Raw genomic sequence first — 72089 nt, forward strand, 5'->3', positions numbered from 1 at the left:
TAAAAACTTTTGATTCATTTCAAAGACTTTTTTATACTAAAAAGAAGGAATTGATATTTCTATGTTGCATCTTGTTGCATCTACCATATTACCATTATTATTGTTGCTCTAGTGTTGTGACTTATTTTATTTTAGCAGCAACTTCAATTAGGTGTTAAGGAAGAAAAAATTGTGCTCTCTTACGACCCCTACCCAGGGAGTTGTAGTGAGGGCACAAGTGTTGGACCTTGCTACAAAATAACAACAACAACTATGTCGTGGATGCAATACAATGATGGGTGAAAATATTTATTTTCTTAAAAAATAGTGCAAAAACTACTCTAGTTGGTCTAACAACTGAGATACAAAAAACTCATTCCAAAGTTCTTAAAAGTCCATAAAGATCCTTTATTAAGACTTACTAATTTTTTTGATAAAATAATAAAAGAAATCATATTCACAAAACTGCCAAGTCTAACAGCTTGATACAAGGGTTGAATACTAATAAGTTAGATGATGGATCATCTTTTTACACACATGTTGTAAAAAATAAATAAATAAATAAATAACAATCTTTTAAAGAAAACTCTAATATTGATGAAAGAATTTATGAGCAAAACAAACTTTGATAGTTACAAATACAATCACTTTGATAGACTTTTTAAAACCATGTGTAACAAAGATAGATACAAAAAATCAAAAAAGTTGATCAATTCAAAATAAAATTAAAAACTGTTTTGTGGAGCAACAATGCTCTGGCATACAAGATTCTCCAACCCCTTCTTATCTTGTCTTTGCTAAGTAAGTGTCCCTTCTCTACGATCCACATTTTAGTGGAAGAAGGGAATTTAGTGTGATTCTGCAATTTGTTTTACAGTGGTCAATGTTGGATGAGGGTTTCAGTATTTGTTTTTTGACACATTGTTATCCAATTGCAACTGGAATGTTTTGCGCTCGGATTGCGGATAGCGAAGTTGCAGCAGAGCAGGCGCCGCTGGAAGACCAACGACGGAATGCACAGAGCGGTCACGGCATCGCAACCTCTTCAAGTTGGTGCAAACCTTAGGCGAGGAAATGCAAAACCCTCAGAGTGACAAGGGCTGGATCAACGACCTACAAATTGGAACGAAAGGAGGGAGGCGTTAACGATGAGATAATTGTGGGTTGAAAAAAGTGGCAAAGACGAAGGAATCGAAGGTCAAGGTGATAGAATGCTGACGATCTGTGGACTTGCGGTTGAATAATGAAGCAGTGGAGGATGTAATATTGACGCTTGCGTCCACCAGGAGAGTGAAGTCCATGCGCGGGGATTGCAACAACTTCTGCATTTGGCGATTCAAAAGTTTTTAGCAGAGCCTCGACGATTCAATGAACGCCTTCACAAACATTTGAAATGGGTTTTGTTCAAATTGCTAAGTTTGTAGGTGCTTGCGGTTGCACGAAAGTTTGCAAGAGTGTGCCAAAATTTCCAAGCAACGTTGATAAGAGACAACAAATTCAAATGCTCGGAATTTGTGGGGCGGAAATTAGGGTTTCCCCTGTAGATGTCAAGTTACTAAGCTCAAAAGATAATAGAAATAGGCGTGATTTTTTTATTCAAAATTTAAAATTTCAACAATAAATAAATTGAAAGGAATAAAATAAAAACAACTAGCTCCGATTTGAGGGTATAAATCAACATGAATTATGCTTATTTTAAAAAAGTCTTCCTTGACTTTAGTATAATTTGATCATTTATTATTCTTTTACATGGAAATGAAATTGGTTTAATAAGAGTTTTTTCTTTTTTCTTTTTAGAACTTCGATTTTTTGATGTAATGTATAATTTAAAATAATAATGTTTTGAAAAAATTATTTCCAAACTTGTTTGTCATAGATAAATATTAAGAAGAATGATATTTTGATCCAAGCTTTTACTAAATTAATCCATCCATCTTAACCATCATGAAAGAAAAAAATTAATTGTCTTTAGATTCATTTCTCTATTAATAGATTGGAAACCAATGAAATCCAACCACATTCATCATGACTACCATATTCATGTTGATTAAGTAAAAACTTGGGTCTATTTAACATTCCATAATTTTAATTGTAGATTGATATCCATATAGTGACATTTAGACTAAATTTTTCTTTACTTATATACTTCTAAATTAATCAATAAAAAATAAAAATAGAAACTATAGTTAGTTTAGTAGAAATAAGTCCTTGCACATATAAGATTTTGGATTTAATTCAAAATACCAACAATTGATTAAAAATATTGTCTTGAGTATAAATTAGTAGATGTGTTACATTGTTTTATGCCTTACATTCTTCATATAGACTCATTACGTTCATCACTCATGGCTATGGTTTCACTCACAACCCTCGTTTTGATTGGGCTATTAGGATAATGAGACATATCAAAGAACCTTAGTCTTTTCTAAATCATTAATTTGGATAGACATCTATTGCAAAAATTTATCCTCTCTAAATATAAATTTTGAAGGTATTTTTTCTATAACTATATGATATTAGTGTTGTAGAGCCTATCATACATTAGTATATATTAGTGAATTCAATTCTTTATATGTAACATTAAGTTTGTTGTATCTAAAATTGTAAAAAAATTAGATTAATTATATAATTGATTAATAATTAATCTAATCTATAAAAATTTAATAATTAAATTAAATTATATTTAATTTATTTTTATTATTTATTTTAATTTTGAAGTAATAATTATTTTCTTTATATATATATATATATATATATATATATTTATAATTAAAGTGAACCATTAATAAGTTTATAAATAGTTTTACCTATTTTTATTTAAATGATATATATATATATATATATATATATATATATATATAGATATATGTGTGTGTGTGTGTGTGTGTGTATGTGTGTCTGTGTATGTATATGTAAAGAAAAAAAGAGAGAGAGAAAAAAAAAAAAAAAAAAAAAAAAAAAAAACTACAACTAATACATATGCTATTTTGAAAAAATGACTATGTAGATTTATTTGTTCAACAATCTCAAAAATATCTTGTAATAATTTTATTTTGTAAATGTTAAGGTTGTTTAAGTGCTTGTTGATATTAATAGAAAGTGTAACTCCAATTAAACATAGGATAGAATGTGCCATTGACACCGCTTTGCTAGTTAACAAGTTGTAGCTACCATTTATTGATGGTAATACCATTAGTTGCTATAGCTTACTAAGCCATCATACGGCCTAATAAGACGAGTGTCTATATATTTATTGGACATTGTTGACTAGGCTACTTGTTTGGGTATTCACACCAGAAAGTCCATGTAATTAGACCATAGACTTGTGTTATATAAGGAGTAGAAGTAGAAGTTCATTTTAAGCATTTGTTCTCTTGAATCCTTGATAGTAAGGTGGAAAGCTCTTTTGTATTTGCTTCATAAAACTTTTATCTTAACAATGTACTTCTTTATTTTTTCACATGATATTTGAGCCTTGGTACTCCACATTTATCCTTTGATGGGTTTGAGTGAATCAATTGAGGTTTTTTTACGAGACTTGATCTTTCGATCAATTTTGAGGATGTTTTAATTTTTGTAATAGCTTGAGAGGAATTGAACTTCTAGTGAGCCTAAAATTCAAGCCACTAATGTTTTTGGTAGGTCATAATTGAAGCAATAAGGCATTAATTTTAAAGGATAATGAGGATTTTCAAATTTCAGTGCTATAAGCAATAGGTGTTGGAGCTTGCAACTGCTGATTTGATCAGATCAGTAGTAGGATCCACTATCAATGATAGAATCCAACAATAGATGCGGGTCCTAGCAATAATAATGGGACTTGGCAGCAACAATGGTAGGACTCGATAGATGAAGCAGATCCAATACAATCCAAAAAACTCTAATAAGACGAAAGAGCTCCAAATTTGATTTTTTTTAAGTTTTTGGATAGAGTTTCACATAAAAAACTCTAAAAATCACAATTTTTGGAATTTTGGATTAAAATTTTTAAAAAAGAATAGCGATACAATTTCACACATTCTAAGAATATTTTAGAAAATTTTAATTTTTTTTTAATATTTTTTATTAATACTCAAAATATCTATAAGTAGGTGTGAAATCTTACTTTGGTCTCTTTTCTATTCACTTTCTATTTTTTTCTATTTCTCCAATTTTTTCTATTTAAGGCATATTTCTTACAAGGTGGCAATAAAATACTATATTATAGAAAATTTTGATGGAGACAATTGATACTTATGGAAGGAAAAAATTTGGTTTGTCTTCATTGACAAGGATTTATAGAAGGTTGTGTGTGGAAAATATAAGAAATCTACTAGATCACTCGTAGATCTAAAAGAGTTAGTAAAATAGGAGGATATAAACTAGAGAGCATTATCTGAAATTTACCTACATCTTACAAGTATATAATTTTTGACCATGAATAAGGCAGAAAGCGCACAAGCAACAAGGCAAGGTGTAGAAGCAACATAAAAGGTAAAATATACTTTGAGTCTATTATACTTGATTTACAAGTTCTTCACCATACAAATGAGTGAAGGTGAGAATATTGTCATACATATAGATAAGCTATGGTAGATGAATGATCAACTTTCCTCTATTGGTGAAAAGGTTTTTTATACATACTTTATAATGGTATTACTAGATAGTCTCTTGGAGTCATACCAAACATTAGTAGTGACACTAGAAATAAGACCTCTAGTAGAACTAATATTACAAATGGTTACAACTCAACTATTACAATAAGAGTCTCATGACAAGAATGTGGGATCAACCTTCAAGGAGGCATTGGCTGTGGAAAGAAAATCCAAGTTATATTCTCATACTCATACTTATGTAGGATCTTCATATGATCACAAGAAGAATATCAAATGCAAATATTGTGGCAAGAAAGGTCACTATGAGAGAAAAATTTGGACCAACGAGAAGGAGAAGAAGTTAAGAAAGTTAAAAAAAAAAAAAAATCAAAAAGAACAGGCTAATACAATAGACAAGAAAAATTGAAACGATGATGAATTTATCTCTGTAGTTGTGTTATCTATCACTATAAGTGACTAAAAATGGTACTTCAATTTTGGTACTTCTCAAGATATGACAAGAAATTGAAGTTGGTTTTTAAGTTATGAAAATCTACCACAAGGCTCTAAAGTCTATTTAGGCAATAATACTGGATTTGCCATCAAAAGGGAGAATAAGATCTCTTTTTAATTTCAAAAAAATTTGCAAGGATGTACATGATATCTTATATATTAAATGATTGGCTAAGAATTTGCTTTTTGTTAGCAAAATAACAAATTAAGGTTATATAGTCAATTTTAATGCTAATACATGTCTCATGAAATGAGACAATACAACCATCAAAGATGTTAGACATAGTAGCTTGTAGAAGCTATTGGGATCTTTAGATGAAGATAAAAAGACTTCTTTAATTGCTGAGACAAAACAAACTTTGAATAAGATTGATCTTTGGTATCAACAATATCGTCATCTTTGCATTTTGGGCTTAAAGAAACTACAAGCAGGTGATATGGTCACTCATTTGAACATAAGCAAGGACACAAAGTTAGAATTTTGCTAACAATACATTTATAAAAAAATAATATTATGATGTTTTTTCAACCAAATATGGTACTCATGCAACAAAACTCTTGAAATTGATACATTTTGATGTAAATGGTCCTATGAAGATAACATCTCATGGAGAAGCAAAATAATTTGTTAGTTTTATTGATGATTTTTCAAGAAAAACTTTTATATATTTTATGAAACAAAAGTTTGAAGTCTTGGATAACTTTAGGATTTTTAAGGCTCTAGTTGAGAAACAAATGGGCTTAGAGATTCAAAATGTGCATAGTGAAAATGGTAGAGAGTATACATCGAAGGCCTTCAAACAATTTTGTGAGCAACATGGCATTGAAAGACTATTTTCAACACCTTATATGCCTTAATAAAATGGAATTATAGAATGGAAGAATCAAACATTATTTGAGAATGCGAGGTGCATATTATAGTATAAACAACTTTCAAATGCATGGTATGCAAAATCCATTAATATTGCAATATATGTCCTTAATTTAGCTCCTATTACAATTGTAGATAGAAAAATATCCAAAGAAATTTGGTCAGGTATAAAACCTTTAGTACAACACCTTCATGTCTTTAGATGTAATGCCTATGTCCATATTTCAGATAAAAAATGTACAAAACTTGACCTCAAAAGTAAAAAATATATATTTTTGACTATATTAAGGAATTTTGGACTATATTTTTAGACTATACTAAGTACTATTATTTGTATGATGTTAAAAATAGCTCCATAATTAAGAATTATGATGTTAAGTTTATTAAGTGTGAAGACTCTAAGTAAATCAAAGAGACTTTGGAGGTTTCTATTGATAAACCTCAAAAAACAAGAATTAAAATTGAGCCTATGAAATGTTCATCAAATTCAAAAAGTGACACAAGAGATACAATAGAAGATTTAGATACTTGTAAAGGACATTCATCATCTATTGGAGATATTCAAATATAAGCTTGAATACTTGAACAACAATGTACATCTTTAAATCTACCTCCAATTCCACCTCCACCTCCACCTTCACCTATAATGATGTATGCAAGAGCTTGACTTTTGGCACAATAAGTAGCTGATGAATCAACATTGACTTGGATTCCTTCTAAATTATTCATATCCTTAGTATGTATGGCACATGCTTTTCATACAAGCACTGAAGAATTAACTACTATCACTGAAACTATGGAAAGGAATGATATTTGGAAGTGGAAAGAAGTAATGGATTCAAAGTACTAAAATCTCATTGACAACAAGACTTGGATTTTGACACCATTATTAGCAAATAAAAAACTAATTGATTGAAAATAGATTTTTAAGATCAAATATAATGTAAATGATTCAGTGGAGCACTACAAGGCAAGAATCATTACAAAAGGTTATGCTCAAAAAGAAGGTATTTATTCCAATAAGACTTTTGCTTCAATTATAAAAATGACCTCAATTTGTACTATTTTTGTACTAGCTATAATTGAAGATTTGGAAGTTCATTAAATGGATGTCAAGATAGCATTTTTGAATGGAGATCTTGAAGAGGAGATATATATAGACCATTTAGAAGACTATATATCAGAGGATGAAGAATGATTAGTGTATAAACTCTTTAAAACTTTCTATGGACTCAAACAATCTCCTAGGGCATGATGCAAGAAGATAGATGATTATTTTGTTTCATAAAGTTTATAAAGAAGCCATGATAATCCTAACATTTATGTGTTGTAGATAACTAATGGATTCTTCATCATCATTGCACTCTATATAGATGATTTGATATTTTTTTCCAATAACAGAGAACTTCTCTTAGAAATAAAGAAAAATTTAGCTGAGATGTTTAAAATGAAGGATTTAAAAGAAATCCACTATATTTTAGATGTGTAGATTATGAAGAATTGAAAGATTCATAAAATCTACCTGAGTTAGTAAAAGTATGTAGAAAATATCTTTAAAAGCTTTGGCATGAAAGATTGTAAATCTTTGACTACACCATTGGATTCTAATAGTAAATTGTTAATAGACATGAGTCCACACATTCCTAAGGAGGTTGAATCAATGAAGGAGATTCTATACAAAAATACAATGGACAGTTTAGTTTATGTAATAATAGGCACTCAAACCAATATTTTATGTCTAGTAGAAGTTGTTAGCCAATACATGGCAAATCTTAGTCCACAATATTGAATAGCAATAGAACACATTTTGCAATATCTTCAAGGCACATCAGATCATGTGTTATAATATAGTGGAAGCTCTTTGAGTTTGTAAATGATTGGTTACTGTAATGCAGACTATGTAAGAGATATTAATACATGACGTTCGACCACTAGTTATACATTCTTGTTGGTTGATGGTGCAATTAGTTGAAATAGCAAGAAGCAAATAATAATCACATTATCAACTACCAAAGTAGAGTGTATGGCAGCTATACATGCTACAAAAGAAGCAGTTTGGCTTTAAAGATTTTTTAAAGACATTGGGTTTTCACAAGATGGTCTTTTGACTATTTTCAATGATAATCAAAGTTGCATTTTTCTTTCAAAGTATCCTATAATCTATGCTAGTACTAAGCATATTGAAATTCAGCATTACTTTGTTTGTGAGAAGATTGAAAGTAGCAACATCAACTTAGTTTTTTGCGAGACTCAAGACATGGTTGCAGATATTTTGACCAAAGATCTAACTTGTGAGAAACATTTTAAATTCAAGGAGATGATGGGCATCATCAAATTAAGTTAGTCTAATATGTCATAAAGTAGGAGTGTTAATAGAGTAAGTAATTCCTATTAGACATAAAGTAGAATGGGTAGTTGACACTACTTTATTGATTAATAAGTTGTAACCACCATTTATTGGTGGTAATACCATTTAGCTGCTATAGCCTACCAAGCCATCATACGGTCTAATAAGACAAGTGTCCACATGTTAATTAGACATTATTGATTAGGCTAGGTATGTGTATTTACGCTAGAAAGTCTATATAGTTAGACCATGGACTTGTGTTATATAAGGAGTAGAAGTAGAAGTTCATTTTAAGCATTTATCCTCTTCAATCCTTGATAGTAGGGTAGAAAATTCTTTTGTATTTGCTTCATAAAACTTCTATCTTAGCAATACACTTTCTCTTTATTTTTTCATAGTTGAATGATTCTACATAGAAGTTTTTATTTATAAATTTTAAATTAGAATAATATTGCTAGTTATTATAGTTTTAAAATTTGAAGTTTATTTTTTAGTTTATGAAATTAATTTAAGGACATTAAATGATTAATTATTTTATTGCAAGATTCTAAAAATATTTTTTTATTAATTTCAATTTTTATTATCTATAATTTTAAATTATAAAAAAATAAAAAAGTGAGATTTTATTTATTAAAATCAAAAATAAAAGTCTATGTGATTAATATTATATTTTTATTTTTGTATGTAGGATAAAAATAGATAATAGTTAATCATATTATAAAATATATTTTTAATAAATACGAAATATTACTAGTAATAATAAAAATACTATTTAAAAAAAATATACATATATATACATAATTTTATATTTGAGTTAATTGCACTTATTAATACTATTGAATCATAAAAAAAAATTGCAAGTTTTATTTTCTTGATTTTTTAAAATTATTATGTAATATTTTTTTAACAAAACTCTCTTTAAACATTTAGAACTATTGAGTATAAAATTTATGAGCAATTGTCTTAATGAATTAGCAATAATTTAGTATTGGACAGACTTCTTGATTCAAAACCATCTTAAATTAATAAAAATATATAACATGGGACCTCATTTGTATTAACATCAATAGTGTTATGTTTTTTTATGAAGATACATATTAAACAAACAAAATATTGTGATATGCAGAGTAAATTTGAAGTTAATAAGACATAAGACATTATTAAGGCAACACTTATGCCAAGGTACAATTTACAAGGTGAGAACTAAAATGCCATCATATCCCTACCAAAGTAACAATAATGGTATATAATGGTATCATCATCACTTTAAACATGTATTATAAAATTGTGCATAAAAAAATATTTTTTGTCGCATCTGAAACGTTTAAAATGTAATCTATGATTACATCTTATAGTAATTAGCAAAGTGGTCTATTCCACCATATATAGTATGCATTAAAATTATATATATATATATATATATATATATACAGATATGTCCACAAAAGTTGCATAACAATTGGGCAAAATATGGAAAATAAACATATTAAAGTATTTTTACCCTTTATCTCACTTTGCAATTAAAATACCTACAATATTAGAAAATTCCAACCATAAGACATCTTTGTGGAGATCTTTAACTTTTTAAAGTAAAAATTAGTCACAAGACATTTTTCATGCATTTAGATTTTGATTTGATATCATTAATTTACTCTTAAATTATTATGTATTATAAATTTATAATTAAATAATTTAAAATCTGATTTTAAAACCAAGTATTACCTTAAATGAAAGAAATAAATTTAAATTATAAAACAATTATAATTATCACTTAATAATTAAAAAAATTAAGACTATTCATGATTATTATTCTCCTTTAAAAAAAAATAAATTTTACATAAATTATATATTGTAAATTCTATGATATGAATTTGAGTTAAAAACTTGTATTTATACTTCTGGTATTTGAAGAGTTTTTTTGGTTTATTTTATAATTAAATTAACATTTATTTTAAGTATTTTGTATATATCTATCAAATATAATTTATTATTATTATTATTATTATTATTGTACAGATCAATACCTTAGTTATTACCAATATTTACAAAATATATTCAATTATGACTTATTTGTTTGCATCTAAAGATGGTAGAGATTAGAAGTTCTAAGATATTTTTATAAAAATTTATAAAAATATAAATTAAAAATAAAAATATGCTTACATATATATATATATATATATATATATATAGAAAATTTTCTAATAATCTAATTATTTAGAAGTTTTAATATTTTCTTTTGAACCAATAAACTTTAATATTAACCTTCTTATACTTTAAAGCTATATTTGCAATGATTAACTTTTACATAAAGTTTAATATGGACTTACTCATATACATTTTGTTCTAAAAAATATAAATATGCCTTGAATAAAACTTCATAAAACATTATTTTCTATTGCATTTGTAGAAACTACAAGGCTTTTTTATCAACTAATCTTAAGATAGTATAATTATTTCCAACCTGTTTGTTTAGTTAAATTCTCAACTTTGGTATTTCTTTTCCAATAAGAAAAAAAATTTATCCTTCATTTGGTTACTCTTGAAATAGTAAAATTAACAAAAATATATAAAACAAGTTTTATAATCTTTTAGTAATATTTAGATTTTATTTATTTTATAAAAGTAAATAAATTATATAAAAAAATCAAAATGACAATCACATTTTCAAAAGTTTTTTTGGCTTAATGTAATTTTAGACCTAAAATATAACAAATTTAAATTAACTCGGTACTAAGAATGTACTTGAGAAGAGCTACAAGCAACAATGACAACTAAAAAGTAAGTTCATAAATATTTATTTTATATTTTAAATTTTAATAATAATATTTTAAAAAATATACAACTTTTTTAATAAATTATTTAAATCTAAAAAATACTAAAATTTTAAATTCATTAGTTAGATATTTAAAGCTAAAATTATAAATATATAAATAATAAAAATAATAAAATTTGGAGACAGAAGCTACTTTTATCTTAACTTATAATGTAATATATGAATTGAGGATAAAATAATATCACAAAAGAATTAAAATGATAGGTAACTTAATTTAAAATTATAAAATTAAGTCAAATATTATAGGTCAATTTGAGCTTGTGGATAAAATTTATTTATGTATAAATGCATATATATATAAAGTGAGAAAGAGAGCCAATTGTTTATGCTACATTTCTAATTTATATCACTACTTAAATTGACTTCTATATGATTTCATGACTTCTATATGGCTTAAATTGACTAAACAGTGTACTTCTACATGTAGGGCATATTTGGCAATCAAATATTTAACTCCAATGTTGACCCAAAATTAGAATAAATCAAAAATTAATTTTCTTTATTTTCGGCACTTACATAAAAGAATATTTGAATTTCAAAATAAAAAACTAATTAGGCAGATATTCAATTTTTTTAAGAAGATAGCTCACAACTAGTTTTTTTATGAAATATTCAATGTCCCCCTTTCAACCACCACCCTTTCTTAAAGCAATGAAAGAAAAAATTGCACAAAAAAAGAAGTATGTTATTAGTTAGTTGTCTACAAAGAGGTCATGTCAGACCTAGCAATATCAATTAGAGATATAGAGTCAACAATTCTCTCTCCAAATATATATATATATATATATATATATAAACATCAATTAGAAGAAAAAATTATTTTAAATGATATAATAAATATATGGGAAAAATATATATTTAAGGTATAAAGTATAATTTTTCATATACTATTAACATCATAAATTAAAGTAATTTTAAACCAAAAAAAACATTAGATGGCAATTGAAATAATTATTTTACACTTTTAACCAAAAATATTTATTGAATTCTAAAAAATATTTATCAAGAAAAGATCTATTACTTCAATCTTTCTATTTTATTGATAAATAAGATTTTAAATATTAAAAAAGAAAGCCAAAACTAATGATGATATAATTGGTCATATATAAAATACACATAATAATGAATGGTTGAATAAATAATTTTAAAAAGAAATGTATATTAGCCAATTGAAAGTATATATAAAATAAGATATATATATATATATATATATATATATATGATAATTCAATTTTTTTACATTTTACTTGTAAAATTACAAGCTAGAAAGACATTCTTATATTATTACTATGTTAAAATTTGGTGTCTTTTGTAGCTTTAATAAAATGCATAGAGAAATTAAATTTCATATATAATATTTATACAATTGTTACATTTAATGATTTCAAAATACACTTTAACAAATATTTAACCACCCTTGAATGAAGTCTTCATTCAAAATTTTAATTTGAAATATATAAATTAATTATTTATTAATCTTTTCAATTTTATAAAATAAATTTATATTATTTAGATCAATTAGTAGCTAAATTCAGGTACATAAATATGTTTTTTTTTTTTTTTTTTTATGATGATATCTAAAACATGAATATAAAATATAAAAGTTGCATCCAATATATATATATATATATATAATGCAAAAAAATTGCAACTCATAACTTGGAACTGATACAAGGTATGCACTTCCGTTTACAATAAGTTGGTTTTCAATTGTGATAGACACCTTCTAAATGAATTTATTGAAATTGTACATCTTTGCCTATTTAAGTCTTTGCACTTAGTTTTATAATGTCTATTTAAACTGCATCCAAACATTTCAAATGGTTTGTAGACTTGACATCAAATTTGTGCAACTTTATCATATTGTTCTAAACTTGGCAGTGTAGAAGAATCTTCTTCTTGGTGTGATATTGAAACATTATAATTTTTATTTTTGTTTTTTTATATCAATTTAATATATTGACTTTGCATTTGAACAATGATTTACTTCATGGCATTAGCTGCGTGAGTTTACCATAGCAAGTACTGGACCAGGAATATATCACATTATTCATCAGTTCAACATGATTTGAGGTTTTAAAAATGTCCAGCTTTATATGAATGTTCTAGATACTGTAATTTTTTCTTAACATTTTTAATATCATTTGGTTTTTTTTCAATTTATAATTATATTTTTAGAAATTTATAATGACATTTTAAGTAAAATAGCAAAAACTTATTAAAAAAATATAGGAACGTATTTTTTCTAGCATATGCATTAACATCAGACACTGGAATTAGAAAATTATTTTTTAAGTATATATTTATATATATACTTAATTTTGCAAGAGTATTTCAATTTAATTCTTTTTGAAAAAACTAACAAAGACATTTTCAAATGGTTTTTTACACAAAAACGTCCATATGTTTTGTAGTTCATAATTTATGTATATTCAGACCAACTTAAGGAATTATGTACAATACATATATATATATATATATATATATGTAAGCAAAAAAATTAAAAGCATCATCAATTTTTTAATTAACAGATGTTAATAATGATGAAAACTTCAACTGTGTTTTGCAAGCAAACTAGTACTTAATTATTATGGTTTTATTCACAAAGGATTTCTTTAATAAGCCACACAAGTTATATAGAATGACAATGCAAAAGTTAAGGAGGCATTTGAAATGTATAAACTCAACAAATTTCACTTTTAACTTTGAGTAATCATACAATATTCCTGTAAATGAATGGAAGCACATTCAAAAGTTATCCAAACACTTTCTAACAAAAAATCAAAACTACTAAAAACACCTATTTTTGTGACCATCAAATCAGTGAAGATTAAAAATAAATAGTTCCAAGGGTTCAATTCACAATTCAAAGCAGCCTTAGGATACTTGATGTATGCAATGTTAGATACATTGATTGGGTTTGCTTTTCTATTGAATATTATGATGCACTTAAAAAAAAACAGTGATTAAATACCTCCATGGCCAAAGAGAGAGAGAGAGAGACACCCAAGTTTTTTGTGAAGATTTTTTTTAAAATGAAAATTATGAATCCATTTTTATCTAAATTGAAATTTTAGTGAACAACTAAGAACAAATCTTAAAAACTTGATATTATCTACACTTATATTTCATCAACTTTTAGACATCCCATGTAATAACAACAGATATTAGAAAATAGCAAAATTGACCATCTGAGAAAAACATATAAAAACAATAATAATTGAAGACATCAATTTAAAAGCTACCTTTTGCAAACTTATCGAATTTGTTAAATTTGATAAAGAAGAAAAGGTATTTACCACAGGTACCAACCAAAAGTGTATTGTGGTTGCAGAACATTTCAAACAATGTTGTTGACCAAAACACATTAATTATGATTATCAATTTACTTACAACAAATTTGACAAAGTAGTGATATATGTAATGTTATGTGCAATTAAACATTTAGTGATAAAATTATCAGAAACATCAAAATTAATTGTGCTTGCAATATAATAATAGAAATGTGTTCTATCAATGTATTGCTTCTTTTCTCTAGAATTGATATTAGTATGTATCTGGAGAGTTTCTTAACAGAATTTTTGATTTAATAACTGATTTTTTTATAGTAACAAAAGTTTTATATCTTTGAATAAAATACAGCGATAAAAATAAAGAAAGAATCAAAGAATTAAAAACAAAATCTTAACCAATATTGTCCGAATTTTAATGGTACTTTTCTTATTGTATTTTAGAAGAAATTCCTCTCTTTAATACGTAATATTCTGTCTTTACTAATTTCACATTTTTATTTCAGTTTATAAACTTTATTAGAAAATTTAAACATTATTTATTTCTGTAAAGTTTGATGACATTTTCTATATGATATACTTCACAATTCAAAAGCCATATTATTGGATCTTGAATTTAGGAAATGTTGTTTGACTCTTTGATGTCACTATATATATATATATATATATATATATGAGTCAATCATACCTTTTAAACCATTTAAAATTTACTATAAACTTTCAGTTCATAGTTCATAGTGCACACCTTGTTCACTTACAGAATTTGCAATTGTTAGCACTTCCTTGACACTCAAATCGGTTGATTTTCTAATGGCAACTTATGATCAGATGCAACAAAATTTAATCTTATTTGTCATCAATACACATAAAATTTGATACTTTCCAATTAAAGAAAATAAAAAAAAAAATGCATATTCATGCAGTTCATTTGTCACAATCGAGATGGATTAAACCATGAAGCAAATTTGAACACCAAAGATGCCACTATAGCTAGTAACAATTTTTCAGCTATTTTCTTCAATTCGTCCACGTAGATATGATTCCCTCAACTAAAAGCTTCTTCCATCCATAACAACATATTATTTAATATCAGTATGAGTATCACCCAGATTCAACTTTGAGGATCCAACAGTTTTAAACAATTGCTTATAATACATAAATCCTTCTTAAAACTAAGGGGGCTCCTTTACATTTCTTCCCTTCTCCATTCATATTCTATTTACTATTTGAAGGCAACATCAATTTGATTCCTTGGGTGCATCATCAACATCCAAATATTCCCATGTGGTAGCTCCACTATACATTGTAGATCAGCTAACTTTAGTACAACCCTCAAATAGATTTGTGTACCACCCACATTACTTTGTGGGAAAGGCATTATAAAACCACACGCTACTACAATTGTGAGGCTAGTGCCCTACTTCAGGTACCTATGTGTACCATTTCAACACCACTGCTATTTCCATCTAATATCTTCATGGCTTTGGATCCCTTAAGTTTGTGAAGCACCCATATATTTATATATATATATATATATATATATACACACACACACACATAAATTATTTTATTTTGTATTTTTCTTATTTGTGACAATAATCTAATGAAGAAAGGAAACTACTTCCACAACTAGTAAAGCAAAGTTCAAACCTATTCGTTCTTCTGTAACATGGGAAATATTTCTTGGGCTGAGTTGATGGCTCCTTTTGGGAATTGTAACAATATTACACAACTTTGATGGTAGCTCTGAACCATAATTTGGCAATAAAATAGCCTCCCATTTAAATCTTCTATACATTTGATGATGAGATTTGTTTATGATGTTCAAAGGGGAAAATGAAGTGAAAAGCAGTGTGTGGGATTCAATTTCATTAATAAAATAGTAGGCCTATCCATTTCAGAGAAACAAGGCTTTACAGACCAATGAGGGTAATCAGTGCACAAGTATCCCTAAATTTAAACTAAGGCTATTTTGGAGAATTCAAAGATCCTATCCAAAGTATCTATTTGGAGTGTGCACATGGATAATATATGCTCTCCTCAAATCTGGTGAGTTCATATTCTATACATCCATTTAACTCATTCACCACAATAGCAGATTAAACACACATACTCTCTCTCTCTCACACACATGCATTACACATAAAAACTGAAGGCAAAAGTCCTGAACTGTTGTTGGCATGTAGTGGGTTTTAAGAAGCTTGGAGATTGTATGATTAGCACATCATCTAAATGAACCCCATTAAGCTCTTCCCATGGGATGGGTTGACAATGGAACTTTGTGCTTTAAACCTCATTTAATAAGTTGGTTCCCCCCCCCACTGGAAATTAGGGTTCCCATTTGGGAAAAGGATAGAGCCCAAAAAGCTAAATGGGGGTTTCAAAATCGCCTTTAGACAGTGATTGGGTGGGGGAATTCTCCCCTTTAAATGGACAATGTGAACAGAGGTTTCTGAAAATCACAATGCTCCTCTTTGGCTTTCGGTTTTTTCCTCAACTTTAGAGTAATTTTACAAAATTTGAAAATAATGTTCCAAAAGTTCCAAATCTGGAGCCCTGTTTGTGTGGGGATCACATGGGCAACTAGTTGGCACTGGAGCCAGAAAGCATGGTATTGCATAAGCCAAGCCTAGAATACCCAATGCTAGATGAGGAAAAGAGAAAAAGAAAAGGAGGCTAGAAAGAAAAGGAAAAGTTGAAGGCTAGCCCAACACTTTTGTGGGTAGCCAGAGTGTGCTCTTCCACATAACACTCCCTCTAAATATGGCCCTCATGAGAAAGATACTCCCACATGAAACAAAGTCATTTCTAGTGGAATTTGTTGTTTTCCTTCAAAAGTAAAAAATTGCTTAAATATAGAGCAATGAGAAGCAAACATGAGTTGAGTCTTATTCTTCAACAAACATCAGATGGGAAGGCTACGAAATGAAGGTCAATTTTGCCTTTGGAATGGGGATTGCCCAGAACCAAAGGGCATCTCACTTAGGGTGACAATAGTAAGACAAAGTAAGCATAATGTGAGATCTATTAATTCCCTTAATTGGGATGATAATAAAGGGAATGAGAGGGGCTCAGGGTTGCAAGAGGGCTTGCTACTTCAAGGAGGATTAGCCATAGCCTTTGCCTTGGATGCTTTGGCTTCACTACCCATTTAAAGTATGAGCATTTAATTCCGTGGCCTAACATGAAAAAATTCTTTACTTTGGTGTGTGTTATGTACATAAAGATATCATTTTCCAATCTCCAATGAACTTGGTTTCTTAAATTAGAGGGAATATTATTCCTGGCTTGGTGACACTGGATGCTGAAGGTATGTTACTCTCTTGCTATATTTAATTAGCCCTCTTACTTTGTCTGTCGAGCCCCTTTGTCTTTTGTTTAATTATAGATATCATATCAATAAGAATGAATGTAGTGATGAGAAGAAAAAGAAGAAAGTTGGAGTTTTCCCCTATTGCATCAAGCATTGGCTTAGAAATCATGTCATTTTTCAATTTTCTTCCTTGCAAATTTATTTGATTGTGGACATTACTGGTGTATCCATTTATGTGTTCAAATTAATAAAAAAAATAAGAGAGAGAAAAGAAAAAAGACTTAATGGTATTTGTTAATGACATGATCATATCCAAGTGTGGCTTGTGGGGATCTGCAGATTGGGATAACATGGAAATAAAATATGAGGAACATAAACAATTTAGAATAACATGCCATGCAGTATTCAATGTTAGGGAGAATGCTATGTGTCTTCAAGCAGGCAGAATAATGTCTAGGTTTCTGATTTTAACTTGCTTATTAATAAATTAATATAGTATACCATTATTAATGATATTTTAATTATAGGTAACAAAAACATGTTATATGTATAACATGTTTTAAAACCCCATTGTCACAGTAAAAGTCTACTTTCTTCATTGGAAGACAACAAACAAAAAAGTATGAGAAGCAAATAAAAATCAATGCATCACACCAATCTGACACACATTTATAATGTAGGGGCTTGAACCTCCAAACCCATTAAATGGAGGGGCATTAAAAGAGGGGGAGTAATTTTGATCATCACCACCACATGAACCCTAAATAGGGTTTCCCAATTCCCACTTATGAATCCACAACAGAATGCATGCAAAAGGGCATCTGACACCCTTGGATTTTGATCTATGACGACAGAACCAACCCCAAAACAAAGCAAAGCAAGCAAGCAAAATAAATAAATAAATAAAATGTTATTGAAGGTTGGGAGGGGCGGGGCCAAGGTCAACCAAAAGGTCTCCTCCTCCTCTTAAAGGCCTGGAGCTGAAAACCCATCCCCACCCAAGAGAGCAAATTAGGGTTAGGACTTGGGGTTTTAATAAATACCTGGGGCTTTGTTGAAACTTCAGTGCTTTGTCAGGACCCACAACTCAAGCCAAGCAGTTTCATTCTACTTACTGTCTGGAGCTTGAGGGATTGGCTGTGAAAGGGTTGGCCAGTTGGAGGGCTACACACAAGTGCAAGGTTCCAATGTGTCAGCAATTTTACATGTACAAAACTCGTAATGGTTGATGTTTTCCCCACTATCAACTGAAAAAAAAGGAATTGGTTTTTTGAATATTTTTCAGTTGTCTGAGCTCACTGTGATGTCAGCACTCATTCGTGCTTGACCCTCTTGAAACCATCTGCAGAAAGTTTGTTTTTACCTTCAGTTTGTTTTTATGTTTTTTTATTATTTATTTTGCTTTTGGAAGTGTTTTAGTATGGGTTGTGTAACTTTTGGTGCTGGATGCACAGTGTCCTGTCAAAATGCTTCCTCTTCCTGCTCTTGGTGCCTGAAGAGAGGGGAGGTGGAGTGCAGTCAATTTTGTGGAATTAATGAGGGGGGCCACAACTGCATTTGTTTGTGAAAGCAATGAGTTGTCCTTTCCAAATATGAGGCCAGCCAGGCACAAGTGGTACCCCCATGCTTTCAATTTGGTCCCAAACCACATTACAAGATTCTCATGAGAATACTTAATGGAAGTGGGTCTCACTATCAAAGAAGGGAGCCCAAACAATAAGAAGAAAGAAAAAGAAAAAGAAAAAGAAAATAACATAACAAAAATAAAATTTCTAAACATAATAATATCAAGAGAACATTTTTTTGCAGTAAGAAAACATACCCCAAAATCAGGATACATTGCTCCATTATTTGGAAATGCAACAAATACTACAAAATAACATTTACTTTTTATTTTTTTTCTAATGTAGGAACAGATCAAAGAAAAACAGAACACCTATATGGATTAACCAGCTGTTATGGGATAATAGTTGTATTCAGCATAACAATGCATTTCTCACTAGGGATTGATATTAACACTCATGGTTGCTTTTTAAATTTCAACCATCAACAATTCATATCTACATACACAAATATAAAACTTGAAGTGTTAATGAGCATAGAATACATAGACCCACAAATGTCATGTTGTGCAACTTATAACATGTATGTAATATGGGTGATTCTCCATTGATATGTGTGTGTGTGTGTGTCTGTACTCACACACACACACACATCTGTATATATATATATGTATGTATGTATGTGTTGGGTCATCTTCCATTGGATGTGGGGCAATTCAACCAATGCAATCTTCTCCCATGCTTTTTTAGAAGCTCGAGACAGATTCTTTGCCATTGCACAGCCGAGAGCATATTTCATTGACCCAGCAGCACTTCATGAAGGTGCCAACACACACACAAAGCCACCGCCACCTATCATTTATTGCTGCACCCTGGATGGATGAGCCTCATCTTACCACTGCAGGGAAACTACACCTGTTCCCCTCCCTTTGAACCATTCTTCATCCACTGCACGAAAGTTAGTGAAGTGGTAAAAAAAAACAAAACAAAAAAAAAACTTACGAAAAATCTAAAAAATTGCAAGGTTTTTCACTTCCATTGCTCAGCACAGTTTTTAAGCCATAAAATTTCATTTTCCACTTCTTCTACTTCTGCATCTGCTGTAGTATTTTTCTTCTCGTTACGTTCATTTATTAAGTTTTTATTTAGGTGATTTTGTTCAATGCTCCTCATCCAAGTATTCACTTTCATATTCTGTTTAAATATGGAATCAAACCAACAATGGGTTGGATCCAAAGCAGCATCCCATTTTGCATTTAGGAATGATTCTCGGATTCAAAGATTCCAATTGATGATTATGGGCTTAGTTGTAGACAATGTGCTATATACACATTTTCACATATTCTTTCGAAACCTCAGGACGACAACTCCAGTTCTGTCGCTTAAAATATAGAGGCAGTGGCCAACACACACACACACACACACAAATGTATGTATGTATATATAAGCATACACGTACACATACAAACAAATAGTTGCATGCTTAAGTTGAAGTGGGAAATCAAAATTCAAAAAATACAACATTATACTCACAGCCTTGGTGGGTAACTTGGGTAAGAAAAAAAGGAGAATGCTACACTAATAATGTAGCAACAGCAAACATCTTAAGCCCACTTGCTTTTTTGGGGGAATTAATTACAATTCCAGACCAGAAGAGCTGCAAGCAAGAGGGAGCTTGCTGCTGGATTCAAGCAACACAGTCAATCAACATTAGAACCTTATCCAGTGTCTTGTGCTGTGCACACCATACACACTTTATAAAACCATTTTTCATTTCACTGTAGGAGATGTTAGAATCTGACTTGTGAAGAGCCTTGTTCAGGCAGTAACACACAGTGAAAAAGGGCCTTTGGGGGTTGCCATTGTTCTCATTCCACAGCATGAGATAGTGGAGCCACAACTTCAGAAGAGTGAAGGGGGTGGGTTGCCAGCTTGGACTGCCCGCTTGGATTTCCAGCTTGGCTCAACAACCCTCATAAATACCTGCTCCTCCGCTTCAGCCCATTGTGGTCTAAAGTGTTGGCTGGGCTGAGTTGTGTGTGGAGAGTGTGGGAAGTGAGGGAGGGAGGGGACAGTCACTAGTTTCCAGCAGGTTTGAAAATTTCGAACTGGAGCAACCACCAAGACACATCTGTACATCCACTTCGTTTTACATCCACGTGGAAATGGAACGACATTCATCCGTATGCTTGATTTTTGTAGGGGAACCCAGAGGATGTTTTTATTGTTCCAACTTTCATGGATCCAGAGCCAAAAGGCTTTCAATAGGAAAAGTGAGTGAGTGAGTGAGTGAGAGAGTGAATGAATGAATGAATTGGGCCATTACTTACAGTACTACTTCTATATTTGAGAGTGTGTGTGGAGTTTCATATTGTGGACTTTTCTCTTTCTTCTTTTTTTAACACATGAGATGGTAATAAATGGGGCATGCTTTTAACGAAAAAGCTCACAAGTTCATTTACCTCTGCAGAGAGAGTCTTTCGATTTGGAAACATTATGGATCTTATTCACTTTTTGATACCAAAGGAGTTGTTGTTCCTTTCCTATCTTTGTATACAAGTCAACCTGTAATAAATTCGAAACCCTTAAAAAGAAAAGCAGATGCTGCCCTCAGCCCTAATTAGGGATGATTATTATTATTGATGTGCATTATGCCATATGCAGAGAGACCTGGTTTAGCATTACTATCCTATTTTGTCAAATACTTCATACATGCTTTTTTGTTCTGGAACAAAGCATCATCTCAAATGCCGTGATTTTTTTTGTTTGTTTTATGATTTTCTATTAATATGAATATGTTGTTTTATAGAGAAATTATGATCCACAGTGAATTTCAGTTGTAGAGGATTGTACGTTTAACAAAAATAAAATAACATCTGAGATGATTTATCGTAAAATGTTACAGTAAAAATCTGATCTTTGGGATGGCTCCACAGTTTCATTTATCTTCTATCCATCTTCACCTTTTTGTTTAAATTCCAAATGCAATCAATTCAGATACTGCTTTGAATCATCAATAAGCCTTTTGAATCCACAAATCTATGTGAGGCCTTCTAATCAATTCCTAAAGCTGCACCAAATCCTCCCAAATTTTTAAACACATACTTAAATTATTCTCAATTCAATACAAAAGTTCCTCATGACTTGCTAAAATCTGTCCATGCATGGAACTGGACTGATGTCCAAGATGTCCAAATAAAAGGATACCTTCCATGTGGTCTATTTGTGTATATTCTATTCACTTGGCATCTTCTTGTGTAGAAACTTAATGCCTATGGAATTTGATTAATTTCCCCTCTATTTGCTTCCTTGATGAAAATCTGTTGCATTGGAAAGCATTGATAGAAAAGCGTCATCTATGTAGCACAGCCCACACTATGCAGAATCTGTTTTTTCTCAATGAAAGCATCCCATGTGTGCATATTATTTAAAAATTGTGTTTTTTTGAAGTCCATTCAATAGCCCATCAACAAATCTATTAGTTGTTTCTATGCTTGTTTCAAACAAATATGGTTTTTACAAGAGGGACCCATTTTAAATTCTTACATTTTTTACATTTGTTAACAATTTCAAAGTGAAGACAACAGAGAAATTGCTGCTGTGGTGCATTTATGAGGTGAGTCATTCAGAGACATGGCACCAGGTTTTTTTTTTATAAATAACTCAATGAAGAGGATGAGTGCTCCAAATTGCTGAATCATCAAAAGGCCAAAAGGTCTCAGTACTAACTCAAGGCTGCCATCAATGCACCATGGAAAATAAAAATAAAAATGATAAAATAAAATAGCAATTGGGCTTTGGCCTTTGACAGTAGCCTCCAAGTTAATATCATATCTGGGATCATGTCTTTAAAGCAACAAGCCACCTTTTAGGCATGCTCTGTGATTGCTGGTTCCAGATTCAAAGGTCATGTGGGAAGCAAAGCAAATTCCATATGCAACAACACCATTGGTTAAAAGGAAAAAAGGAAATAAAAAAAACTACACGGAATTGTACAATGAGTGAGTAGAGATTAGGGTTTTGTCTTTGTACATCAGGGTGTCAATACTTCTCTATGGTTAAGTTACACTTTAGACCACAATTCTGAACCAAAATAATACAGATGTGGAAATCCACTGTGTGAAATGCTTCCACATTGGTTGTTGAGGATAAACCTTTATCTCTCTTTTCCAGTTTTTTTATACATTTTTTAATTTTTTAAAAAATATGTATTTCGGTAATTTTTAATGGGTATTGTTTCTTTTCTTTTCATTTTGTTGAAGGAGGTTGAGGATATACGTGTTTCACACTCTTTTAGAATTGATGGCTTTTTGCAAGATTGTAAGTTGCAAGTCAATCATGGTTTCTCAAATGTACATACTGACTTTTTTTTGAAACTACAACAAGATTTGAGGTTCAAGTGGCCCTTTGTGCATTTCTCCTTCTATGGGTTGTTTGCCTAAAATTTCAATAACCATAAAGAGTATAGCACAGTAGTTGTTTTTGTTGGAGGCAACCCAGCTGATTTTTAGACACTTTGTTTTCTTAGTAACTATAATTTTAGTATAAAAATGCTTAAAAAACCCAATCTACATGTTTATTTTGTTTTTTTCAAAAAGTAGCATTTAAAATTTTGACAATGAGCATAGACATGGACGAAGCCCTTTAAGTAAATTCAGAATATTAAAAACAAATAGATTTAAAGATAAATCACCAAAGAAGTAACATAGAAGTGGTAAAAATATAAAGCTAATGCAGCCAGCAGGAATGATCCAACTAATTTGATGCTTTTCTCTTGCATTCTTGAAGAGCCTCACTTGTCAACATCTAAATACACAACTAAAATAACATCCAAGCTGGTGACCATAACAACAATAGTTTCAATGGCATTCAAAAGAACATAAAATAGTTTATTGTCATACATAAACAATCCAAAGCCCAAATGAGTTTTTTCGAAAAACGAGCCTTGTTGAACATTAAAATCCATGCCTGTCAAACCAGGGCCTTAAAATGCAAAAAACAGTTCAAACTTGTGGTTATCTGATTTGTCTCTCTTGACTTCCCAAATTCACACTCTTCAGCATGTTGCTTTGTTTATTGTATTGACCTTGGTTTGAATATCAGTGAACCATGTGTCATCCAAGCTTTTTTATGAACTCTGCTGTTCTCAGTTCTGCAAAAAAAGTTATATTTTGTTTTGTTTGGGTTTTGATTTCAAAAATTATTTTAACACTTATGATGATTGAATTGATTGAAACAGATCAGTTGCTGCAGCAGCAGCAGAAGTCTTTTTTTTTGCCCACCCCCCCTTACTTCCCGTTTCCATGGGAAATGAGCTCACATACGGTCACAAGCAAGCAAGCACTCACAGATGGAGGGGGGGGGGGATGAGAACTGGGCTCCAGCCTCAATTGCAGCGACGCAGCTTGACTTAATCACAAGGGCACCAGGCACGGCACTCAGCAAGCAGAGGGCCAAATAAAGGCACAGGGAGGGAGGGAGGGAAGGGAAGGGGGGGGGGTGTGATAGCAGAATTGCAAGGGCATTGATTGAGGTCGGGTTAATAATTGTGTTTGGGCAACCTCCTTATCAAATAGTAAGCTCTTTATGAGCTTCATCATTACAGGGCCTAAATAGCAGTGAAGGCCAGCAACGGAGCCGAGAGGAAGATCTGATCGACGGATCGAGGACCGCGGGGTACGGTATAGACACACACACCAGGAGAGTAGCCTGCTTCTACTGCTCCTACTGTTGCTACGCTGCTATGCTACCCTGCTACCCTCCTCTTGTAGGTGGCGCATGGAGGGTGGGTGGGAGGGAGTGAGCCAAGGCGGGAGGGGGGGAGAGCGTTAGTTTGAAGGTTGGTGGCTGGAGGCTCCGGTGGGCCGCTAAACTTATACTGCGGCCTCCGCTTTCTCCTGCTCTTCGGTCTTTACCTTTGCGCCTTAGCAGTTTTCGGACCTTTCCAGACTTCCACACCCGCATTGAATGCGCCATATACCCCCAGACTGACCAGCTATTTCCCCCACTTTCCCAGGGCTTCGTTGTTGCCTGGTTCCGTCGTCGTCGATAGCTAGCACATTGCCAGTGTCCTCCTTTCTCACCCCTCCTCTCCCCTCCCACCCCTTTCCTCTCTCCTCCAGCACACTGCGTTGCATAGCTTTGTGGACGGAGCCACTGGAGCCCGCGCGCGACAAAGCCCCACCAGTCCAGACTGAAATCAGCCCTCGGAACATACACTACCACCACTAGCACCACCACTGGCACTGTGCTGCAAAGTGTAGTAGTCGTGAGTCGAGTTTTCTTTCCGTCGCGGCTGGTGAGTTCTCTAAGCTGGACCTTGTAGTGTGTGTATATATTAAAGTTGTGCGCCAGTGTGGGATCTGCGTTAGTCTGGTCAAGAAGTACATTTTGCTAGTGCAAGGTGGGTTGTTACTACTTTGGCGGCTCCAGCTAGTTTGGTGTTTGCAGCTGTTGCATTTGGGAGCTTTGGGGTCGTGTGGATAAGTAATACGCACCCATGGGCCTGGGTCGCAGCTGGGACGTTGTGTGATGAACTTTACACTGTGATGCGTTTTGGATGGCGACTGATTTTGCTTGAGTTCAAAGGGTGGGTTTGCACACATTGTATACTAGTGCATGTGGGCATTGCGTGTTGGGCAATTCCTAGGATGTCTGACTGTCTTTATATATTTATTTATTTTGCTTTGTGAAGTCTCAGCAAGTTGTTGTTACTTATGCTTCTCAGGGGTGCGCAGTTCACTCAGTTTGAGTTACGTGGTTGGAGCTTAACTTGCTTATGCATCTACGCTAGCACCAGCACCGTTTCAGTGCGTGGGTCTCGGAGGAAGGCGCCAGCGGCCTCGCGGTCTGAGCTAAGTTTGGAAGTGGGAGGTACAAGGGCTGAAGCCAGCTTAAAGCTTTTGATCGATCAGGCTTCGTTTGCGGCATCAGCTGTGGGTCTTGCAGGTGGACGAGGTGGCTAAGTAGGTCTTATTATTTTTCGGGAGGGAGAGAACGAGTGAGAGGGGAGATTCAGCACGCAGTTGCTGCTTCTCTCTCCCTCCTTTTCTTCGGACGGCAGGAGAGAGGACGGGAGGCAGAGATCCACAGTGGCTTCTTCGTCACTTGACATTGCCTCCCTCTTCTCTCTAGTTCCTTTGCTCTCGGTGCCAATTTGTTTCGTGTCCGTTTCCGGTTGACATTTTACTCCTGTCTTTAGTAAAGTATTCACTTTCTAAGTACGCTTAGTATACATACCTTTTCACACATACGATATTTCCCGACTAGCATCATTTGTACCCGGAAGCACCTGAACTGTCTCGTATGAGTCTGTGTTCCAGTTTGAAGTGATAGCTGAAAGGAGGAAAGGGGCTTCTTGGGGTGAAGACTTGGGGGGGGGACTTTGGTAGATGGGTTGTTGCCTTTTATGTTGCATCTGGTGACGTAGGTCGTCGGCCCTCTACCGCTGAGCAGTACTTCTACTAGTGGACACACCCGTCCATAAAGAGCCACGTTCTCACGAAGTAGGTCCCGGTGAGGTTGACGTCGAAGCTTGCGCCAGTCTTTTGCAAGTGCGGCGCATGCACAGTGTCTCAAGTCCAGCACATCTTTGTTAAAGTCAACAGGATTTCTGGGAGTGGAGTATGTAGTTCGGTCTTGGCAGCTACTTGATGGTAAAACTTTGAACGGAAAGTTCCACAGATTGTGGATTCAAGTATTTGAGCGATCTTCAACCCTTCGCAAACAATCATCTGCCAGTGACGACCTTCCGCAATTGACCAAACATCCCAGAAGGCGCCATCTTTTACAGGGCCACTTTCAAGTAGTGAATGTTGAGGTAAACCTCTCAAACTCCCAATATATCTTGGAGAGAGACTAAAATGAGAGTAAGCCAGAGATTCAACATTTGATACTAGGGTAGAAGGGCTTTAGGAAGTTCACGTTGTGGAAGCCGGATGAGGCTTGGAGGCGTTACCGTGCAAGTACCTCCTAACGGCAATCTGGGCAATCTGGGGCGTAGCTTTGGGGAACTGGGTGGCATGCCCACTGGAGCGATGGCACCCCCTCGTCAGATTCCTCCTTTGGCCATGCCTCGTCCGCCTCCAAAGCACTACTCGTCCCCATCCTTGTCGCTAGGACCACCCACGGGTCTAGATGGACAGCGAGAAGTTAGTCAGACTGCAGACAACGAGCAGCAGCAGAAAAACAAGGAGGAGGAGTATGAGTCTCGCTCGGGCAGTGACAACATGGAGGGAGGGTCAGGCGACGAGGATCCTGATAACAATCACCCTCGCAAGAAAAGATACCATCGGCATACACCTCGACAGATTCAGGAAATGGAGATGTTATTCAAAGAGTGTCCGCATCCTGACGACAAGCAGCGCCAGCAGCTTAGCAAGGATTTGGGCCTGGAGCCCAGGCAGGTCAAGTTCTGGTTCCAAAATAGACGCACGCAGATGAAGGCACAGACGGAGCGAGCAGAGAACTCAATGTTGCGTGCCGAAAACGAGAAAGTGCGGTCCGAGAATTTGATCATGCGGGAAGCTCTGAAGAATCCCCAGTGCCCTCATTGCGGTGGTCCGGCTACTGTAGGCGAGATGACCTTCGACGAGCAGCAGCTCCGTATTGAGAACGTGAGGCTGAAAGAGGAGCTTGATCGAGTATCGGCTCTTGCAGCCAAATACCTAGGCCGGCCAATCACTCCCATGGCTCCTCTAGCACTGCCGAGCTCGTCCCTGGATCTCCAGGTGGGAGGTGGGAGCAGCTTTGGCGGGATGCACCCAACGCCTGGTAACCTTGATCTGGTAGCGGGGCCAAGTGTTGCAGATGTGGCGACGAGGCCCGGGGGATTGACGGAGGCTGAGAAGCCTATGGTGGTGGAACTCGCGATGATGGCGATGGAAGAGCTGGTGCGAATGGCACAGGCAGAGGAGCCTCTGTGGTTGAGTATGGATAGCGGCAAGGCGCAGCTGAACTACGACGAATACATGCGGCAGTTTCCACGGGGCATTGGGATGCGGCCTTCAGGTCTCAAACCGGAGGCGACCCGCGAGACTGCGCTGGTGATGATGAATGGTGTGAATTTGGTAGAGACGCTAATGGACGCGACGCAGTGGATGGATATGTTCCCGTGCATGGTTTCGCGGGCATTGACGGTGGACGTGCTGTCGACGGGTGTAACAGGCAATCGAAACGGCGCTTTGCAGCTGATGTACGCGGAGCTGCAGGTGCTATCGCCGCTCGTGCCAACGCGAGAGATATACTTCTTGCGGTACTGTAAGCAGCACGCGGAGGGCGTGTGGGCAGTGGTAGATGTGTCGGTGGACTCGCTGCGAGACAATCCACCTCCGTCGCTGATGAGATGCCGGCGTAGGCCATCTGGGGTGCTTATCCAGGACACTCCGAACGGGTATGCGAAGGTGACGTGCGTGGAGCACATGGAGTATGATGATCGTGCGGTGCATCGGATGTACCGGGAGCTAGTGAACACCGGCATGGCATTTGGTGCTCAAAGGTGGCTCGCCACTCTTCAGCGGCAGTGCGAGAGGCTGGCTAGTCTTCTGGCGAGCAACATCGCATCCCGGGATTTGGGCGGCGTGCCAAGTGCGAGCGGGCGGCGGAGTATGCTCAAGCTGGCCCAGAGGATGACGAACAACTTCTGCGCGGGAGTGAGTGCGTCAACGGTGCACACATGGACGACATTGTCTGGTAGCGGGGACGACGACGTGCGCGTGATGACCCGAAAGAGTGTGGACAATCCTGGAGAGCCTCACGGCATCGTGCTTAGCGCGGCGACATCGATGTGGTTACCGGTGTCTCCGGCGCGAGTGTTCCAGTTCCTCCGGGACGAGCGATTGAGGAGTGAGTGGGACATCCTGTCGAACGGTGGGATAGTGACAGAGATGGCGCACATTGCGAAGGGCCAGGATCCTGGCAACAGCGTGTCGCTGCTGCGGGTTAACGCGATGAACTCTAATCAGAGCAACATGTTGATATTGCAAGAGAGCTGCACAGATGTGTCGGGTTCGCTGGTGATCTACGCGCCGGTTGATATCCCAGCGATGAACTTGGTGTTGCAAGGAGGGGATCCCGCGTACGTTGCGCTGCTGCCTTCCGGGTTCGCAATCCTTCCTGACGGACCGGGAGGTGAAAGAGGATCTTTGGGAGTCGACCAGGGCAGTCAACTGACGGAAAGCAGTCGCGGAACTGGGTCGTTATTGACAGTGGCTTTCCAGATTCTTGTAAGCAGCATTCCATCAGCGCGGCTGTCTCTGGAATCAGTGGCGACGGTGAACAATTTGATATCGTGCACTGTGCAGCGGATCAAGTCAGCGTTGCTCGTGGAGGACGCATAGGGAGCCACGGATGGTCAGTATCAGCGCGGTCTTTTCCCTCTCGGAGGTGATGTATGGGTGGGCGCCTCTGCTGGGCCACCACGCGTAGTGAGAATCGAATTGCTGTGGGTCTGCTGGAAATGAGACGACGATGGCGGATCATCAGTATTTCACTTGGGTGATGGACGAAGCAAGGCAGATAGTGCGAACGGCAGGATTCGGTGGGTACAATTGAGGAGCCTTCAAGACTGTGTGTAGACTCACATTGAGCGTGGTCTTGAGCGCTCCTCAGGGGGGGAGAAGGAGGTGAGCAGCAGGTCGACACCGAATTGGACGAAACGGAACAACAAAAAACACGACTGGACGCCATTTTAGCGATTCATTGGCACACACGGAATATACAGACACGGCATAGGGGTAGGAAATGAGTCAAGAGCGAACCACCACTGATGGCCCTCTCTGCGTGGTTCATGGTGTAGTCCTTAGCCTTTGGTGCTACTGCGAAGAAAAAGCCTGAAATGGCTCTCTCTTCATGGAAGAAAAATGTCATTTTGAAGTAGCTCAAGGATTAATAGCCTAGACACGCGCGCGCGCGGTCCTCTCGAGGCCCCGCTCCTGCAGTTGGCGCTGGCATCATCAACTTGCATAGCTTCCTCCGTGCAGGTGCCGCACCACGTAGCAAGGGTAGTGGTTCGGGTATTGACTTACCTTCAACCCTCCTCTTTCATTTCTCACTGCAACATTCAACGTTGCTCATCTGATCCTGTCATCGACAGCTCTATGGATTTTGGACCCTGTAATCACCTCTTCCATGCAATGTATTTAACTTCCCATGCTCTGGCTTTGCTGGGTTTGAATCTATTTTTCTCATCAGCCCTGTTACTTGAAGCCATGGTGCTGCAACTCCATCACAGATTGACACGTCGTGTTACTGATAAGTGTCACAGTTTCTGAAACGCGGCAAATGGAGTTGCATTCTACAAAAAGTTTTTGGAGAAACTATGATAGGAGATACACAAGTTGTGTTATTCTTTCAGTCATAAAAGCCGTGCGAAATTTAAGTCCGTGTTGTGTGAATCACTTGGTTATTAGTAACGAACTCAGCCAATTGTTGTTTAATGCACGTCTAACGGAAGGAAATGAGATTCCTACAAACTGGTTACTTGATGTAGTCTACTTGATATGTCCAAATTTAAACCGAATTTTCCATCCAACGAAGTTTCTAAGTTTTTAGGAAGAATATAGAACGATCTGTAACTTATACCCTTATGATGTTTCTGTGTTCAGTGGGTTACATTGCTCGGGTGTACCACTGCAGAGCTGAATATGATTTGTGATGTAATAGTCAATCGTTACTTATAAATATAAATATATTTTCCTCTATAGTATAAAGCTTTGTAATTGGATACAATATCATTAACTACTAAGGTAAATTTTAATGCTTAATGTACATCTAGTTATTTAAAAGTTTAAATATTTTAAATATAAATTCATGGGTTGAAATTCAAGCTCATATGCAGGCCCTTCTTATATAGGACATTGGAAATTTTGTCCTACATGATGTAATATAGGACACACATAATAGTGAATGGAGAATGTGAAACACAAAAAGGCCAGCTTTGCATGTGAAGTCCAAAAACTGCTTCATGCCGTCTTGAAATTGTAGTCTTATAACTATGAAAGTAAAATAAATCTCCTTACTCTCTTAATGTACAAAAAAATCCCTAATGATTTCATAGTAAATGTCTTAAATGTTTCAATTTGTATAATCTATGCACTTTATTAAAAAAATTAATATAATAATTAATACAAAATCTACATTAAATTTAAACTAATACATATTTTTTTCATAAATCAAACATTGTTATATAACAATGTTAGTGATCTTAATACAAAATTGGATACAAAACATATTCTAATTATAAAATACAATTGATATAGAAGATTCATTAAAAACATATTTAAGTTTAGAAAAATAACCATCAATGTTATTTTATATATATGTTTATACATATATATCAATTTAAAATTTTAAAATAAAAATTCTTAAATCTACATATATTGAAATTTACAGATCATGCTAATAAAAATTTAAAATAAATTTTATTATCAAAAAATTCTATTTAACTATTTACAAAAAGTCTAATCTGCAAAAGGAATTTTGACCCATCTCCAATAGTTTGCATTCAAAACATTGAGAAGTTTTTGATAATTATAGAAGTTTTACAATACATGAAGGACAATCATATATTGCAAATAATAAGTTTGAACAACTATGGCAATATTACTAATTGTTTTGTAATGCAATAATATATATGCTTAATTAATGATTATGCAATTGATTTGAGCCAAAGTTCCTTTATTTTTGCAATACTCATCTTCTTTAGATAAAAGACAACCATGTTGTGTGCAAACTTACAAAATTTGAAAAAATACTAGTAATACACTCTCATCTTCTTCCATATCATGTTAAGGAGTTCACCAAAACTTAGAAACTACAACCAAAAATAATCTCAAAAAATAAACCAAAATTTTATATTTAGTAATATAAAAATAATTCAATAAATATTAAAATTTTATTTTGGAATAAAATTATCCATATATATAATATTATGTGTAATATTTTAAGAAAAACTAATTCAATGTAAAAATTCAAAATATTTGAAAAACAATGAGAATATAGTTCTTAAATAATACTCTCTTTAATGATAAGTATATAACTAAATAACATCATGACATATTCATGTATGGAATGTGATTAAGAAAAAAGAAAAAAAGAAAAAAATACATCCAAATACCAAAGTGCATGATGTGATCAATTAATAAACTCTTACATATAAACAATCTTTCTAAAACTAGTCACAAGTAAACAATCATTAAATGATTTAATGAAAGACAAACAGACAAATATGTTTCATATTATGCAATAAGTAGTACAAAATATAAGAAACATTTTGAACCTTAATAATTTGTAAATAAGATTGAATGCATCATATAATTCTAGAACAAACTATGATAAAAATAAAAATAAAAAAGAGCCAAATAAATAAAAAATACTATATGTTTTGTTGGAACTTAATATTATTAATAAATATAACCAATCCCAAAAACAAAATGTCCTCATGAGAAAGAACAAACAAAGAATTTCTATGAATATTTCTATATTATTAAAGATGAAAGTAATAATCTAAAATTAAAATCTACATATATATATATATATATGAAAAGAACCAATGTCTATAACTTCACAAAAGACTTTATATCAAATATAGATTTTGATAAAAACATCTTTTATATGCCTTGAACTAATTATGCTTATCATAATCATTCATATAAACAAATAAAAGCTATTTCTACGCTTGCTCAAAAAAACACTAAATATCTTATATGTTAATACTTACGATTGATATTAATTTAAACACAATTGTTCTAAAATTTCAAATGAGTATACTAATTTTTTAAAAATAAATCAAGATAATAAGATTAAATATAAAATCTAACCTTTAATTTTTTTAGTCCTATGAACATCAAATAAAAAATATATATTATCATGTAATATTTTGCATTGACATATGTATCTAAAACATAATAAAGAACCAAATATATGTATAAATTGTACTAAATACTATCACTTTGCTCTATATAAATATAAATGTCTAAAATACCACAATATATTCTTCATATATAATCATAAGCAATGAAACCACTTTGTAGTCTAACTCAACTTTGATAAGTAATACTTCTTTTGTCCCAACATATCATCACCAGATCCAAATTAAATACATAACAAGCAATGTCTTAACAGTAATATAAACAAAATTACATTATATTTACATATCATATATTGAACATTTAAGATACTGATATACAACATTATTAACCCTACTAAAAGTAACATCCATTGCATAGATCATATCCACTACATCATAATTTGCTCTAACCACTCACCAACTTTAAAAAAAATGTGATCAATCCACAACAGTGAAATAACATTCAAGTTCTACAACACCTCAAAAACAGACCAATCCAACCGACGATTGCCCTACCTAAACCATATGTAAGTATCCTACAACACTAACAATAACATGCAAGCCATAAAACCCCACAAAAGTCCATCAATTCTAATGATAGATATATACCTCTTTAAATGGAGAACCAACAGCCAACTCTAGAACACATTACATGTTAAAAACAATCATTACAAACCTAAAGGCAACTCACTATCACCTCTTCAATTACAAAAACACTTGGAACTAAACTCTCAAATGGTATACCCTAAGCAATGCAAACGTACCATCCATATAGAAATCAACCAATGCAAAAATACCAACCAAATTCAAATCAATACACCAACATTCTACACATAGTGCCCCCCACTCATACAGCATATGTCAACTTTAAATTTCTTTTAAAAAACTCGTCACTTAATGTCAGATACTACTTGGATGCCGTAAAAGAATATAAACCAAAAATACTCAACCAATTGAATCCAGTCGTTACCAAAGAATTTCCTTAAAACACACATATTAAAACCACAACACATCCGCTTTATAAAACCAATCACACAAATGTAAAAATCTAAAAACTAGTGCACACCATAACATGCTTCATTCACGTCCCATCCCCATACTCTCTAACAATGGACACTCTAGCACAGAACCCAAACCCACAAGTCATTCATCCATACACACCATCAACAAAACTGACCGAAATTCCCAATCGAGACCATTACCCGCACGATTTTAGTCTGCGCTGTTCGTAAATGAAGAGTTTCGAATTGCACCCATCATCCCCCCAACCCAACCTATTATTCAAATCCAACCATAACAACACCACAGAAATGCATATCAAACACCACAAAGACATGCAGGACCACACGCCCACAAGCACCCATGCTCTTCTTTTCGCCACTTTCATCCGTTCATCATCAACCCCCTAATCAATACCCTTCCACACAACTCTACAACGGCTTCCCTTAACGTACCCATTCACTCTCCGCAATTTATCCATAACTCTCATCACACCATTCCTAAACCACTCACCACCTGGTAGCTCAACGCCTGTTCACATAACATTCAAACCCCCCCCCCCATGCCGTTATGACCATCATTGCCCAACGCAAGTACGCTCGGCCACCCCAGACCACCCTTAAAAGCCCAGATGCATTCAACCTCCTCGGCGTAGAATCCAAGTAAAGCCACAGCCAGTCCCATAATCACGCATGCCCCGCCTCTGCATGCAACCCCCCCCCCCCCGTACGTCATCACCATGCGTCAACCCCTCAATCCCGGCTTTTCTCTCCCTATCCTCTGGCCTGTAAATACTCTCTGAATCCCCTGTTGCTGCAAAGACAACGTCCATCCACCATTCTCACGCCCAGACCCACTTCCCACACGCCATGTCCCCTCATTCACTCCACCATATCCCACTCCCCTCCTCCCGGATCCCAACGTCGTTCTCCACATCTTCCAAGCCTCTCAACACTCCAATCCCCACAACCACATGCACGCCCCCTCGCCCCACCCCATCCCATGCTTCAATCCCAACACGCTCCACTCATCGTCGTCAATGTGCTGTGCAAAGCCATGCCATGCCCAACCCACATTCACAAACCTCCCTTACGCCCATACACCATCACATCCCCCACCCCTACCCCGTCTACGCTCTTCAACAGCACCCCCACCCCATCCATTCATTCCGACGGAGACGCACAATTCTAAACTAAGTTAGCCCGCAACCCCTCACACCACAGCACCATACGCCCATTTACTGCCCACACCATTCACCCCCACTCGCATTATTCATTTTCATCGCCCGTACGCGCCACTAACCCCCTGACATTTCACCGCCGTTCAGCTTGTCAGCCGGAACTGAAGACGATGCAGTTATTCTGCGCGCGTGAATGAATGACACCTCTCAAGAGTCCTCACTATCGGCTTCAGTACGCCTTGCGAATCCCGCATTCTCACGCTCGCCATCCCACCCCCCAACACCTGAACCAACCACACGCCTGCCCATTGCGCACCATTCCTTCTTCTCGGTACCTGCACCGCATCCTGTCTGCTGCATCACCAATCCCACCCTCACAACCGCTTCGCAACTGCTGTGCGGCGCACGCCCCACCACACGCCACCCTCCTCGCCGCCTCTCGTCCCTACCACCACTCTCGACTTCCACACACTCCGCCACTACGTGCAACCTGCTCATACCTCTTCGCCGCTCCTGTCACCCGCCTCTGCCTCCCCGACGCACACTGCCCTCCTCCCTCCGTAACCCTCACCCCACATCCTACACTGCTGGCCCGACCTCCAAGCCTCGCCACAACCCCGCCCACCCTGCCGTTCCCCACTTCCGCCCCCACCTCTCCAAACCCACCCATCCATTCCCCACACATCCAACACTGCCCCGCGCATCACATCCACGCTTGTCACACCGCACCACACCACTGCACACCCACCTTCCCCCACTCCCAACCCCCCAAACCACCTCTCCACCCCTTTCTCACGCCTGCCGCACACCCACCCAGTCACCGCTACATATCCTGGACACTCCGACCCACACATCGCCGCCTCCCACCCCTACCGACGCGCCCTCGACATGAACAAATCAACACATGAAGCACAAGAAGAAGGATACATCAAAAAAATTAAGCACCAAGACGACGACAACGACAACAACAAAAACAAAAAAACAAAAAACAAAGGAAAGAAAAGAAGCACACATCATCCATTTCATAAGTTCTCATATATGTGTGCGTCTCCATATCCATCTATCTACCTATATATGTCCCCTACCTATATAAAAATATGTATCCATGTCTACAGTCCATCCCATCTCAAAGGATGCGATATCCACCGCCGCCGCGCATGAACCATCCATCCAGGGAGATGGCACGTCACCTCACTTCCCTCCCCCTACGCCCGCACCTCTACTCCGCATCCGCATCCGCTGCCCACCTCCTAACCGCCCTCCTTCGCACCCTCACAAGGCTCACAGGCTCAGCACCTGCCGTGTCGCAGCTTCGCCCTCGTTCTCTGCATCCTCTGCTACCACAGGACGCAGCGGGGCCGCGCGCGCCATCACAGCCGACCGCAGCACTACGGGCATCGCCGCCCTGCTCCCCACCCTCGCCATCGTCACCGCCTGCATGCTGCTCCACCAACTGCTCGCCCCAGTCCCTGACCAAGACATGGGATTGTACGACCCCTGCACCCCGCACGCTCCGTGCTCCTTCTCCACGGAATCGCCCCGCAGCTCGCCGTCCCTGCTAGCCTTCGAACTGTCCCCGCACAGCCACTCGTCCTCGTCCCGCCGATGGTCGTCGTAAGGCACTGCCACCTCGTGCCTCTCCCTCCGCATCGCCGCCACCGGCCGGACGTTCACGGGACTGTGTCGCCCCACAAAACCGCCCCCCATCGCCCTCTCCACCGCTCTCTTCGCCATCGCCGCATCCCGCATCGCCGCCGCGTCCCGGGCCCCCGCACTGTCCCGCTGCCCTGCAACGTCCCGGATAATCACCGACGGACCTACTCGCGACGGCCCCACGCCACGGTACCCGCCACCGCCCACGGCCCCCACCCCCGCATGCCCCTGATTCCGCATGTGCCGCTGCTGCTGCTCCATCGACAGCTCGCCCACCCAAGCCCCCGAGTGGCCCTGGCTCAGCCGCGGCGACCCGGGCTGCAACCCCTCCCTACTGCTCAAACACCTCACCCTGATCGGCATCACGCCCCCCGACGCACCAGAGCACACCTGCGGCATCTGCTGCGCCTCTTTCCCGTAATGCTGCGCCAACGCTCTCGCGATCGTGTTCTGCTCCTGCTCCTCGCTCACCTCGGTATCCGTTGCCACCGCCGCTACGCCTCTCCCTGGATTCGCAACTGTCACCCAACACACAACCCCACAATCTCATTCTCGCCTCCATACACCATTCCCAACCCTCCCCACATCCTCCACCACCAATTCCTCCCCGTACCGCAACCACCCATCCCTGCATCCCGTCTCCACCACGATCCTCCCACTGCTACTACCACCTTCCCTCGCCACCGCCCCATCCCCCTCACCAATTCCCTCCCCTGCACTCGCCTCCCCAACATTCCCACCGCCCACCCTCCCATTTCACTCCACTCACATTCAAATTCACACTCACACTCACATTCCCCGGAACTCCACTCACATTGCTTCAGTGCAGACCATGCAGCCATCGCTGCATTCTTCTCCGCCTGCTTCTTCGTCTTCGCAGCTTCCCCGCTAAAAGTCATGCTAGCCACCTCCACTGTGCATGTGAACACTGGTAGATGCCCCGGACCCGATCGAGTCGTCGCGTACACCGGGAGCGACACCCCCGCCCTTTGGGCAGTCTCCTGCAGCAGGTTCTTGCACACGCCCGTCTCGTCCTGCATACCATCCACCGCACACGTCAGCCCGCCAACACCGACACCCACACCCACACCCTCATCCCCTGCTCCTCCCATCCCATCCCACCATTCATTCCACCACACCCCGCTCCGATGACTGCCCCACTCACAAGGATCCGTGCTGCCAACGACTGAGACGGCCCTCGCCGCGATAGCGTGTTCAGAGCCACCTCCGCTGCGGCGTGCTCCGCCTGCCGCAACGTGTTGCAGTAATTAGGGCTTTCGAACACCTCCCCATTGAAGTTCACCGTCGCCTTGAACCGCGGTGCATGGTCCGGGCCCTCTCTGATGCATGCATACGCAGGCAGATTGAAGCAGCTCCTCTGAGCAAGCTCTTGAAGCTGGTTCTTGTACATACCTGCCACCACTCTCTGCATCAGCTCCATCACACCATGCTGTCGCAAACAAACCCTATCCCCGACCCTTCGCCCGCTCTCAAATCCACTCCTCCCCCCACCGCCTCCGCACCGCGCGTGCGCCCATCCATGCCACGCCGTCCCACCCTACCCTCCAAACCCCCTCTCTCCCTCTCCCTCCCGACGGATTCCGCTCCCCGTCTCCCACCTCACCGCACCACAGCGCACGCGATGACCCGCCCCTCTCAACCTCCTCTCGCGCACCACCCAAACCCCGCAGCTCAAACCGCCGCCCAGAGCGCCAAAATGCCCTACTCTCACTCCACCATCCTCCAATCTGCCCAACCCACACCAACCCAAACCCCCCTGTCCTCCACTCACTTACCTCTGGGGCAGACACACGGCACCTCGGTGCGCTGCGGCCTTCACCACATAAGCAGGCCCCGCTTCCCGCCTCTACCACCATGAACAGCACACCCCTGCCACCGCAACACGCTTCACACGGACCGCTCCTCGCAACCCTTCCCAACCGGCCTTACAACCAATAAAAACTCCACCACTAGCACTATCCTGTGCTCCTCTGCCTCACTGCGCACGCACACCCGAACTGCCCACCTCCACAAAAACACCGATGCGCTCCTTCCGCGACCCAAACACAAACGCCACACGCCACCCTCGCCGCAACCCCAAGCGACCGCCCGCCGGCCCGCCCAGGACGTCGGCCTCTCGACACCCGCACTAGCTTCTCGCGCTCGCACACACGGATGGCGTACAACCCAGCGCCTGCAAGGTGCACCTCACATGGCAGTGACGAGCGGGGGGAGGGGGGTGGGGGGGAGAAAGGATTTGCAAAGCTGCACGAGACCAGAATCCTTCCTGCAATGAGAGCCTAGGCGAGCGGACGGAGGGGCTGACGGGCAGACGGGCGGCTCGGGGGGTGGGGCAGGCGGGGGCGGGAGGGGAGGGGAGGGCGCCCAGGCAGGGAGGGCTCGAACGCCACAGCAGCAATGGCACGCACGCACGCACGCTGCTCCGGCTCCACCCCATATTTGGTGCTTCCCTTTTGGCTTTGGTCATCGCCGCGCCTGCTGGGAGCCTTCCCCGCTCGCGGAGGTTTTTGTTGCCTTCTCGGCGACCCCGTTGGTTGGTGCGGCAGCTAGCTGCCTGCAGTCCAATAGGTGTGGGCTTGTGGTTCCGCATGCTCACCTGCTTGTTGCTTTCTGCTCCTTCTGTTGTTTCTTCTTCTTCCTGAGTAGATCTTCCCGGATGATGGCCCGTGGAGCCTGGCTCGGATGCGCACCGTGGTGTCCTCGCTCCTTCGTTCCATGAGGCTTCCGTGTTGTTTCTGACTTCAATGTGCCAAAAAGGGCGCTAGCTTTTTGGCCACTCTGCATTCCTCTCGTCTTTACCTTTGTCACAATCAGAATGAGGGCTGCGTTGTTCTTCGTTTGCATGGCGTTTTCTGTGTATGTGCTTTTCATTTGCATCGTATTTTAGGAATTCTTTTGAAATGCAAGTTATTCTATGTTAGATTGATCATTGTTACGGTGGTTTGTTTATTGTGTTTTCCTGAGTCCTTTTTGTTTCAAATTGTTAGAAGAAAAGTCTTTTAATGTAATTTTATGATATGTAATGAATAATTATTCTATTGTTGATTTTTGTTTTTTTTGTAATATAGAATATTTTTATTTACCTAACAATGCTTATGATTTGAACTTTGGTGGTGTTGTTGTTGTTAGTACATTGTTAAAAATAGTATGTTGTTGTAGTTATGGTGTAAGAACTAGCACTTTTGAATGTGTAGAATGTGAGGAGAAAGATAAAGTAATGATGTGCTATTTAAATATATGTGAATTTGGACTAGACATAGCAATGGAAAGTAAAAATTTAAGGATTTAAGAGACACTTTTGTACTCTACTTTTTATGGAGATGCTATGCTACCTAAGAATAGTCTATAACTTTTAGAAGTTTTGGATTTAAGTAGTGTGATAACAATCTTGTATTATGATGACCATGCCTAATCAAAATGGATTAATAAAGCAATAATAGTTTGTTATGAGTATTGAGTGGTTTGGTAGCTTTCCAACGAAGTGCATTTAGATTGTATTTAGAATTGTAGATGTATGTTGATGAAATAGGGACATATACAAAATTACTTCAAATTATTTGCCTTTAAAAGAGGTATGGAGCTTATATATCTTATTGAAGAGTAAGTTGGCATTAATTGACATAAATGTCATTTAGAAATTTTAAATTAATGATCTTAAAAATATTGATAATAATATATAAAATAATAACTTGTGTTTGTATTTTTTTTGAATTTATGTTTTATTACTAATTTCTATCAATATTAGTTAGATATTTTTTGCAACTATATCATATAAGAAAATATATCATATGCTTAAAACATTAATTAAGTAAATATATATATATATATATATATATATATATATATATTTGTATATGGCAAATAAAATTCATCAATTGCAAAATATTGATACTAAATCAAAGATTGTGAAGGATTTGATGTTGTATAAATTTTAATGCTTTTATAAAATAAAAATAAAATTAGAGATTTAAGTAGATTGTAAAAATAAGAATCATTAGAACTTGCAAGATTTGTATATATTTTATACACCAATTCCTATATTTTTTATGCACTAATTACTACACCCATTTTTTTTGTATTCTAAAGTCTTAGATTGCAATAAGGTTTGTATAAAGTAGAATACTAAAGCATATAATATATTTTTAATAATTTAATATAGGTATTATTTATTTATTTTAGAAAAAATAGATTACTATATTTTTTTGTTGTTTATTAAAGGTTGTGGATTATTTGTATTTATACTATAATTTTTAAATTTTTTACATCGATTTTTTCTTTTATAAAAGTGAACCATCAAGCTTTATAGAGATTTCATTTAATATTAAAGATTGTAGATGACTATTGTCTATTTTACTTTTGGATTTGTTAAAGTCATCTATTATAGAGATGAAAGGTAATATTATAGATGTTATATTTGACAAGAGTAAAAAAATGATTTGCAACTACTGTAAAACTTCACAAACTTGTAAATACTCTTAAGGTAGAAGTTTCACGTATCATCAACGTCAACCATAGATGTATTATTCTTATGTCTATAGAAGAAGTTAATAATGAGGTTTAATGTTTATACAAAGATGTTGTACAGTTAAGAGAAAAAAGTAGATCAACCTTACAATTCAATTCTAAAGGTCTTGCTACTATAAATATAAGTGAGGCATGGATTAATATGTTGGAGAAGCTTAATAGAATAAGCAAAAAAATTCCACAAATTTATACAATAAATCAAGCCTTATATAAGAATATATTATTTTTTTTTATTTTTTTTTATTTTTATTGATTTACTCAAGTAAGATTTGTAAGTGCACTTTTACTTGTAAGTAATCTCTTTTGGTTTGCACCTTTTATGGAAAAGAAATTAAATTCCTATATTATTCAAATTTATTCTTATAAAATTTTATGGCCAGATTTGACAAAAGTAATTGAGAGAGGGTAGTAGAAACATAACATCTTTATTTATAAAAAAGATCATCAATTACAATATATGTTGTTGAATTCCAAAACCTTACTTACAATATGGATTGGATTGATAAAGCCCTTATTAACCAATTTTCATATAAGTTAGAGAATAATGTCAAAGTTTTAGTATTAACAATGTCAAAAGTTGACTTCATAGAAAAATGTATTGCTCAAGCTATTGCATGCAATAATTAAAATTTTGAAAGATGCAAAGAACAAAGATTTGGAAAGAGAAGAATAAGTCAAGTTGTGACAACAATTCATAATTTTTCAAAATCTTATTTATTAAGATTATAATTAATTCAAATTAATTAAATATATTTTAAACTTTTCACTAAATAAAAAAAGACTTCATTTTGTCAAGAATAATTGTGCTTATATTGTGGAGAACCTAAGCACACTTCTCAACATTTTTCAAAGTAGCAACGCAACCATAAAATGAGGAGCATGTTTGCCAAAAAGAATAAAGTCTTGGAAAACAAGTTTGTCTAGCTACAATAGGAATTGTGAGAATAATATCTTGTGCAATATCTATAAAGATCTTATTCTCTCCTTAGATCCATCACCTTGCTTTATAATAGATGTTAGTTTGGAACCAAAAAATCATAAAGCCTTTGTCTAATTAGATTTAAGAGCCTCAATTTTTTTTATAGGCAAATGTTTGCTATAAAAACATAAAATATTTTTAATTAAAAAAACTAAGTTTGTGCATGTAGAAGTCATAAATGGTTGTTTATAGATGTTTGTTTATAGAATTCATAGATAATTTGTATCTCTATGTAATTTGATGTTTTTATAGTCTTATTCAAATTTGTTTATATTGAATTTACTACTTATACAAGCATTTATGAAGCTTTGATAATATTTATAATATAAGATAAAGAAGAAAATATGGCTATAAAAAGACTTATTGGATTTAATGCATTTTAAAGTCTTATATATTTAAGAAATTGGTATTAAAAAGCATTCAATAAAATTATAAAAAAATATATAAAATGAAGTTATTATTATTTGTTTTACAATAGATAAAAACACATTACAAGATATCTTTATTTTATTTTATCTAAATTTTTATAGAACTATTTTTAATTAATTTAAAATAATTATATTCAAATTATTTTTAAATGCTTTATTAAAAATAAATTTTAATAATAAATAGTTTAACATATTTTGATTTTTTTTGTATATATTTAAAAATCCAATACTTTGGATGAATATTTTGTCAAATAAATCTATTGAAATTCAAATTGTAAAAATGAATGGATTATGAATTAAACAGTTCTATATATATAGACATACACATATAAGATAAAGTGTTAGAAATAGTTGAACTAATTTGTTTAAATAGAATTAAGATAAAATAACAATATTTTTATCAAATTAAAGAAATATAGGTACAAAAGAATATATATATATATAGAGAGAGAGAGAGAGAGGGAGAGAGAGAGAGAGAGAGAATAAAAATCTAATAAAAATGCATTTCCATGATTAAAATGTGTAATCATAAAATTGTCTTTTAATTTTATTTTCTATAGGTGCATGAATGTTAAGGATGTTAGGTAATGCGTAATGTCTTATTTTATTTTTCTCAAAGAATGAAATCAAAATTTCGAGATCGCTAGTCATGTGAGGGGAAGATACTTGTGTGTGGATGGTTTTGTTTGTGACATGGGGGAAATCTGTTTGCACATCCCCACGAACGCCATCCTCGTGAATGGCGCAGACGCAAATCACATGTGAGAGCCCTCGTCAGTGCCCGCAGCCGAATCCAATCGAACGTGACACACAAATTTCTGCTTCGCACGATCACATGCACAACGGAGTCTCAAAATGGAGGAGGAACTGGCCTCGAGGTGTGCTGCATACACACAGAGATGAAGGATTCTGAAAACCTCTTGTTGGGCTTCATCGGAGCAATTGCTTGAACGAAGAAGACGTGGAATGAGGGATTTGCGCATCGCTCTGTGCATGACCAGTGAATACGAATCCTGTGACAGCGATGTAAGATGATAAACAAATGCATTCAGAAAACGTAGATCGTGAAAGGGGTGAAAAAGCGGTGTTGTGATGTGCCGTGTTTCGAGCATTGGATCGATGCTGTCGGTCACAACAATCCGCCTCCGATTTGCCACGTAGCAAACGACAGCAACAACATTCATTAAGAAGAGGTATCACTGCAAGGTCCAGCAGAAATCCATGACTAAGCATTGGCAAAACAACAGCACTAGAAACAAAATCACAGCTACCCAATTACAGTTTCTGACACACTTTCAATTCCCCGAAGTCTCTCGGAACCACAGCAAGATCATTAAAAATAGACACCCACTGTTTCAGAACTTCGAAAAAAAGGTGATGACGGGCCTTTACATTTCCAACACCATCGATACAAGTTACATTTCAAACTGCAGAAAAACTTCTTGTTTGTTTATATATATTTGAAACAACAAATTTGCTCAACTGAAACTTATATTCTCAATTTTCTTGATGCATATCACTAATTTTGTTGGTACTAATCGTCATACTTAGTATTTTGGAATGAGAGTGTACAAAGATTTCAAATAATATTTTAGTATTTTGTTATCCTTACTTCACTTCTTACTTGTACTAGTAGCCATAGTTATTATTTCTTTTTAGTAAAAATGGGATAAAATCATAGCTTGGACTAAGAAAGAGGTGGAGCAAACATCTAATGTCTTAATATCTCTTTGGAATATGTCGATTTAGAAACATGATATGTTACGAGGACCAATAAAAATAATTAACTTTTAGTTTGGTTTTTGTTGCTTTGCATCTTATATTTGCATGATAAAACTATAGTTTGAAACTCTAATGTGCCATTGAATTATTATTATTTTTTAATTTTGATAATTTTGTTGGCCATTAAGAATCTATTTGGTCTTGTTAAAAATATTTTATTTTAACTTTAAGAGTTTTTAACAAATGTCTCTTGTCATAAGATGTTATTATGCTTTCATGGTTTCAACTATACCATTTGCTTAATTAACTTGTTATTTTTTATTTTTTATTTTTTAAAAATCCTATATCATTTTTTAGATTTATATTGTTTCTACTTATATTTTTTAAAACAATGTCTATATGATTGAAAATATTTAAAATTTAAGATTGCAAAGATAAATTATTTTCATATTAAAAAAAATCAATAGTTCCTACTTATATGGATTTGTAGCCAAGTTATAAAATAAGTATGTTTTTTTAATCTTATAGCTTCTATGTTTTAATATAAATTTGAATTTAAAAAAATCACATTTTGGATGTTTTAAAATTTTAAATATATAAAGATATTAAAAAGATAGTATATTCATGTAAAAATAGAAAATAAATATAATATATATATATAGATAGTATATTCATGTACAACTAGAAAATAAATATAATATATATATATATATATTCTAAAAATATATCAAGGACATGAATCACAAACAACCAAAATTTCAATACTTTCTTGTGTTATTGGAATAAATAGATATTCACTCAAAAATAGTATAATATTTGAAATAGAATGGCTATTGCCAAAAAAAATAAAAATAAAAAATAGACTCTTAAAACAAGACTAAGAAAAAAAAAAGTCATTAATAAGAGTGAAGAAGGCCTAATTCTTGCCTTTATATATACTATCTAAGAGCTATGTGATAACATTTTATAAGACCTCTAATACATGTCCAACTTGCAAATCACATGTTTAACTTTCAAAATAAGTTTCTTATATGAACGCCACATAATCAACTTATTGGCCAAATTTTCAACCTATATATTACATATAAAAATATATAAAGTCAAATCCAAGTCTATAAAGCTTCTAAAAAGCTTTCTCATAAGATATTATCAAATTTACCTACTTTTACTTATTTCTAAGTAATTCTTCTTATCTAAGGAATTATCGATGTTGATTATATCTGTAACAATGTCTTTCTTTCTAAAGATAAGTTTCTTAAGGATTGATAATTCTATCTTGACTTTTTATCTTAATTTTGATGAATGTTGTAGATAAAAAAATATCAACCCTTTTTATTACATTTGCAAGATTCTAAGTTGGCTTCTATGTGCATTTATTAATATTATATCCGCTTCAATCTATAAGATATTTAAACTTATTTTGGCACCACCTTGAATCTAAGACTTCTTCTATTTCAAATTTTTGATTTTTATCCACTTTTATAAGAAGAAGTGATATTGATCTTTGTCTTGGTATATCTACTAACTTCTATGGCTTAAACATAGATACATAGAACATAAAATAAATCTTAATAAACTTTGTTAGGTATAAATGATATACAACTAGATTGATTTGTTCACAAATAAGAAATGGTTCTAATCTATAATAATTTAATTTGTCACAAAATCAAATAATTTTAATACTATGATAAAGTAACCATATTTTATTACCAATTTAAAATTGAGGTTATTCCTTGTAATATATATCTACATTAATCTTTTGTTGTTTTTAAGATTTTTTTAATTGTGTCTTAATTATTGCATGTAGCTATAATAAACAATTCACCAAATCTTTTTTTACAAGCTAATCAACTTTTGAGAAGTCAAAAATATGAAATTATGGATGATAACCATGACTAGTAAAATATATATATATATATATATATATATATATATATATATTCAGTAGAAGAATGTGTTGTATTATTGTAGACAAGCTTTAAGTATAATAAAAGAGTTTTTCAATTATTGTAATAGTAATTGATGATATAACTCAAACATTGATTCAAAACTTGATTCATTTGTTTTATTTGTCTATCAATTTGAAGATAAAAAGCAAAATATAGTTTTATGTCTACATTTAATATCTTAAAAAAAATCTTTCAAATTTTAATACAAATTATGTCCATCTATTTGATATTATATCTCTTTCTAATCTATGATAGCAATAAATATTTGAATATATATATATATATATATATATATATATATATATATATATATACATATGATAGATACTATATATAACATAAAATATACCATCTTGGTGAAACGATCTAATATCACAAATATAAGATCATAAAAACTTAAGATTAAAAGATTTGTCATAAAATCCATAGAAAAAAAAACCATAATTATTTTAATATAGATAATGGTTGAAAAAATATATAAGACTAATAACAAGGAATTTTTAATCTTGAACAAATATTATATGACCGTACAAAGTTTTTAATTGCCTTTCACATTCAAGGCCATAAAATACCTCTTGATATTAACATCTAAGGTCTTGTTGTATTCAAAATATTGTATAGTTGGAAAATTGTGATATACTTAAAAAACACTTAATTATGTTTTATTTTTTGGAACATATGAGCATCTCTTGCAATAAAATAGATTATCTTTGAATTCAAACTTGAAAATATAATAAAATTTACATAGATTATTCTTAATATCATAAAAAAAAAGATCTAAGAATATACTTGATTGAACTTAATTAAAAATATTAAATTAATAGTTAATATTGATTTTATAGCTTATAAATTAATTTTAAAAAATTCTAAACGACTTATTTATTATTGATCATAAGCTGCATGTTTTTTCTTTTGGTAGAAGATAAAAACATCTAAAAAGGACGTCTAACAAACCCTGTTGTTTTTTTAGTCAATAAGTGAACTTGAATTTAAATCTTGAAAAATACATGCTCCAATATACTTTGTAATAATTTAATACATATGTTGAGATAAAATATTGAAGATTCTTATGATTTATATAAGTAATCATTTGTTTAGAAGTGTTTTCCAAATAATGATGTTATATTTGAAATGAAGCTTTAATTGCAAGAAATTCTTTATCATGGTTTTCATAATTGATCTTATTTGCTGATTTTTTTTTTCTTTTTTTTTTTCTTTTTTTTTTTAATATCAAAGGCTACATAGTGAAGTTTATCAATTGCTCCTACTTGTGAAAATATTACATCTAAGACAAAGTTTAATACAAATATTTATATAAAAAATATCCTAAACAAATCAATACAAAATAAGATTGACGTTGTAATAAAAGTTGTCTTTAAAGCTTCAAATGATGTTTTAACTTATTTGTTCTACTCAAGTTTGTCTTTACAAGTCAAATGTGTCAGTAGAACTACAACTTAAGAAAATTTCTTCTTAATGGTTTGATGGTAAGAAGCTAATTTTAAAAGATATTGCATTTGTTTCATTGTTTTTAAGATCTTTTAATCTATGATATCTTGAAACTTCTTAATTTATATTATAAAATCATTATTTGAGATAATATATATTAAAAATATAACTTGAATTGTATAAAATATATATTTCTTTTTTTTGACATAGAAGCATGCATTTCTAAGTTTTTGTAATACACAAGCATAAAGTTCGTATTTTTTTTGTTTTAAGCTTAGATAAAAAACAATTTTACTAATAAAAGACAAAATCATCCAAAAAATCATTAAATATATCATTTAAATAGATGTTGAAAAGTAGATGGTATATTTATAAGTTCAAAAAGCCTAACAATTATTTTAAAAATGCTCATACATTGTTTGAATCTAATATTCTATTTACTTGCTTATTTTTAATGCATATCATATTATATGTTCATCATAGATTTCTTTTGGTATAATCATTTGTTTGATTTAATTGATCAAGAAGTTCTTATATCAAAGATAGAGTGTACATATTCTTAATAGTAATCTTATTGTGTCTTTAATAATCCACACACATCCATAATAATCCATCTTTTTTTGTTCCAAATAAGATTGGAATTCCTATTAAAAAAATTTAAATGGTATATGAAATTAATAGCTAAGTTTTAATCAATGTGCTCTTTAAATGTAGCCAATATTTTTTGTAATAAGATAGTTCAAATAGCTCTTGAATTCCTTTTTTAAAAATCAATTAAGCAATAATTAAGATAATATTTAAAAGAATATATCTATTTTTCTTCTATAATACATTTTAATAATCTTTATTATAGATTTGAATGTTGTCTTGAAGTCTTTTTATCATCAAAATGGATGTAGCATTAATAATAAAAGATAGATTTTTATTTATTTATTTATTTATTTTTGCAGCAAGCATGAAAGCTCTTGTACATATTAATAAGATTTTGGTTGTCCTAGATCTATGTCTTTCTACTTAGACCATATAAATTTGAATTTTGTTGTAGAAAAAATTAAGGTTTTAAGAAATCTTATTTATTTAAAGATTATACTTTTCTATCTATAATAAACTTAAAATAATTGAATTAAAAAGAAATTTTATAAAATTATATATTATTAAGTTATTATAAATTTTAATTACTATATCTATAAGAAAAATTTCATAGATAACATCTTTAAAATACAATGAACAACCATCTATGATTTCTATATGTACAGACTTAATTTTCTTTATTGAAGATATTTATTATTTTTTAATAAAACATTTATCTACAAAAAAAGTTAAGGCTCTTAAATCTAATAAGATAAAGGTTTTATTATTTTTTGGTTCTAAATCACATCTATTATGAAGCAAGATGAGAGACCTAAGGAGATAATAAGACCTTTATTAGATCTTGTAAAAGAAATTAGCCACATGATTTGTATAGTAGATAGATAAACTTATGTTTCAACACTTTGTCTTCTTTGGCAACTATGCTCCTTATTTTATAATTGCATTGATTCTTTGAATAATGTTTAGTAGTGTGTTTAGGATCTTTACAATATAAATATAATTATTTTTGATAAAATTAATATTTTTCTTTATTTGTAAGAAATATAAATTATATTTAATTAACTTACATGGATTTTGATCTTAATGAATAAGTTTCTAAAAACTCAAGAATTATTATCTTTATTTGATTTTTTTTTGCAACATGTATGAGTACTCTTACATGTGCCAATAATAGTTCCGAATTATTGGTTATTTGGATTTCTTCTAGTCTAGCAAATTTTTAGGCTAAACTACTAAAAAGAATAAAGTTATGAGAATTTTAGTCTATTTTATAATTATACTTTTTTTATCTATGCTAATCCTAAAATAATTTGATTTGATCTTATCACATTTATTATTATCAAATTCTTTAGACCACTTATTGCTTTATCTATTGGAAGATTTTGATAATTAACATCTCAAGAAGACAAAGAAAAACTATTTGTTATTTCTACATGCATAAGTTTGGTTTTTATAAGTAAAGATATTTTTTGTTTTTTGATAAAATCTTTATCTATAAAATAGGTTGAGGCTCTTGATTCTAACAAGGCTAAAATTTTGTGATTTTTTTGTTCTTCAGTAAACTTCTATTATGAAATAAGATGAGGAATTTGAGGAGAAAATATGACCTTTACTAAGTTTTATGCAAAATTCTAATTGCTTAATCTCTATTCTAGCTAGAGAAATTCGTTTTTTGATACATTGTTGTCTTTGGTAACCATATTCATCATTTTTGATGGCATTGCTTTTTTGGATAATTTTAAGTAGTGTACTTGGATTCTCCCAATATAAATGCAAATCTTCTTGACAATGTCAAGTATTCTTTTGCTTAAAAAGAGATTTAAAATATATTTTTGTTGTAATGCACTTAATTTAATTGCATTGAAGTTATTTAAAATGTAATTAAATTTATTTTTAGGAAAGAAGGAATATAATGCTAATATATGTATCAATTTGAATAAAAATTAAGATAAGAAATTATCGCCTTGGATCAATTGTTCAAGCCTTGAAGATATTGCCTTTTAAGATATATACCTAGCTCTATAGGAATTCAAATCAAATATTAAAAGAAGGCTAAGGTGGAGATTATGGCATCAAGTGGGATTTTATTTTTTTCCCTTGGACTAGTGTGATGAGGGGAGGGGAGGTTGCTGAAATTTTTGAATGACAAGATTCAAGATTAATTTGGATTTTTTTTATTTTTTTTCTATATTTTTATATTTTTACATTAAGACTTTTAGTAAAGCAAGATCTTATTGTTAGCTTTCCAACAAGCCTTGACATGCAAAAAGAAGAGCTATAATAACGGATATCCATGAAAATTAGTGGATAGAGGGTCACTAGAGTTTTCAGGTGACGAGATTAAAGATTGATTTGGGATTTTTCTTATCCTATGCTATATTTTCATCTTTTTATATTGAGATTTTGAGAGAAGTTAGATATTGTTTTAATATGCAAGAAGAAAATTTATGACAAGGGAGATCCATGCAAATTAGTGGGTGGAAGATTGCTAATATTTTTGAAGTGACAAGATTTAAGATTAGTTCGGATTTTTCTATGCCATCTAATATATTTTTATTTTTTTGTATTGACATTTTGAAAGAAGCTAGATCTTGTCATTAGCTTTTCAACAAGTCTTAGCATACAAGAAAAGAAGTTGTAACAAATGAAATCCATGTATATTTGTGAGAAGGAGATTGCTGGAATTTTTGGGTGGTAAGCTTCAAGACTACCATTAACTCAATTTTTTTTTTTTTTTTTTTTTTTTTTTTTGTTAAGAATATTTTGAGAGAAGCTAGATCTTATTTTTTAGATTTTTAGCCAGCCTTAGCATATAAGAAGAGAAGTTGTAACAAAAGAAATCTATATAAATTAGTAGGTGGAAGATTTTCTATATCATTTGCTATATTTTCATCTTTTTATGTTGAGATTTTGAATAAAGCTAGATCTTATCATTAGCTTTTCAATACGCCTTAATATGCAAGACAAAATAGTTGTGATAAGAGAGATCTAATCTAATTTGTAGACGAGGATTTTGAAGATTGTGGTTATAGCAAGCGGCCAATTTTTTCTATCATTTGGTTCTCATTTTTTTTGAAATTTGTTTATTAATTTTGAAAATTTAATTTTTTTAGCTTTAATTAATTTAATGAACTAAAATTTATTTAAATTAAATTAGTAATAAGTTAATTATAGATATTTTAGTAAAAAAGTTTGAATTTGAAATTAAAATTAGAGATTGGATGCATTTTACCACAAGAAAGGAATTAATCAAAAAATTGTATTTAATATTTAGAAATCCTTTTTATACTTGAATTCTTTTGGAACAAAATTGTCATTCTTACAAATCATTTGCAATTAAGGATCCCAAATTACTTTTACAAAGGTTCATCTTCTTGACACCATGTCAATTTACATAGGCTTTAGCTTATACAAATAAGCTTCTAAAAACTTAGGAAATTTTGCCATGGCTTGACTTATATTTCTTCAACCAAATCTTTATTCTTGTTATCTTTCAAAGGGTCGATTGTTGCATACAATGGCTTAAGTTATAAATTTCTTTAATGAATCTGCTCTTGATATTGTTGTAGAATAGATATTAATTTTTTTTTAAAAGATATTGGTAAAATATACTAATAGTCTATAGAATATGCAATTCAAGAAGATGGATGATTGATTTAGTTTTTAAAAGCAGTTAATTACAGAATTATAGTTAGAATTTGAAAAATTAAAGGAAAATATAAAAGAGTTGTAGAAGTTAGTTTAAGGGCCAGACTGTGATAGTCATGAGTCGGAGTAAGCTTGGTGCTATCTCTTTCTTTGTTTATTTCTTGGATTTTTTTTTCTTTGTAGAAGAAGAGTTATGAATAGTTTCTCAAAAATGTGAAGTAATGTTCTGGAATGAAAATAGATTCGATATTATCAAAGGAAGACTTTGATTTATTGAATATTGAGTTATACAGTGGTGAATTGAAAGAGATTAGTTAGAAATATTTGTTAATATTGGATATGAATGGAAGGATTATAATACATTGAGTATTGAGAATTGAGAGTGATTTATCAGAAGGAGTCTATAGAGTTTGGAATTTTGTGAAAAAGTGTGTTAAGAAGGACCGCTAGTAGTGAAGGATTTTAATGTTTGGATTATGAAATGATTATATATTATCTTTTAGGATAGTGCGGAGTACTATTAGGAAGTGGAAAACATTGTGGTATTCTTTGATATTTTCAGTGGTTCGGAATATGGTTAATTGTGTGACCATAACAAGTAGAACTTATTTGCTTAATCTTTCCCAGCATTCAAATCTCCTTCTACAGGTTTATTCTCAAAGAAATTTTTAGAATAAATAAAATGATAATTTTATATTGGTACCACTGTCGGGGATTGATAATAGCATTGAGTGTTAGGAATTAACTGCCGGATGAATAGATGGAAAATAGGAATCAAAATCAGTAGAATATAATGAAAGAGTATGGTTATTAAAAATAAGAACTTAAAAGTAAAGAGAATACGACAGTCAAAAGAAAGAATAGAGAGATTGCAAGCAAGAAATTTGTTGCGTAAGAAGCAAGCACAAAAGTTAAAAAGGAATCATCAATAAAGTTGGATTAAGCCATGGTTATATGTCTGTCGGCATATCCGAGTATATCTAAAAGCTGATCGACATCTAATATTTTAGAAGTATATATCGTTAGAGAAATTACCAAGAGTACTCGCAAAAAATTTGATCAATAGTCCAGTATTTTCCTTGAGGCTATTAATTGCGAGTGGAGGAATCACAAAAGAACTGGATACTCCATTAGGTATGTTTTTAATAATAGAAGCTGTCAATTCCGTCAAAACTGGTTACGTAGAGTGACATAAATTATTAGTCAATAAAGGCCAATTCAGTGTATTTCAAAATCTATCATTTTTACCCTCAATTTGATCGAATAACTTCTTTGAGGATAATAATAGCAAATTGAGAAAACTTGAAAGTTTAAAACAAACAATTGGAAAAGGCACCGGTTATTTTAATAAAAAGATTAAATGATACATTGTTCTTTTTAATGGCAATGGGTGGTCCAACAGTTCCAATAGCAATACAAATGGATGACATGAACGATTGTACAATAAGAGTGGCTCTATTATCTATTTTTAGGGACTTTTTGGATGTAAATCCCAATCAATATTTGTCTCAATTTCTGACAGCATGTATAGCCAATAATGGAAGAACCAAAGATATTTGATTAGAATGGTTGCCAGCAACCTTAAAGGACACGGTATTTGAATGGTATAAGTGCTAACTAGTGGGTCAATTTTCAAATTGAGAAGCATTGAACAATACATTTTTAAGCCATTTTTGGCCAATTGGTTTTGAGAACCGCCTTTGAAAGAGATTAATGAATAGCAAAATGATCCTAGGGGAGGCGGTGGAATCGTACTATGGTGTCAAGGACAAGAACTCGATGAAAGCTAAAGAGTAAGTGAGACTTTTCTCAAAAAGAAATAGGACAAAATAGAAATATGTATATTAAGAAAGAAACTGGAATGGCTATTGCCAAAATACAAGAAAACTAGAGACCCTTGAAACTAGACTAGAAGCAAGAAAGGAGTTGACAAGAGTGAAGAAGCCTTCACTCTTGTCTCTATATATACTATCTAACTAGGGGCTACGTGGCGACGTTCTATAGGACCTCCAATATGTGTTGACTTTGTAGGACACATGCCTTGACTTACAAGGCAAGTTTTTCTACGTGTGGGCCACATAGTTAGCTTGATCTTCAAGCTAACAACATGTGTGGTACATGGCCAACTTGTTGACCACGTTTCTAATCCAAAAAGTCAATCAAAGACACCTATGAAGTCAAAGCAGCGTCTAGGAAGTTTCTAAGAAGCTTCTATATTAAATATTATACAATTAACTTACTTTTATCTACTTTTACTTACTTCTACCTATTTCTATATGTAATTATTAGCTTACATGATTATGGCCGTGACATTACCCCCCCTTCTAGAGACGAGTTCCACGAGGAGCGGTCATCATATGTTGAGGAAATCTATGATGCGACGAATTGTATTCGCCACATACACTGATCTCTGTTCTCTTCGAAGATGATTGATAGGGCCTCTCAACCATCGGTAGTGTCCCATACCAGGGCGGGAAGACCACCCAGTTATTTGATCATTATTGAGGCCTTCATAACTTCCTTCGAATAGAATATTCGGAACACCATCAGGAGTTGTTCCTACCTCTAGCAAAATCACCAAACATCGGGAGTCCCTTCCCAAATCGTGATACCAAACGCGTTGTATCTCACCATCTGTTCGAGGAAGAACATGTCATTCTTGAAGATCTTCATCTCGATTGCGTCGTCTTGAAGGTTGTGACAATCGTAATGTCTCGTCCGGCAGGTCAGCAAACGAAGGTTCTTGAGTTGAATCTGCTGGTTGTTGGCTTTCCATCTAATTAGCGTCACAAATGCAAAGAAGTTACAAACAAGGATAGGAAATTGAATGTTATCTTGCCTCAATCTTGTCTCTTTTATAAGAGAGATTTTCATCTTGGTTTTGATGGATGTCGTTGATGAAAAACTTTGACTTTAGTTGATGCATTTGCTAGATTCCTGGATGGCTCCCATGTGCGTTCACTAATATCATATCCGCGCCAATGAACAAGATATTCCAGCTTATTTCGGCGCCGCCTTGAGTCTAATATCTCTTCCACCTCAAATTCTTCATTATTATCTACTTCTATAGGAGGCGATGGCATTTGTCTTCTTCCTTGTATATCCACTGTCTTATATGGTTCAAGAAGAGATACGTGGAATACAAGATGGATCTTCATCAACTCTGGTAGATGTAACCGATATGCAACTGGGTTGATCTGTTCAGAAACAGAAAAGGGGCCAAGCCTACGATAGTCCAACTTGTCACAAGGTCGAGTAGTCTTGATATTGCGACGAAGTAGCCATACCTTATCACCGACGTTGATCTGTGGTTGCTCCTTACGATATACATCTGCATTTATCTTTTGTCGTTCTTGAGCTTTCTTCAACTGCGCCTTCATTATTGCATGTAACTCTGACAACCGATTTGTCATATCTTCTACTGCAGGATTATCAACTTTTGAAAAATCAAAAGTATCAAGTCGTGGATGATAGCCATAATTGGCAAAGAAAGGTGTTTGTTGCGTGGAGGAATGTACCGTATTATTATAAGCAAACTCTGCCAATGGCAGAAGGTTTGTCCAATCATCTTGTTGGTAGTTGATGGTACACCTTAAATATTGTTCCAAGACTTGGTTTACGCGCTCTGTTTGTCCATCAGTTTGAGGATGGAAAGCTAAAGATAGCTTTATGTCCACTTTTAAAATCTTGAAAAGAGTCCTCCAGAATCTCGACACAAATTGAGTTCCCCTATCCGATATGATATCTTTAGGTAATCCATGATAGCGATAGATATTATCAATGAAAAGCTTAGCTGTTTCTTCACCTGTGATAGATTTTGTACATGGCATAAAATGTGCCATCTTGGTGAAACGATCTACTATCACAAATATAGAATCATAAGATCTTGAGTTTGGAAGATCTGTGATGAAATCCATAGAAACAGAAGACCATGGTTGTTCTGGTATAGGTAATGGCTGAAGAAGTCCGTAAGGTCGATGTCGAGGAATTTTTGATCTTGAACAAATATCACATGATTGTACAAAGTCTTTGACTGACTTCCACATTTGTGGCCACCAAAAATCTCTTGATATGAGTTCCAGAGTCTTATTATATCCAAAGTGCCCTGCTGCTGGAAAGTCATGACGTGCTTGAAGAACACGCAAACGTGCTTTTCCTTCTGGAACATATAGGCGTCCTTTAAAATATAATAGATTATTCTTGAACTCGAACTTAGAAGAATCATGAGACTTGGAAGAATTATTCTCGATATCATGAACAAGAGGATCTGAGGACATACTGGACTGGATTTGCTTGAGAAAAGTTGAATCAACAGTCAATGTTGATTTCACTGCTCGGAGATGAAATTGCTCCGGTTTCAAGAGAACCGTTCTTTGTTACTCAAAAGCTGCATCTCCTTCTTTTGGTGCAAAATAAGAACGTCTAGACAGGGCATCGGACAAACCTTGTTGTTTTCCTGGCCGATAAGTGATAATGAAGTCGAATCTTGACAAAGACATACTCCAACGAGCTTGACGACGATTCAACACGCGTGCTGACATGAAATACTCGAGGTTCTTGTGATCTGTATACACAGTGACTGGACTAGAAGCACCTTCTAAATAATGACGCCATTCTTAAAAGGAATCCACGATTGTAAGAAGTTCTTTATCGTGGATCTCATAATTGATCTCGGCTGCTGAGAATTTTCTTGAATGAAAAGCTATCGGATGAAGTTTGTCATCTGTTCCCATTTGTGATAAAAGTGCACCCAAGGCAAAATCCGATGCATCTGTTTCCATAAAAAATACCTTGGAAAAGTCAACACGATATAAGACTGGTGCAGAGACAAACGATGTCTTCAAGGCTTCAAATGCTGCTTCCGCTTCTTGATTCCATTGGAATTTATCTTTACTAGTCAAGCGTGTAAGTGGAGCTGCAACTCGTGAGAAATCTTTGATGAAGATCCGATAGTAATTGGCAAATCCCAAGAAACATTGGACATCTCTTACAGTCTTTGGAATCTTCCAATCCATGATTGTTTGGACTTTCTTAGAATCCATCATAAGACCATCATTTGAAATGATGTATCCTAAAAAGTCAACTTGAGTAGTGTGAAATACACACTTTTCCATCTTGGCGTACAATCCTGCATCTCTGAGTTTTTGTAATACTTGACGAACATGTATTTCATATTCTTCAACATTCTTAGAATAAATCAGGATATCGTCTAGGTAGCAGACGACAAAATTGTCTAAGAATTCACGAAATACATCATTCATGAGATGTTGAAAAGTAGCTGGTGCATTCGTGAGTCCAAAAGGCATGACATTATATTCAAAATGCCCGTACCTGGTTCGAAACGCAGTCTTCCATTCATCTCCTTCTTTGATCCATACTAGATTATATGCTCCTCTTAGATCTATTTTTGTATAGATCTTAGCTTGATTTAACTGGTCAAGGAGTCCTGATATCAAAGGTAATGGATACCTGTTCTTGATTGTGATCTTGTTGAGTCCTCGATAGTCAACACACATTCGTAAAGATCCATCTTTTTTCTTTACGAATAAAATTGGAGCTCCTGCTGGAGATTTTGAATGGCGTATGAAATTCTTTGCTAAATTCTCGTCAATATATGTCTTGAGTTCAGCCAACTCATCTTGCGATAAACTATAAATTGGTCCAAATGGTGGCAGAGTTCCTTCCTTGAGATCGATTGAACAATCGTATGGGCGATGCTCAGGAAGAATATCTGCATTTTTTTTCTCAAAAACGTCTTGATAATCCTGATGTTGACTTGGAATGCCACTTGAAGTCTTTACGCTTTCAGAAATAGGTGCACCATAAATAGCAAAAGTTGATCCTTCTTTTGCTGCGTGTATAAATGCTTTTGCACCTATAAGTGCGGGTTTTACTATACTAGACTCATGGTTTTTTACTTGATTAATAGAACTGTTACTAATGCTCTGAGGAAAATCAAGTTTACGAGAAATCCAATCTATTCGAGGATTATACTTTTCTAACCATGATAAGCCTAAAATTACTGGATTAGAGGGAGATCTAATTATATTAAAAATTACGCAACTACTATGACCATTTATTACTACATCTACAGGAAGTGTTTCGTGAGTTACATCTCCAGAAGACAACGGACGACCATCTATGACTTCTACGTGTACAGGTTTAGTTTTTTGTATTAATGATATTCTATGACATCTAGCAAATTCTTCATCTAAAAAACAAGATGAGGCTCCTGAATCTACCAAGGCAGAGGCTTTGTAATTATTAGGTCCTAAACGCACATCTATTATAAAACAAGGAGATGGTTCTGAGGAGAGGATAGGACCTTCATTAGAAGTTGTACAAGATTCCAGCCGCACGGTCCCTATTGTAGCTAGACGTACTCGTTTTCCGACATACTGTCTTCTTTGACAGCCGTACTCCTCATTTTGTAGTTGCGTCGCTTCTTTGGACAATGTTGAGCAGTGTGCTTAGGTTCTCCACAATATAAGCACAATCCTTCTTGTCGACGACGAGACTTTTCTTGCTCAGTAAGAGGTTTGAAACGTACCGCATCAATTTGCATATCCTCTACTTCTGAAGGTATGTGTTGAGGAGACGTCGGTGTTGCCATTGAATTGTAGTAATGTTGAGGCCCACTTGTGCGACTCTCGGATCGAAATTCAAAAAGTCGATTGTCGCACTTCACAGCAAAGTCAATTGCTTGACTCAATGTTTGAGGATCAGGTAAATTAAGCATCAATTTCTTTACCTCATATTGTAATCCGTAGAGAAATTGACTCACAAGTGCGGCATCATCCCACTTGATATCAGTTGCAAGTTGTCGAAATTGCGAAGCATATAATGTTACTGATCGATTGCCTTGTCGCAAAATACGGATCTTGTTGGTTGCAACACGAATTGCATCATGTTCTCCAAACATGGATCGAAACTCCGCCAAAAAAGCCTCCAGATTATCCAATATTGGATCTCGTCGTTCAAGAAAAGATGAAAACCATGACAATGCTGAACCTGAAAGAAGTGTACCAATGAATGTAACTTGTGATCCTGGAGTTGGATAGCTCTGGGGTTGAAGTTCAATCACTAGTTGGACCTGATTGATGAATCCTCGAAACTTGGATCTGGTACCATCAAACTTCTCGGGCAAGGCAACTCTCGGTTCTCTAACACTCGAAGGGTGTTCCATTCTGGGAGAAGGGACATGGTTTGGTGCAGATGTTGAAGCAGCTCCAATCATCTCTATATCTTCACTTCCTACCATTCTTGTTGCTCCTTGTGGTGGTAAATTGAGTTGATGCATCGCAAGCATTAACTCCCTCAATTGTTCTTGCATCTGTGCCATTGCACTCTTCATTTCAACAAGCTCTGTCATAGTAGCACTTAGAAAAGAGAAGATGTCTAGTAACGCTCAAAACAAATAGAAGAGAGGAATTGATAACAAAGAAAATACTAAGAACAATATCAGTTTAAAAGAGGGTAATCCGTAACTTCTAATGCGCTTATGTCTTATCAAGAAAAAGGGGTAATCCACTCTTAATCAAGAAAAGACAAAGCTCTGATATTGTAAGTGTACTCTTGTCAATCTGTCAAGGACAAGAACTCGATGAAAGCTAAAGAGTAAGTGAGACTTTTCTCAAAAAGAAATAGGACAAAATAGAAATATGTATATTAAGAAAGAAACTGGAATGGCTATTGCCAAAATACAAGAAAACTAGAGACCCTTGAAACTAGACTAGAAGCAAGAAAGGAGTTGACAAGAGTGAAGAAGCCTTCACTCTTGTCTCTATATATACTATCTAACTAGGGGCTACGTGGCGACGTTCTATAGGACCTCCAATATGTGTTGACTTTGTAGGACACATGCCTTGACTTACAAGGCAAGTTTTTCTACGTGTGGGCCACATAGTTAGCTTGATCTTCAAGCTAACAACATGTGTGGCACATGGCCAACTTGTTGACCACGTTTCTAATCCAAAAAGTCAATCAAAGACACCTATGAAGTCAAAGCAGCGTCTAGGAAGTTTCTAAGAAGCTTCTATATTAAATATTATACAATTAACTTACTTTTATCTACTTTTACTTACTTCTACCTATTTCTATATGTAATTATTAGCTTACATGATTATGGCCGTGACATATGGCTAGATGGCTGATATACTCAATAAGTGGCCAAATAAAAGGCCTTTATAAGTGAGAAATATGAACCTTAAGCCAAAAGAGCTTTTGAAGATTTGAAGGTAATTTTTATTACCGCTTTAATTTTATTATATCCAAATTTTATTACATCAAAATTTCACAAAGGCTTTCTATTTGGAGATTGATGCTTCCAACTTTGTATTAGGAATTATACTATTATAGATGAAAAATAATAGAAAGCTTCATCAAATTGTATTCTATTCTAAAAAGTTTTCAATTGTAGATATCAATTATGAAATTAACAATAAAGAACTTCTTGCAATTATAGATTCTTTTTAATAATGGTGTTACTTAATAGAAGGTACTATACATCTTGTGAATGTATATGCAAATCACAAAAATTTGAAATATTTCATATCAACTTGGATTTTGAATCTTTGCCAAGTTCATTGAAATATGTCATTACTTTATTTTGATTTTGTGATTATATATCAACCAAAAAAGTAGTAAAGACTATTAAATGCTTTATCAAGGAGATTATATCTTGTTCTAAAGGTTAAAAAAGTAGAATTCTATTGGTAATATGTAACTTTCTTAAAGCCGAAATAGTTTTTTCTTTGAATTACTTCTATGGTTACACTTATTCATTCAAGTTTTCTTGAATAAATCCGTATAGTTTTAATTAAGAATTCATTAATTTATAATATTAAGTAGTGTTATAATAATAAAAAGTTTAAATTTGTAAAAAATATTTTATATTTTTAAGATCATTATATATTCCTAAAAGACCAATACATCTTTGTATTTTTTTTTATCTTACCATGATTTTTTAATTGTAGGATAATTTGGATTTAACAAAATATTAAAATTTATCTATTAAAATTTTTGGCAGCTTCAAATATAAAAAGCCATAAAGAACTTTCTCTTTTTGTGTGACATTTGTTCAATATCTTTGAATTTTCAACGTTGTCTTTATGGACTTCTGTAGCCACTATCAAATTCAAAGCGACCATAGTCTTCAGTATCAATAGACTTTATCATTGACCTGCTGCCATCAATTATATTTGATGCTATTTATGTTGTTGTGGATTGACTTACAAAGATGGAATATTTTATTTTATGAAAAAAATTAATTTTTGAAGAAGAAAAAATAAGAATCTTTAAAATTTCATTTATAATCAACTTAAGATTCTTACAAAGCATCTTTAGACAAATTTTCAAAAAAAGTTCTTCCCTTTCAAGTTAGAGATAAAGTATGGCTTCTTTGCCAAAAATTAAGACCAATTGGTCTTGTGATAAGTTAGATTATCAAAGACTAAGGCCATTTTATATTCAAAAGCAAATCAATTCAATGACTCATGGATTAGAACTATCTACATCCATGAAGGTATATTTAGTTTTTCATATATTTTTTTAGACGCTTATATAGAATCATCTATTCTAAAAAAAATGCAACCATCAATACCTTGCATTAAAATAGATAACCATATAGAATATGAAGTGAAAAAAATCTTTGATTTTTGATAAAAAAGAGATAAGTTGAAGTATTTTATTCATGAGCATAGCTAGTATATCAATAAGTATATATGGAAATGAACAAAAAATCTAGTTAATGTATTACAAATGATATAATAGTTTCATTGATGCAATCTTCAAAAATCTAAACCTCTTTTGAGATGATTTTTTTTATAAAATTTCTACTAAGATGTTATATACAAAGAAGAGGTAGATATTACTTACAACAACCTTTGATTTAATGTATCTAATTTATAATCCAATATATTGAATTAAAGAGTATATAAAAAATTTGTAAATCATGAATCTCTATCAAGGATAAAAATATAATAAAGAAAAATAAACAAGTGAGACTTCTCTCATAGAAAGATGAAAAAATAGAAATAATTTGATATGTATATATATATTAAGAAAGAAACTGGAATGGCTATTGCCAAAAGCCAAGAAAACTAGAGACCCTTGAACCTAGAGTGGAAGCAAGAAAAGAGTTGACAAGAGTGAAGAAGGCTTCACTCTTGTCTCTATATATACTATCTAATTAGAGGACGAGTGGTCTTGATATTGCGACGAAGTAACCATACCTTATCACTCATGTAGAATGGTAGTTGTTTCTTTCGATAGACATCCGCATTGACTTTTTGTTGTTCTTGAGCTTCTTTTATATGTGCCTTCATCGTTGCATGTAGCTTTGACAAATGAATTGCGAAACCTTTTGCAGCAAGATTATCAACTTTTAAAAAGTCAAAAATATCAAGTCATAGATGATAACCATAATTAGCGAAGAAAGGTGTTTGTTTTGTAGAAGAATGTACTATATTATTGTAAGCAAACTCTGATAATGGCAAAAGAGTTGTCCAATCATCTTGTTAGTAGTTAATGGTATATTTTAAATACTGCTCCAAAACTTGATTAATACATTCCATTTGTCCATCAGTATGAGGATGGAATGTTGAAGATAGTTTTATATCCACTTTTAGAATCTTGAAAAGAGTCCGCCAAAATCTTGATACAAATTGAGTTCCCTTATCTGATATATTATCCTTGGATAATCCATGATAGCGATAGATATTGTCAAGAAAGAACTTAGCTATTTCTTCACCTGTGATAGATTTTATACATGGTACAAAATCTGCCATTTTGGTAAAACGATCTACTATCACGAATATAGAGTCATAAAAACCTGAGATTGGAAGATCTATGATGAAATCCATAGAAATAGAAGACCATAGTTGTTCTGGAATGGATAATGGCTAAAAAAGTCTAAAAGGTCGATGATGAGGAATTTTTGATCTCGAGCAAACATCACAAGATTGTACAAAATCTTTAACTTCTTTCCACATTTGTGGCTACCAAAAGTCCTTGGATATTAATTCCAAAGATTTGTTGTACCCAAAATATCCTGCTACTGGAAAGTCATGACGAACTTGAAGAACACGTAATCGAGCTTCACCTTCTGAAACATATAGGCGTCCCTCAAAATATAGTAGATTCTTCTTGAATTCAAACTTGGAAGTATCATGAGACTTTGAAGGATTTTTCTTCATATCACGAATAAGAGGATCAGAAGACATACTTGACTGAATTTACTTAATGAAAGTTGAATCAACAGTTAGTGTTGATTTCATTGCTCAAAGATGAAGATGCACTAGTTTCAAGAGAATTGTCCGTTATTGATCAAAAGCAACATCTCTTTCTTTTAATGTAAGATACGATCATCTAGAGAGTACATCTGACAAACCTTGTTGTTTTCCTGGTCGATAAGTGATCTTGAATTCGAATCTTAACAAAGACATACTCTAACGGGCTTGACAATGATTCAAAACATGTGTTGATATCAAATATTTAAGATTCTTGTGATCCGTATACAACGTGACTCGGCTAGAAGCACCTTCTAGATAATAGCACCATTCTTAAAACAAATCCACGATTACAAGAAGTTCTTTGTTGTAGATCTCGTAGTTGATCTCAATTGCTGAAAATTTTCTGGAATGAAAAGCTATTGGGTGAAGTTTATCATTTTTTCCCATTTGTGACAATACGGTACACAAAGCAAAGTCTGATGTGTTTGTTTTCATAAAAAATGGCTGAGAAAAATTGATGCGATACAAGATTGGTGCAGAAACAAAGGCTCTCTTCAAAGCTTCAAATACTACTTCTGCTTCTTGATTCCATTGAAGTTTGTCTTTGCAAGTCAAATGTGGAAGTGGAGCTGCAACTTAAGAGAAGTCTTTGATGAAGATCCGATAGTAGTTGGCAAATCTCAAAAAGGATTGGACATCTCTTACCATTTTTGGGATCTTCCAATCCATAATAGTTTGAACTTTCTTAGGATCTATCATGAGTCTATCATTTGAAATGATGTATCCTAAGAAATCGACTTGAGTAGTATAAAATACACACTTTTCTATCTTGGCATAGAGTCATTTATCTCTTAGTTTTTGTAATACTTGGCGAACATGAAGTTCATATTCTTCTGGATTCTTATAATAGATTAAAATGTCGTCTAGGTAATAGACAACAAAATCATCTAAAAACTCCCAAAAGACATCATTCATTAAATGTTGAAACGCTGCTAGTGCATTTATAAGTCCAAAAGGCATGACGTTGTATTTAAAATGTCCATATCTTGCTCGAAACACAGTCTTCCATTCATCTCCTTCTTTAATGTGGACCAAATTGTATGCTCCTCATAGATCTATTTTTATATAGATCTTTACTTGATTCAATTGATCAAGAAATCCAGATATCAAAGGTAGCAGGTTGTCACGGACATAATCATGTAAGCTAATAATTACATACAGAAATAGGTAGAAGTAAGTAAAAATAGATAAAAGTAAATTAATTCTATAATATTTAATATGAAAGCTTCCTAGAAACTTCCTAGACGCTGCTTTGACTTCATAGGTGTCTTTAATTGACTTTTTGGATTAGAAACGTGGTCAACAAGTTGGCCATGTGCCACACATGTTGTTAGCTTGAAAATCAAGCTAACTATGTGGCCCACACGTAGAAAAACTTGCCTTGTAAGTCAAGGCATGTGTCCTACAAAGTCAACATATATTAGAGGTCCTATAGAACGTCGCCACGTAGCCCATAATTAAATAGTATATATAGAGACAAGAGTGAAGGCTTCTTCACTCTTGTCAACTCCTTTCTTGCTTCTAGTCTAGTTTCAAGGGTCTCTAGTTTTCTTGTCTTTTGGCAATAGCCATTTCAGTTCCTCTTTTAATATATATACTTATTTATATATATTTTGTTACCTCTTTTTGAGTGAAGGCTCATTTGACTGAATAGTTTTTTTCATCGAGTTCTTGTCCTTGACAAATTGACAAGAGTACACCTACAATATCAAAGCTTTGTCTAATCTTGATTAAGAGTGGATTACCCCTTTTTCTTGATAAGATATAAACGTATTAGAAGTTGCGGATTACCTTCTTCTAAACTGATATTGTCCTTAGTATTTTCTTTGTCCGCAAGTCCTCTTTTGTAGTTGTCTTGAGCGTTATTAGACATCTTCTCTCTTCTAAGTGTTATCATAGCAGAACTTCTTGAAATGAAGAGTGCAATGGTACAAATGCAAGAGCAATTGAGGGAGTTAATGCTTGCAATGCATCAACTCAATTTACCACCACAAGGAGCAACAAGATTGGCAAGAAGTGAAGATATAGAAATGGTTGGAGCAACTTCAACATCTGCACCAAACCATGTCCTTTCTCCTATAGTGGAATGTCCTTCAAATGTTAGAAAACCAAGAATTGCCCTACTCGAGAAGTTTGATGGCACCAGATCCAAGTTTCGAGGATTTATCAATCAAGTGCAACTTGTGATTGAACTTCAACCCCAAAGCTATCCAACTCCAGGATCACAAGTTACATTCATTGGTACGCTTCTTTCAGGTTCGGCACTATCGTGGTTTTCATCTTTTCTTGAACGACGAGATCCAATATTAGATAATCTAGAGGTTTTTTTGGCGGAGTTTCGATCCATGTATGGAGAACATGATGCAATTCGTGTTGCAACCAATAAGATCTGTATTTTATGACAAGGCAATCGATCAGTAATGTTATATGCTTCATAATTTCGACAACTTGCAACTGATATCAAGTGGGATGATGCTGCACTTATTAGGCAATTTTTCTACGGATTACAATATGAGGTAAAAAAATTAATGCTCAACTTACTTGATTCTCAAACATTGAGTCAAGCAATTGACTTTGCTGTGAAGTGCAACAATCACCTTTTTGAATTCCGATCTCAGAACCGTACAAGTGGACCTCAACGTTACTATAATTAAATGGCAACACCAACACCTCTTCAACACATACATTCGGAAGTAGAGGATATGCAAATTGATGCAGTACGTTTCAAACCTCTTACTGAGAAACAAAAGACTCGTCGTCGTCAAGAAGGATTATGCTTATATTATGGAGAACCAAAGCACACTGCTCAGCATTGTCCAAAGAAACGACAAAATCACAAAATGAGGAGTATGGCTGTGAAAGAAGATAATGTGTCGGAAAACGAGTTTGTCCAGCTACAATAGGGACCGTGCGGTTGCAACCTTGCACAACTTCTAGTAAAGGTCCTATTCTCTCCTCAAAGCCCTCTCCTTGTTTTACATTAAATGTTATTTTAGGACCTAAACATTACAAAGTCTCTGCCTTGTTAGATTCAGGAGCCTCAGCGTATTTTTTAGATGAAGAATTTACTAAAAGACATAGCATATCTTTAGTAAAGAAAACTAAACCTGTTCATGTAGAAGTCATAGATGGTCGTCCATGGTCTTCTGGAGATATTACTCATGAAACCTTTCCTATAGAAGTAATAATCAATGGTCATAATAGTTTTGTAGTATTTAATATCATTAGATCTCCTTCTAATCCAGTCATTTTAGGTTTATCGTGGTTAGAAAAATACAACCCTCAAATAGATTGGATTTCTCGAACTCTTACTTTCTCTAAAAGTATAACTAACAGTGTAGTAAAGCAAGTAGAGAGTCATAAGTCTAATTCAATTAAACCTGTATTTATAGGTGCAAAAGCTTTCTTGCATGCTGCTATGAAAGAATCACCATACATTATTTATGCTACACCCGTTTCTATTGGTGAAAAGACTTCAACTGGCATTCCAAGCCAATATCAAGAATTTCAAGATGTATTTGAAAAAAAGAATGTGGATACACTCCCAGAACATCGTCCCTATGATTGTTCAATTGACCTTCAAGAAGGAGCACAACCGCCATTCGGACCAATCTATAGTTTATCACAAAATGAGTTGGCTGAACTCAAGGAGTATATTGAAGAAAAACTAGCCAAGAATTTCATATGCCATTCTTAATCTCCAGCAGGAGCTCCAATTCTATTTGTGAAGAAAAAAGATGGATCATTGCGGATGTGTGTTGATTATCGAGGACTCAACAAGATTACCATCAAAAACAGGTATCCACTACCTTTAATATCCGGACTTCTTGATCAGCTGAATTAAGCTAAGATCTATACAAAAATAGATCTTCAGGGAGCATACAATCTAGTACGCATCAAAGAAAGAGATGAATGGAAGACTACGTTTCGAACTAGGTATGGACATTTTGAATACAACGTCATGCCTTTTGGACTTACAAATGCACCAGCAGCTTTTCAACATCTAATGAATGATGTTTTTTGAGAGTTTTTGGACGATTTTGAATTACAAAAATTAAGAGATGCAGGACTCTATGCCAAGATACAAAAGTGTGTATTCCACACTACTCAAGTCGATTTCTTAGGTTACATCATTTCAAATGATGGACTTATGATGGATCCTAAGAAAGTTCAAACTATTATAGACTGGAAGATCCCCGAAACGGTAAGAGATGTCCAATGTTTTTTGGGATTTGCCAACTACTATCGGATCTTCATCAAAGACTTCTCTCGAGTTGCAACTCCACTTACACGTTTGACTTGTAAAGACAAACTCCAATTGAATCAAGAAGCGGAAGTTGCTTTTGAATCTTTGAAGACAACATTTGTTTCTACACCAATCTTGTATCATGTTGATTTTTCCAAAGCATTCTTTAGAGAAACAGATGCATCGGACTTAGCTCTGGGTGCGGTTTTATCACAAATGGGAACAGATGACAAACTTCATCCAGTAGCCTTTCATTCAAGAAAATTCTCAGCAGCAGAAATCAATTATAAGATCCACGACAAAGAACTTCTTGCAATTGTGGATTCTTTTCAAGAATGGTGTCATTATCTAGAAGGCGCTTCTAGTCCAGTCAGTGTGTATATGGATCACAAGAATCTCGAATATTTTATGTCAGCATGCGTATTAAATCGTCGCCAAGCTCGTTGGAGCATGTCTTTATCAAGATTCGAGTTCATCATCACTTATCGGCCAAGAAAACAACAAGGTTTATCTGATGCCTTATCTAGACATTCTTATTTTGCACCAAAAGAAGGAGATGCAGCTTTTAAGTAATAAAGAACGGTTCTCTTGAAGCCGAAATAATTTCATCTTCGAGCAATAAAATCAACATTGACTGTTGATTTAACTTTTCTTAAGCAAGTCCAGTTAAGTATGTCTTCAGACCCTCTTGTTCATGATATCAAGAACAATTCTTCTAAATCTCATGATGCATCTAAATTTGAATTCAAAAACAACCTACTCTATTTCGAAGGACGCCGATATGTTCCAGAAGGAGAAGCACGTTTACGTGTTCTTCAAGCTCGTCACGACTTCCCACCAGTAGGACATTTTGGATATTATAAGACTTTGGAGCTGATATCTAGAGATTTTTGGTGGCCTCAAATATGATAGGTAGTTAAAGATTTTGTACAATCAAGTGATGTTTGCTCAAGATCGAAAACTCCTCGTCATCGACGTTTTGGACTTCTTCAGCCATTACCCATTCCAGAACAACCATGATCTTCTGTTTCTATAGACTTCATCACGGATCTTCCAATTTCAAGTTCTTATGACTCTATATTCGTGATAGTAGATCGTTTTACCAAGATGGCACATTTTGTACCATGTACAAAATCTATCACAGGTGAAGAAACAGCTAAGCTCTTTCTTGACAATATCTATCGCTATCATGGATTACCCAAGGATATTATATCAGATAGGAGAACTCAATTTGTATCAAAATTTTGGCGGACTCTTTTCAAGATTCTTAAAGTGGATATAAAACTATCTTCGGCATTCCATCCTCAAACTGATAGACAAACGGAGCGTGTTAATCAAGTTTTGGAGCAATATTTAAGATGTACCATTAATTACCAACAAGATGATTGGACAACTCTTTTGCCATTGGCAGAGTTTGCTTACAATAACACGGTACACTCTTCTACAAAACAAACACCTTTCTTTGCTAATTATGGTTATCATCCACGACTTGATACTTTTGACTTTTCAAAAGTTGATAAGCCTGCTGCGAAAGATTTGGCAATTCATTTATCAGAGCTACATGCAACGATGAAGGCGCAGTTAAAAGAGGCTCAAGAACAACAAAAGGCCAATGCGGATGTCTATCGAAAGGAACAACCATCATTCATCTTGGGTGATAAGGTATGGCTACTTCGTCGCAATATCAAGACCACTCGTCCTTGTGACAAGTTAGACTATCGAAGGCTGGGACCATTTTCTATTTCTGCACAAATCAATCAAATTGCATATCATTTAGATCTACCAGAGTCAATGAAAATCCATCCAGTATTCGACGTGTCTCTTCTTGAACCATACAAGACAGTGGACATACCAAGAAGACGACAAGCTCCACCTCATCCTATAGAAGTGGACAATAATGAAGAGTTTGAAGTAGAAGAAATCTTAGATTGAAGGCGGTGCCGAAATAAATTACAATATCTTCTCCATTGGTGCGGATATGGTATTAGTGAACGCACATGGGAGCCATTAAAAAATCTTGCAAATGTAGCAAAGGCGGTGGAGGCTTTTCATCGACGACATCCATCAAAATCAAGATGAACACCTTCTTTATAAAAGAAACAACATCTAGGCAAGATAACATTCTACTTTCAATTCTTATTCGTAGCTTCATTGTAGTAGTGGCGCTCATGAGATGGAAAACCAACAACCAGCAGATTCAACTCAAGAGCCTTCATTTGCTGACCTGCAGGACGAGACATTACGATTGTCACAACCTTCAAGACGACGCAATCGAGATGAAGATCTTTGAAAACGACATGTTCTTCCTCGAATAGATGGTGAGATACAACGCGTTTGGTATCACGATTTGGGAAGGGACTCCCGATGTTTGGTGATTTTGCTAGAGGTAGGAACAACTCCTGATGGTGTTCCAAATATTCTATTCGAAGGAAGTTACGAAGGCCTCTACAATGATCAAATAATTGAGTGGTCTTCCCGCCCTGGTATGGGACACTACCGATGGTTGAGAGGCCCTATCAATCATCTTCGAAGAGAACAGAGATCAGAGTTTGTGGCGAATACAATTCGTCGCATCATAGATTTCCTCAACACATGATGACCGCTCCTCGTGGAACTCGTCCCTAGAAAGGGGGATAATGTCATGGCCATAATCATGTAAGCTAATAATTACATATAGAAATAGGTAGAAGTAAGTAAAAGTAGATAAAAGTAAGTTAATTCTATAATATTTAATATGGAAGCTTCTTAGAAACTTCCTAGACGCTGCTTTGACTTCATAGGTGTCTTTAATTGACTTTTTGGATTAGAAACGTGGTCAACAAGTTGGCCATGTGCCACACATGTTGTTAGCTTGAAAATCAAGCTAACTATGTGGCCCACACGTAGAAAAACTTGCCTTGTAAGTCAAGGCATGTGTCCTACAAAGTCAACATATATTAGAGGTCCTATAGAACGTCGCCACGTAGCCCATAATTAAATAGTATATATAGAGACAAGAGTGAAGGCTTCTTCACTCTTGTCAACTCCTTTCTTGCTTCTAGTCTAGTTTCAAGGGTCTCTAGTTTTCTTGTCTTTTGGTAATAGGCATTTCAGTTCCTCTTTCAATATATATACTTATTTATATATATTTTGTTACCTCTTTTTGAGTGAAGGCTCACTTGTCTGAATTATTATTTTTATCGAGTTCTTGTCCTTGACACAGGTACATATTTTTCATAGTGATTTTGTTGAGTCCTCGATAATCAACACACATCCGTAATGATCTATCTTTATTCTTCACAAAAAAAATAGAGCCCCTCCTAGAGATTTGAAATGGCATATGAAGTTTTTGGCCAAATTCTCTTCAATATACTCCTTGAGTGCAACTAATTCATTTTGAGATAAATTTTAGATTGGTCCAAATGGCGGTTGTGCTCATTCTTGAAGGTCAATTGAGCAGTCATAGGAACGATGTTCTGGAAGAGTATCCGCATTCTTTTTGTCAAATACATCTTGAAAATCTTGATATTGGCTTGGAATGCCATTTGAAGTCTTTCCACCAGTAGAAACAGGAGTGGCATAAATGACAGAAGGCGATCTTTCTTTTGCAACATGCAAGAAAGCACTTGCACCTACAAATATAGCTTTAATTATACTAGACTTATGACTTTTTACTTGATTAACTACACTTTTAGTTATACTTTCAAAAAAGTCAAGACTACAAGAAGTCCAATCAATTTTAGGGTTATATTTTTCTAGCCATGATAAAGCTAAAATATTTGGATTAGAAGGAGATCTAATGATATTAAATATTATAAAGCTACTATGACTATTAATTATAATTTCTATAGGAAGGATTTCATGAGTAACATCTTCTGAAAACAACGGACTACCATTTATGACTTCTACATGAATATGTTTAGTTTTCTTTACTCAAAATATGCTATGTCTTTTAGCAAATTTTTCATCTAAGAAACAAGTGGAGACTCTTGAATCTAGCAAGGCAGAGGCTTTGAGATCTTTAGGTCCTAAAATAACATTTATCGTAAAACATGGAGAAGGTTCTGAGGAGAGAATAGGACCTTTACTAGGCATTATACAAGTTTCCAGCCGCACGATCCCTATTGTAGCTTGATAAATTTGTTTTTCAACATGCTATCTTTTTTGATTACCGTAGTCTTCATTTTATGGTTACGTCGCTTCTTTGGGCAATATTGAGCAATGTGCTTAGGCTCTCCATAATATAAGCACAATCCTTCTTGACGATGACGAGTCTTTTCTTTCTCAGTAAGAGGTTTG

The 72089-nt window shown here is 34.5% G+C and overlaps 2 protein-coding genes and 1 long non-coding RNA gene across 5 annotated transcripts; 1 reads left to right on the forward strand and 2 right to left on the reverse strand.

Moving 5' to 3' along the window:
* Positions 1-18663: 18663 nt before the first annotated feature.
* On the reverse strand, positions 18664-24235 carry LOC149987849 (uncharacterized). The gene is made up of 2 exons (XR_016506357.1): positions 22832-24235; positions 18664-22605 (listed from the first exon to the last, which is right to left on the reverse strand). It is a non-coding gene; the product is annotated as an uncharacterized LOC149987849 (long non-coding RNA).
* A 1077-nt stretch (positions 24236-25312) lies between these two features.
* LOC112291528 (homeobox-leucine zipper protein PROTODERMAL FACTOR 2) lies at positions 25313-30462 on the forward strand. Of its 3 annotated transcripts, XM_024539072.3 has the most exons (3): positions 25313-25583; positions 26013-27104; positions 27288-30462. In XM_024539072.3, exons 2-3 carry the CDS (start codon positions 27097-27099, stop codon positions 29620-29622), a joined length of 2343 nt encoding a protein of 780 aa, XP_024394840.1. In that variant the 5' UTR covers positions 25313-25583; positions 26013-27096; the 3' UTR covers positions 29623-30462. The 3 variants fall into 3 exon arrangements, with proteins under 3 accessions (XP_024394840.1, XP_024394838.1, XP_024394839.1); XM_024539070.3 differs by having other exon boundaries at positions 26013-30462; XM_024539071.3 differs by having other exon boundaries at positions 26023-30462.
* Positions 30463-36308: 5846 nt separating this feature from the next.
* On the reverse strand, positions 36309-40451 carry LOC141044469 (double-stranded RNA-binding protein 2-like). Its single transcript, XM_073538963.2, has 4 exons — positions 38760-40451; positions 38129-38376; positions 37778-37997; positions 36309-37481 (listed from the first exon to the last, which is right to left on the reverse strand). Exons 2-4 carry the CDS (start codon positions 38372-38374, stop codon positions 36592-36594), a joined length of 1356 nt encoding a protein of 451 aa, XP_073395064.1. The 5' UTR covers positions 38375-38376; positions 38760-40451; the 3' UTR covers positions 36309-36591.
* Between the last annotated feature and the right edge of the window lie 31638 nt (positions 40452-72089).

This window comes from Physcomitrium patens, chromosome 14 (genome assembly GCF_059467195.1).
Source record: "Physcomitrium patens ecotype Gransden chromosome 14, ASM5946719v1, whole genome shotgun sequence".
NCBI classification, from domain to species: Eukaryota; Viridiplantae; Streptophyta; class Bryopsida; order Funariales; family Funariaceae; genus Physcomitrium; species Physcomitrium patens.

Excerpts from the sequence above, each read along its gene's own strand:
- LOC112291528 (XM_024539070.3), top strand. The coding sequence starts at position 27,223 with ATGAGGCTTGGAGGCGTTACCGTGCAAGTACCTCCTAACGGCAATCTG.
- LOC141044469 (XM_073538963.2), bottom strand. The coding sequence starts at position 38,374 with ATGTACAAGAACCAGCTTCAAGAGCTTGCTCAGAGGAGCTGCTTCAAT. Across the intron at positions 37,998-38,128 it reads CGTTGGCAGCACGGATCCTT|GACGAGACGGGCGTGTGCAA; the intron begins GTGAGTGGGGCA and ends GATGGTATGCAG. Across the intron at positions 37,482-37,777 it reads ATGGTCTGCACTGAAGCAAT|TTGCGAATCCAGGGAGAGGC; the intron begins GTGAGTGGAGTT and ends GTTGGGTGACAG.